Genomic DNA, 72,089 nt, shown 5'->3' with positions numbered 1-72,089 from the left:
AGACTCTACTACAAAGCCACAGTCATCAAGACAGTATGGTACTGGCACAAAGACAGAAATATAGATCAATGGAACAGAATAGAAAGCCCAGAGATAAATCCACGAACCTATGGACACCTTATCTTTGACAAAGGAGGCAAGGATATACAATGGAAAAAAGACAACCTCTTTAACAAGTGGTGCTGGGAAAACTGGTCAACCACTTGTAAAAGAATGAAACTAGAACACCTTCTAACACCATACACAAAAATAAACTCAAAATGGATTAAAGATCTAAATGTAAGACCAGAAACTATAAAACTCCTAGAGGAGAACATAGGCAAAACACTCTCTGACATAAATCACAGCAAGATCCTCTATGACCCACCTCCCAGAATATTGGAAATAAAAGCAAAACTAAACAAATGGGATCTAATGAAACTTAAAAGCTTTTGCACTACAAAGGAAACTATAAGTAAGGTGAAAAGACAGCCATCAGATTGGGAGAAAATAATAGCAAATGAAGAAACAGACAAAGGAGAGTGGACAAATGCACGTTTTCCCATATGCATGTTCTGCTCTCTTAGGATTTATCCAATCTGGTATTAGGCTCATGTGCAGTCTGCCTTCCTCCCTACGGTTGAGGAGACTAAGATTCAGGGAGGGAAGGACTTGCCCTAGTTTACGACATCTTTTGACTCCTCCTCCAGTGCTCCTTCCCCGACACAGAGCTCGCTGCCAAACTCTTTCCAGTGCCCATCTGGAGGAAAACTCGTGGGAACCCCAAGACCACACAGTCAATGCTAGAGTAACTTTAGTTTCTAGTCAACCATTTCAAAAGCTGAGAGGAAGTCACGCAAGTGGAAAATGTGGCCGTCACAAGATATTACAGAAAGAAGAGGAAATTTTCCAGGGTCACAGGCTCATGCACAGGCGGCTGCTCTTCCAAGTCAGGCACTTGGGACTCTTCCCAGGGAGAAGAAAAGGGGAAAGATTTTTTTTTATTTGCTCTCTTTTCTCAATAAGACAAGTAAATGTCTCATTTCCAGCCTGCCCACCCGGAAAATGAATGTCATAGCCTCTGGGTCCCATGAACGTTCATCTGCCACAGACAGGGTCACCAAATCCACATACAGAGGCTAACGCTCCTTGTCAAGGGCTGAAAACCAGCCTTTACCTCTCTACTAGGTGTCAGCTCAGGACAGTCTTCTTCTTTGAAAATGAAATTCCGAAAATCAGCTGAGAAAGGTGGCATTTAGTGAGACAGAGCCCCTGGCTGTTTGTCCAGCAGTTAGAAAGAGCTTTCCTTTCTAATGAAGAACATTCTCTAGCCCAGCGTTCCTTGGTGTGTCCCTCTCTATCAAGGGGGTCTCTAAACGCACCACAGATGGTACAAGTGAGTGGGCAGCAGTTTGCATTCATCACTAGAGTGGATGCCTCCAAATGCAACCAGCTGCCCCTGTGTGGCTGAAATGTCCTTGTCCCCAGGAACAGCATCAGAGAATGCAGGACAGAGAAGAGCTTCCCTGGTGGCTCAGTGGTAAAGAATCCACCTGCTAGAGCAGGAGACACGGGCCTGATGCCCGATCCGGGAAGATTCCACATGCTGCAGAGCAATTAAGCCCATGTTGTTGTTGCTGGTTAGTCGCTCAGTCATGTCTGATTCTTTGTGACCCCATGGACTGTAGCCCACTAAGTTCCTCTGTCCATGGAATTCTCCAGGCAAGAATACTGGAGTGGGTTGCCATTTCCTTCTCCAGGGGATCTCCCCAGCCCAGAGATCAAACCCACAAATCCTGCATTGCAGGCAGATTCTTTACCACGGAGCCACCAGAGAAGCCCAAGTAAGCCCCTGCACCAGAACTGTTGAGCCTATGCTCCAGAGCCCAGGGGCCGCAACTGCCGAGCCCATATGCCTCGACTACTGAAGCCCGAGGCCCCAGAGCCCGTGCTCTGCGACAAGAGAAGCCCCTGCAATGAGAAGCGTGCACACCTCAACTGGAGAGGGCTCCCGCCCCCTGCAACTGGAGTAAATCCTGCACGGCAATGAAGACCCAGCACAGCCAAAAAACAAATTAATAAAATATTTTTAAAATTCCATTTAAAAAAAAAATATATATATATATGGGACAGAGAGAAAACCCTGAGGCCCATGGGGCGGTCAAGCCTCTTTCCTCACCAGCCATCATGCCCTCTCTCTCTTGCTGGAGATACAGATTCACTTCTCTGTAGCCCTCCAGCCGCCAAAACTTCAAGAGAGACAGGAGCCAGGAGGGCAGGACCCGCCTCACACTTTCACAGGGTGCTCTGCCCAGGACGCCAGGTCTGAGAGATACGACTGCTGACACACCCAGGCTAGCGAAAGAGCCTGGAAGGAAGGGGTGGGGAATAGCTCCAGCCAGGTGACCCTTGACACCCAGCTGGTCCACATGCCATTATCCTCCGAGACTGATGGGAGGTCATCTGACAGGGGTCAGCCCCCCACTCCCTATGACTATGGCTGCTGAGGACCCCTAGATTGTCCAGGGATTCCGACGCATCTATTGTTTAATTGGCAGCGATTTTTGTAAATAGCACAGTTACACTCTTTTCTTCTTTTACCAGCCTTAGCAGGTACTATTGAGTCTCCTCTTCATAACAGCTTGTAGAGAGCAGCCACGAAAGATGGTACTCTTGGTGTTTCAGACGGAGGAGGGTCGCCAACCACACCACAAGGGAAGCGTGTGTGTAGGAGGACTGGGCTTCACCTGGGACCTTGCCCAGGGGTAGCAGGACAGGTGAGCTTGGGGAACTGTGATGCAAACCTCGGGGGAGGAGTCTGCAGTGGCTTTCCACCCCCTCCACTCTGCCTTCCTCCTGCCTCCTGCCTTCTGACCTCGGGGTGGAGGCTCAGGGCTGGAGGCTCAGTCTTCACAGGTGGGGTCAACCCCACACAAGACAGACCTGGGGCTGACGCATCACCTTCCTGCCCCTCTGAGGGCCCAGAAATTGCTTGAAATTTGAATTCAATCTCCCTTACTTTGGTCATTGGATGGCTTTATCATTAAAGATGGAGAACAGGAAGAATTTCTTCTGTTCTTTCTGTACAGTGTAAGTGGTAAATGCCACAAATGGCCAAAATGTATGAGAGTCTGCTCTCTCTGCCTCTTACAGACTAAGAGAACATTTGCACCGAAATAGCAAGTGTATCATTTAGAAGTTATGAGAAAAGGGGGACCAAAAAAGCCTGGGCTGAAAGAATAAGTCAAATTTTTACTGTTTTCAAGCACAAGACTCTCCATCAGGGAATACAGTGTGTGTATAGGTAACAATCTTAATGGAGGGGTAGCTTGTGGCCCAAGTGTGGGATGGTGTGAACACCACAAAGGTAAGTACTGTGGAGTCCAGGGCATCCTGGCTGTTCTTTCCAGGTGGGCATAAGTAAGCACCATGCTCCAAGCCGCATGCTTGCCTTTGCTGTGACATCAGCACCAAAAAGCCAGGGGAAGGTTGTGATTAAGTGAACAGAATGGGGTACCGCTGCTGGGGTTACCCCTCCAGGGCAGAGGCGGCCGAAAGTCAGCATCCTGGCCACACGTGCCAGCAGGAGGCACTCATGTGAGGCACCTTTAAGTCAGCCAGATTAAGCAGCACGACCACATCTAGAAAGCATTTTCTAGAAACTCGAAAGGTCGTTAGCGACAGATGGACTTTCGGTTTTCAAAAACTGTAAACCAGGGAGACAACGCAATATGCATGGAAAATTGATGTCAGTTGTGTTTATGCCTTTTTCTCTTTTGCCAAGAAACAGTAAATTCAGTCTTCTTATGGGATGAAGACTGTGCTCTGTTTTCTTTAAAGTCTAATAATACTTTGGGTAACAAAGTAGGAAAAACTGAATCTTCCTTGATTTTTTCAGAAAAGTGATCAGAGCTTACTTATGAACAGGCATTCATTTATCATGATGTTAAGAAAGCAGAATTGGAGACTTCTCTGGTGGTCCAGTGGTTAAGACTCCATGCTTCCAGTGCAGGGGGCATGGGTTCGATCCCTGGTAGGGGAACTAAGATCCCACAGGCCACACAGGAGCAGTCAAATTAGAAAACAAAAAAAAATTGCTTGTTGAATTCCCACTCTGTGCCAGGAGTTGACTATGTTAGCATTCAATTTTTTGCTAAACTCTCCCCAAGGTGGGTTCCACTGGAACCGTTTTACAGATGATGAAGCTGAGGTCTGGGGTAAAAATAACAATTTTTCTAAAATCAGACGACTTGTAAGGGTTAGAGCTGAAATTCAAAAGTTAGAAGGACAAAGTCCAGGTCAGCACCTCTGAGAGCTGGGTGTTTTTAGTCTTCCTGTGACCCATGTCAGTGTTGGGAAGGCTCTTACACAGGGCAAAGTTAACAGTATATAATAAACCTAATTGTTCTTTTTTCTTTTTTTTTTTTTTTGATGTGGACCATTTTTCGTCTTTATTTAATTTGTTACAGTATTGTTTCTGTTTTATGTTTTGCTTTGTTGACCGCAAACCATGTGGGATCTTAGCTGCAGTAACAGGGATTGAACCTTCACCCCCTGCATTGGAAGGCAAAGTCTTAACCACTGGAACCCAGGGAGGTCTCAAACCTAACTGTTCTGGACGGTTAATTCGGTGCCAATTGCCATATTTGCACTGTTTGGGAAGGTCTAGACTAAATCCTTGGTGCACCATGTACCTTGCTGTGCACTCTCTCTGTGGCTGGTGGGGGTCTTTCTTGTGCATCCCCCCAACACCCTCCCACCCACCCACGTTCATACCCATTGTAGAGACAAAGAAAGTTGAACTCACAAGAGCACATAACCCACATAGTATCTACACAAATCCACAAGTGGTGAAGCCCAGGGAGATGCACCAAATTGTTTTAAATTCCAAAGTTCGTGTCCTTTACCCTATATCTCATGATTCCATCCTTAAACATAGAAAAGACCTTGAAAAGTGAAAGTGAAAAGCATTCAGTTGTATCTAACTTTTTGCAACTCCATGGACTATACAGTCCTTGGAATTCTCTAGGCCAGAATACTGCAGGGGGTAGCCTTTCCCTTCTCCAGGGTATCTTCCCAACCTAGGGATCGAACGCTGGTCTCCTGCATTGCAGGTGGATTCTTTACCAGCTTAGCCACAAGGGAAGCCCAGAAAAGCCTTTTATTTACTTATTTAAAAGTGGAGCTCCCCCCTCCCCCAATAAAAGTGGAGCTCCTAAGAGAGGGACAGCCAAGGTCAGAGGCAGGTGGCTTCTGCTCCTGGGAATGGATTGTCCAGGCAGGCATGCTCCACAAGTGAGGAAGTCAAAGCATCGCGTGCCACCAGGGCCTCAGAAGGAATTACAGCATTTCATTTAGAAAACTACACAAGGACTCGATGAGAGGCATTGTGGATAAAAAGGGATGGACCTTTTACATGAGATATGAGCTCAGACATGTTTGCCGGTGACCAGCATTCCTGAATAATGAATCCAGAGCCCTCAGCATTGGTTTGAAATGTAAATGGATGAAGGAAGGTGTGGTGCTGTCCTTCAGGAGCTGGTGATGTGACTGAAGTGATGAACCTGTAGCTCCTGCCCCCGGAGAAGACTCAGACACACAGGCGGAGCAAGGCCACTGGACAAAGGACGCAGAACCCTCTTCCTGACTCTGACCTGCTTCTGGCTTCATGTTCATGGCCCTGTTCCCAAGAGACGCTAACAAATGAAGACTGTCATACAGAGAGAAGTTAGTTAGAATTTTCTCTTTCAAATATCATATATTAACATATATATATGTGGAATCTAGAAAGATGGCATAGATGTTCTCGTGTGCAAAGCAGAAATAGAGACACAGATGTAGAAAACAAACACATGGACATCAAGCAGGGGATGAATTAGGAGCCTGGGATTGACATATACACACTTTTGATACTATGTATAAAATAGATAACTAACGAGAACTTACTGCACAGCCTGGGGAACTCCGCTCTGTGCCCTGTGGAGACCTAAATAGGAAGGAAGTCCAGAAAGAGGAGATATAGGTACACATATGGCTGATCCACTTTCTGTACAGAATGAACAGAACATTTTTACCATATTGGAGCAACTATACTCCAATAAAAGTTTATTTAAAAAAAAAGAAAAAAAAAGATGAGGAACGACTGAGCTTGAGGGAGCAAAACCACCCAGGAAAACATCTCCTGACAAAGTGCAGAGGACACACTTGGGAAAGCCTTTATTTTCCTTATGCTTTCTTGCTTCTTGAAAACAGACATACCTCTTATCTCTCCTCCCTCCCTTCTTCCCTAAATTCTCTGGAGCTCTTCCTGCAAGTGGTTCTGTGTGACTCAAAGACAAGCAAGCACCTCACAAACTCGATGGAGCAAAAACAGGCAACACCTCGGCGGGGAGAGGCCGGTGAGGGGACCTCCTGTACCTCACCCGCCTGGGGAAACGCAACAGCCGAAAACACAAGTACAGTCTGCATGCGACAAGATGCTTCTCCTTCAGCAAAACAGGGATCAGAAGTGTCTGTTCTAGAAAAACATGACAGCTTGGCATTCACATCACAGCATCTTAGACCTGGAACACGTGTCTGTGCCTGGCTCAGCCTGGTACAAGTGTTTGCTCAGTCACTCAGTGGTGGCCAACTCTTGGCGATCCCATAGCTGTAGCCCGCCAGGCTCCTCCGTCCATGGGATTTCCCAGGCAAGAATACTGGAGTAGGTTGCCATTTCCTTCTCAAGGTATCTTTCTGACCCAGGGATCAAACCCGCGTCTCCTGAATTGCAGGCAGATTCTTTACAGACTGAGCCACTAGGGAAGTCTATGTGAATAGAATCTCCTAAAAAATGCACAAAAGTAACCCACAGTGGAAATAAAAATCATGCAAACGTGGAAGCCTCTTCTCTTAGGTGGTAGAAACTGTGATGGGGCCTATATTTTCCCAAGGTTAAAAATCTAGATTTCCCTGGTGGTTCAGTGGTTCCACTACTGGGCGTGTAGGTTTGATTCCGGGTCAGGGAACTAAGATCCTGCATGCTCAGTGGCAGGACTAAATAAATAAATAAATAAAATTCATTTTAAAAATAAAAAATAAAACCTAGGTCCTGATGCCTTAAGATTAGAGAGACAATATCACCTAACTCTTCAGTTTATGGACACTTTCTTTCCAAAAAACATATTATCCACAGCATATATTTCTATAAGAAAATGCTCTAGTTTGTAACCTCAAAAGTTTATTGGCAAAACTTTAAAACTCCATAATTTTTATGGTTATTAAGTTTTTTTAATTTTTTATTTTGTATTGGAGTATAGCTGATTAACAGTGTTGAATAGTTTCAAGTAGACAGCAAAAGGACTCAGCCATACCTGCACATGTATCCAGTCTCCCCCAAACTCCCCTCCCAGCCAGGCTGCTACATAACGTGAGCAGTCGCCTGTGCTGTATGGTAGGTCCCCGTTGGTGATCCATCTTAATTACAGCAGTGTGTACATGTCCATCCCAAACTCCTTAACTGTCCCTTCCCCCTGAGCTTCCCACCTGGCAACCGATAAGTTCATAAAACTCCATAAGTTAAGGACCCAATATTTCATTGTAAAATGTACTTATGGAAATGGTATCAGCTAAGAAAAATTATTGTAGAGAAATTGAATGTTAATTTATAATTTATTTGAGGAATGATTTCCAAAGGGGGGAAAAAATCCTAAAGGCAGAACTCTGAGCTTTGGATGGTTGCTATGAAGGCACATAGAGGAACTGGGCTGGTTGGGATATGTATGGGTGTGTATGGGTGTGTATGGGCGTGTATGGGTGAGTGTGTGTGTGTGTGTGTTCATCCCTCAAAGAACTGAGAATTTACACACAGAATATTGCAACCAGCTGTTCTTTACCAACATCTAGGAGGAAATGAGAAGCCAGTGGCTTAAACTTGAGAAGGGTATGAGTTCAATAGGAAGAAAGGTGGCCTGCCAATGAGGATGGTTAGGATGGTGGTGTGGAGGCTGCTAAGGGGGGAGGGGGGTCCTTCCTGGAGGGCATCACCATTCCTGCAGACCCTCATCTGTCTGGGCTGGCTGACCCACCGCAGCCTCTCCAAGGAGTCCACCCAAGAGGAGAGTAAGCCATTCCTCCAGTCCCTGCCTCCCACATCTTCCCAGGAGGACAATGCCTCAAGGGAGGGACCTCAGGGGCCCAAGGCCAGCTCAGCCTCTTGCCAGCTGTGAAATCTTGGGACAGTCACATATTTGCCCTCGGTCTCCACTTTTCAGCCTCACAGTAAACATGGTTATAATGTACATCCCTCCCAGACTTACAGTGAGGGGAAAAGTAGGCCTGCAATGCCCATGAGTGTGGGCCTCCTGCGGGGCTTCCCAGGTGGCTCAGTGGTAAAGAACCTCCCTGCCAAGGCAGGAGATGCAGGAGACTTGGGTTCAATCCCTGGGTTGGGAGGATCCCCTGGAGAAGGAAATGGCAACCACTCCAGTTTTTTTGCCTGGGAAATTCCCACGGAGGAGCCTGGTGGACTACAGTCCGTGGGCTCACAAATAGTCAGACAGGACTGAGGGACTGAGCTCACAGGCACGTGGGCCTCCTGTAGGTCTTGGTCCTTGCCAGATGCTGTGGGAAACACCCAGATTGAGGGTCACAATCCCTGACCCCCAGGAGATTAAAGACCTGAAGAGTTACTGATAATAAAGTGTCCAGGTCTTTAGGTCTAAATTGCAGTTTTTTTCCATATGTGAGGAATGGGTTAAGTTGTTCAAATATGTAATTCAAAGGCCAAAGTAGCACCTGGCCCATTGTGAACAACCAAGGCTCTAAGAAAAGCCACCATGTCCTTGAGCAATGATCTCAGGCAGCGTGGCCTCGGCGTCCATCCACCAAGACCCTCACGAGCCCTTCACTCTAACCATGTCAGTGAGTCCCCCACCCTGGCTTCCTGGGTCAAGCCCCTTGGCATCCTCTCTTCAGAGAAGCCTGGCAGAGCCATCAGGTTTTCACACCCGCCTGGAGAGGGTGGGCTAGAGTGAGCCCCTGGCAAACTCTTTTTTTTTTTTAATATTTATTTAATTACTACTCTGCACCAGGTCTCAGTTGCAGCATGTGGGATCTAGTTCCCTGACCAGGGATCGAACCCGGGCCCCCTGCATTGGGAGCCCAGAATCTTAGCCCTGGACCACCAGGGAAGTCCCTCGATAGGCAAATTCTGATGCAAGCACTTCTCAAACCCAAGACAAGCCCAAGCCAGCCCCCCAGACTTGACCACCCACTTCCCTTTGAACACTTTCTGCGTTTCTTCTCAACAACCCATCAGATCATGGACTGAAAGCTACAATCGTGATGACAAAAATATCTGTATATCTTTCGTCATCTGTGATTTTCCTTTGAACTTGATTTCATGGCCTCGGGCCAGGATAATTCATTGCAGTTGTCAGAAATGGGAGAAGGTGGCAGGAGTCGGTTCTATAAGAATGATTTTCAGGATCTGATCTCAGAGCTAACATGGTGTCTGGAGAACTGACTGAATGCCAATGGGGAAGGGGGAAGAGGCTGGCTGCTGCCCTCTTGAGTGTGGACCCAAGGAGAAAGCTGATCAAGGTCGCCCCTGTCCACTACACACTGGCACTTGCCATGGGTGCTTGCCATCTACCTCTACAAGGACTGAATTAGCTGCTGCTGCAGCTGCTGACTTTCAACACCCCCTGAAAGGAGTTCAGGGTGGAGAGAATAAACGAGACATTCTGTCCTCTGGTAGAACAGGCCTTTAGATAGCTAGATATTTCCAGAAGACAATTTTATGAGCCAAATTCTTGTACCTCCTTATATCTAGAAAAGCACTAAAATACTTCATGGCAATGACTGCTACTCATGACCGCAAAAACCTGCAAAAAAGTATGATGGCCTGTATCCCCCCTTCTCCAAAATCTCCTATATACTGACTGCCCCCTCTGCCCCTTTGGAGAAGTTTCTCAGAGCTATCTGAAATGCTGTTTCCCAGGCTGCTGTCCTCATTTTGCCCCAGGTAAAACTTAACTCAAAGCTCTCACGTTTGTGCATCTTTTTTAAGTCAGCACCTCTGTTCAGTTCAGTTCAGTTCAGCCGCTGTTGTGTCCAACTCTTTGAGACCCCACGGACTGCAGCACGCCAGGCCTCCCTGTCCATCACCAACTCCCGGAGTCCACTCAAACTCATGTCCATTGAGTCGGTGATGCCATCTAACCATCTCATTCTCTGTCGTCCCCTTTTCCTCCCACCTTCAATCTTTCCCAGCATCAGGGTCTTTTCAAATGACTCAGCTCGTCACATCAGGTGGCCAAAGTATTGGAGTTTCAGCTTCAGCATCAGTCCTTCCATTGAATATTCAGGACTGATTTCCTTCAGGATGGACTGGTTGGACCTCCTTTCAGTCCAAGGGACTCTCAAGAGTCTTTTCTAACACCACAGTTCAAAAGCATCAATTCTTCGGCACTCAGCTTTCTTTATAGTCCAACTCTCACATCCATGCATGACCACTGGAAAAACCACAGCTTTGACTAGACGGACCTAGACCATCACTATCACAATCACTGGTGTCTTCCAGCCACATGAAACCCAGGACCCTGAGATGACAAAGAACCTTCTTCCATCAGCAGGAGGCACAGGGCACAGCTCCCATGCCGGGGATGGGGGGAGGATGGGTGGGGACAGCCCTCCACAACCCCTTAATCCATAGCTGCAGGCCCGCCATGGTGTCTAAGATCCAAGTATAACCGTCCACCTCCTGCCAGGGGTGGAGGCCGTGTGAAGTGAGCTTTCTTCACCAGTCACTCTTCTAACTCTTGTCATTAAGAACTTAAAGTATAATGTGCTTCTGCACAAAATACACTTCAGGAAAAATAAAAATGTTTGTGGTCTGCATACTTTATGAGTTACGTACCTTGTACACATAGAGCATTTTTCAGTATCTACAAATATCCTTGAGTCTCAAGTCCTCTTTTACTATCGCCCCATTCATGAAGGATTTGTGGGCTGCTTTTGCAGGGGGGGAAGGAAATTTAGCTAAAGGAAATTTAGCCTGAAAAACAGAATCTGAAAAATTCCATGTTTTGAACACATCCTTGTGCACGAAGAATTAGTGAAGCGGATGGGTAGACAGAAGGATGTTGGAGAGGAATGGCCTGTCTCTTGATAAATACTAAAAAAGAAGCAAATTAGAGACAAATAAGCACCACAACCCACCTCTAGGGCGGGGACACAGAGACGCAGATCCATGATGGTTTCTAGTTCCTGGGGAAGCGGAGGAGATAGAGGGGACCACTCTGTCTTGGAGTGTTAGGAGCACTCCAAGGGCTTGGACAGCACAGGGACAGAAGGGTGCCAAATGGTCCCTAGATGGGGTTTCCTTCTCCATCAACTACTTGTAAAATAGTGGAAAGGGAACATCTTGCTGGGCCCTGCCTTAGGCAAATGTATTGAAGTGAGAAATGTCCTGTGTCTCTTTGACTCTTTATCCCAAACTGGGACAATACCTGCACTTAGCCTTGATGTCCCGTCTCTGGGTTAGGTCCTGTCCAGAGCTCGCTGGGGCTGGTGGTAGCTGGAGGGCCAGCTACGGCTCCAGCATGAACGGATCTGATCTAAGTTCTTTTTCCTGAAATTACTCCATTGAGAGTGTCTTGCTCCAGCTTGAGGGCTGCGCGCTGCTCGTCACTGTTCAGAAGACAGTGCTCCAGGTGCATGGAGGAAAGGAACCTGACCCTGAGAAGAAGGCTCATTTGGTTTACAAATAGCCCATGAGTCTAGGACCAACCTCCGTGCACCTAGTACCTCTTCCTTATGTGTTAGTCGCTCAGTCATGTCTGACTCTTTACAACCCTGTGGACTGTAGCCAACCAAGCTCCTCTGTCCATGGAGTTCTCCAGGCCAGAATTTCCCTTCTCCAGGAGATCTTCCCAAGCCAGGCATCGAATCCAGGTCTCCTGCATTTCCTGGCAGATTCTTTACCATCTGAGCCACCAGGGAAGGCCCTATCCCATTGCCTGTGTGCCCAACAAGAGTGGAAAAGAAAATCTTTGCAAATCAGGAAGCCTGGAAGAGGCAACAGGCCATAATATAATGAGCTGTGTCATCAGAATCCAAAGGTCACGGTTTAAAAGCCCCTCCACCTGCCGTGCCCAAAGTGTTGGAGGATGCTGATAACAGAGGATGAAGGGGCACCTCCTGAGTCAGACCACAGACTCTGGAGAGCACTGGTCTCCACTCCGGGGCATGCAGCAGCCAGACCAGGACGTGCTGGGGCCTTGTCTCATCTCTGAGGCCTCACTCAGGAAGGCGTGGGAGCTCAGAGAAATGCAGGATTGGGGGCAAGAGTGGCAGCTGTCTGGACAGCGGCTGTCAGCCTGGGGCAGAAGGGGGAGCCCCTCTTCATGACTTCCCACCCTGTTTGCTCCTTGCCTTCCTCTTCATCTCACTCTACGTCATCACCATCAACCTCACCACGAAAATCCCCCCACCTCTCCTCCTCTGCCTCTGTCTCTCTGTCTCTCTCCCTCTCTTCTTCTCTCTCCGTCTGTTTTCTCAACCTGGTCTATTTCACTTTTCAAATGCATCTCCAATCCATTTCCTCCCCGCCCCCTCCCTGGCGCAGAGAGGCTTCGTGAGCATGAGTCCAGGGGCCTCAGCATCCCTTCCTGCTCTTGCAGCCTCAGCTCATGCCCTCCATGCCTCTCTTTCCTAATCCAGGTCATAAATGACCCCCAAGCATCCTTCACAAAACAAAGATCTCAGAGGGTCTTCCTCATGCTGAAGACCATCCAGGACTCCACACCCCCGGGGGCTCCTTTTCCCACAGTAACACCAACTACCACCATCTGCATCCGCCACCACTGGGGCCCCATGAAGGTCTTTGCACAAAGTTCCCCACGAAGCCCCAGAACATCCCCAGGAAGAGGGATCACCATCTTGGATTTACAAGCGAGGAAACCAAGATTTGAAGTAGGGGGTCCCTCATTTGGAGGCAGATAGGAAGCATCCTAACCTGGGGGCTCAGCCAGGTGGGCCCTGACCAAGAGGCATGGCCCTCTCCACCTCCATTCAGCCTCACTCAGAAGGTTTGAGTGCTCCCTGCCTTCCCAGGTGGGGAGGAAGCCTTCCAATCTCAAAAGGGTTCTCACTCCCTCTGAGGACTCTGCACAAATGGATCACGCATCACCTGGTGGCTTTGTAGTGTCTGTCCTCCCCGCAAGACTGATCCCTGCGCTTCCCTGGTGGCCCAGTGGGAAAGAATCTACCTGCCAATGCAGGGGGACAGGGGTTCGATCCCTGATCTGAGAAGATCCCATGCGCCACAGAACTAAGCCTGTGCACCACAACTACTGAGTCTGTGCTCTCGAGCCCAGGAGCCTCAACTCCTGAGCCCACGTGCTGCAACTCCTCAGCCCACGTGCTGCAACCCCTGAGGCCACGTGCTGCAACTCCTGAGCCCACGTGCTACAACCCCTCAGCCCACGTGCTGCAACTCCTGAGCCCACGTGCTGCAACCCCTGAGGCCACGTGCTGCAACTCCTGAGCCCACGTGCTACAACCCCTCAGTCCACGTGCTGCAACTCCTCAGCCCACGTGCTGCAACTCCTCAGCCCACGTGCTGCAACTCCTCAGCCCACGTGCTGCAACTCCTGAGGCCACGTGCTGCAACTCCTGAGCCCACGTGCACCGCGCAGTGAGAAGCCTGCGCACCACAGCTAGAGAAGAGCGCCCAATCTGCACAACTAGAGAAAACCCAGGCAGCAACGGAGACCCAGCACATCCACAAATAAATACATAAATCGGTTGTTTTTTAAGACTGATTCCTTAGAGACACAGGTCATTCTGTGTCCCCGTGGTGAGGACAGAACCGGCTCGCAGGGAGTGAACCAAGTGAGGCTCAGATACACCAGCGAGCGAATGGATGAGCACCTGATCGCCGGTGGCCACGTGCCCGTCTCTCCCAAAACAAAACCCCAAGTGTCTGCTTCGCCACGCTAGACACTCCGGAGGTGTGTCTACATGGGTTGTGGAATATTATCAGACCGAGATCAACCTTCTGTCCTCGGAGGCTGGAAGCAGCCCCAGGACAGAAGCGTTCTTGTGCTTTTGTGTTGTTGCTTACTAGGGCCCGTCACCGCGCTTGAATGTTAAGCAGATGGGTTTGGGCTCCATTCATAATTTCCCTGATTTAGGAAAAATCATTATCGCAGACGGGGATGGTGGCACCTGCCAACTGCCGGTGCCCACAGCAGCCTGGTCTTGGCACGCGTGGATGCGATTTTACTTCTCCGGTGATCTAGCCACAAGCTGCCTGTGCTGTGGGTCCCAGAGACAACGGGGCGAAGGAGGAAGCCTGGGCTCACCCTTCTTGGGCGGGGGTGGGGGGGGAGCATTGAGATTCCTGGGCATGGTACCAAGTCAGCCATATGTCAGCACAGAAAGTAACTGCTTTTCCCATATATGCTCATAACTAATGTTGCAAAGCCTGTTTTGCCTGGATCCTTTTACAGAACCTGTGTAAAATATGCTGTGAGCTTTCACTCCAGATTTCTTTCTTAGGATGAATGGCTCGCCACACACGGGAACCAGCTCTTGGTGTGTTCATCCGGGGTGATAATTATTCCACGGGCTAATTCCCTGAGCGCCGAGTTCTGCGGGGTGACGGTCTGGCGTGCGCACAGGAGCTGATGGCAACGGGGATCCTAATGGCCAAGTACCTCCTAATGTACTCCTTACAATTCTTTCATTTCTTCTGTCTTTACCTTTTAGAAAATGTTAATGTATTCCTGATGAATTCAGTGTGAAAAAAAAATATGTTTATCAGCTTGGGTTTAAAATTTTTATTCATAATAAGAATATAGTCACATTGCCAACCCTCTCCAAAGTCAGGCCCAGAAGCTTGGGCGGCTCTCTGGGGCATCTCAAACAAGAGGACCACAAGAAAGGGAAGCAGGTGAGGGCTTGGGACACCCAAATATCAGACAAGCGTATGGGCCTCGGGTCCTGGCGCCTGATTCTTGCCAGGCGTGGGGTTCAGGAAAGCCGGCTCTGGCGGCAGATCACCCTGCAAGTTGTCATTTGGTAACTACAGAAGTTGTGCCTTTCGCCAGGGCCAAGCGGATGATAAGCTTGTCACTGTTAACAGGTGCTCGTTCTTTGGAGCAAACCATGCTTTCTCTTGAGAAATCGAGCCACTGAATCTCTTGCCTGCATGCCCCCATCCCTAAAATGCTGGGGTGGGGCAGGGAAGGAAAAGTGGGCTCTTGGGGCCTGCCCCATGCCGCCTCCCATCCTGGGGGCTCAGATTTCCAGCAAGCCCTCCCCCCTCTCCCTCTCCTCGCAGGCCCACTGGTACCCACCCATGCGCAGCATCCCGGCCACCCAGGCACCTAGCACCACATTGGACACAGCGAGCCCACCTGGGCGGCCAAGCCGCCCCCAGAAACTTCAGTGCCACAAGAGGCTTGCATCTCTGCAGGCTGATCCAGAGCCACAGCTGGGTTCTTCAGTTTGTGTGAAAAGACTCCAGCCTGACACAGCTCTGCTCAGTACAAAGAAGTGCTGAAGCACTAAGGGGGGAGAAAAAAAGAATGCCTCTGAAAGCAAGCAGCAGAGACAGAGGCAGGGTCGAACCAGCCCCCTTCCCTCTAGGGCTCTGCCTGCCCCTCTCTGTCTCCGCTGTAAACAGAGTGGGAGCCCCGTGCCTGGAGCGCGGTCCCCGTCACCGGGCGCCTCCATCGCCCCCTGGGCGTCGGGAGCAAACAGTGCCGCCCTCTCTGTGGTCAGATGGGGACAGGCAGTCCTCCGTTGTTTGATTTCTCAACTTGCCTCCACCTCCCCGGGGCCTCTGAGAGCTCAGGGCTTGCAAATCAACACAACATTTAATTAACTGCACATTAAAGTTTCCATCTTTCCAAGAAGGGAATCAGGGACACTGTGTTTTCTGAAGCGCTCAGTAATGAAGGAATCAGTGCTAGCACTTCCCAAGGCCAGGGTGGTCCTCCCCGTGCTAAAGAGCCCTAAATCTTGGGGTCAGGCTGGGTCCTTTCCCGGGAGCTGCCGTGTCGGGGTCCCTTTCCAGGCCAGCACTGTTAACCCTCTGAGACCCACTCATGGTTTCAGCAAATCCTGAAGCCCTCTGAATTATCCTCCACAGTGTTCAGGAATACTCAGAAAAGGTCCCCATTATACCAAATTGTGAATGTTTCCTTATTGAAATGAAAGGTATATACACAGCCCCATTAAGAGAGGCATGGCTAATATGGGTGAATACTGGCAGGGCGGCCTCTCGACTGGGTGTCAGTGACTGTCACTCCCTTGGGAATAACAGGCATGTGGGTCCCTATCGAGAAGGACATGGCAGAGTCAGCTTGATTTCAGGGAGGAACAGATGGGCCAGAAGCAGGAGACAGACCAGAAGATACCAGGGCAACCCACCAACAGGCTGGCACCTGCCCACGACACCAAAGTCACCTGCTCCTCCAGGCTCAGGGCGCACACACACATGCGCAGACACACACGCAAACACATGCACACATGTGCGCATGCATGCACACATACACATGTGTTCACATGTGCACACACAACATGCACACACATGCATGTGTACACACAACATAACTGGGGTCAGAATACAGAGCAGGCAGAGCATCTCTCAGCTGTGGGTGGAGGCTGATCCTCTTTCTGTTGACACCATGAACCGGCCCTGCTTCTCTGCTGGCCCTTCTCACCTGAGGAAGAGCAGACCCTCCCCACACACCAGCCCATGCCACGCAGCCCTTTCCACAAGCGCTCTGTGGTATCACTCAAGATTGGAACTGTCCTGCCACGTCCTGATCCTTATCTGCTTGTGTGGCTCCTCCCGATATTCTGAAGTCTTGGAGAAAAGGAATGGATCTTACTCAGCTCTATACGACGCGCTGTGATATCCACTCAGCCGTGTTCATGTGTCGGTTCCATTAAACACCAGCCTCGGCGCTCCCTTTCTGAGCATCACCGTGTTCTCCTGGAGGAGGCAAGCAAATAATGAAACAGGGACGCAAGCTAATTACAAACTATAATTCGTGTTAGCAGGGAACACAGCAGGAGCCTAAGACAGGACATGATCGATGGGAGAGACCAACTTCAAGCTGGATCTCCAAGGACAGCCTCCAGGAAGGGGGTTTCCATGGGGGTGGAGGTGCAGAAAAAAAAGAGGGGCAGTCAGCAGGGAGGAAGATGATCCTGGAAGGGGTCTCTTGCATGCAGGAGACACAACCAACCTTGCCTCTCCAAGAGTCAATGAACTAGATCAGATAAATTCAAATCGAACAGATTCTGTGTGCTGTGCTTAGTCGCTTCGGCCATGTCCGACTCTCTGTGACCCCATGGACTGTAGTCCTTCAGGTTCCCCTGTCCATGGGATTCTCCAAGCAAGAATACTGGAGTGGGTTGCCATGTCTTCCTCCAGGGGATCTTTCTGAGACAAGGATTGAACAGGTGACTCCCGTGTCTCCTGTGCTGCGGGCAGATTCTTCACCTGCTGAGCCACTGGGGAAGCCCCTGGTAGATTCTACTAACCTCAAATCAAATCTAGCCAAAATGTGCTTGCGTATAAATGAAGCAGGCAGCAGGTAGGTTCCTCACTCCGTAGGAGGATGGAGGGCCTCTGGTCCCTCACAGGTCACCTGGGACAGGGCCACACCCCAGGCTCTGCACATTCCCATCCTCCACCTCCCCCTTGACATCTCCTTTCTGATCTCTGCTCAGTTCCCAGCACGACAACCGCAACTCTAGAGAATGCTGGCTTCCCACCCACGACTCCTTTACGCTCATCGTCTCTCTCCAGGCTGTGGGTTTCCTCACCCGTGAGGCAGCACAGTGAAGCCGGCACCTGCATTTCTTACGTTTTCTTCCTTGGGGTCCCCGTTGAGGTCATCCCAAAGCACGCAGTCATCGGTGCCCATAGCTCATGCGTCAAGCTGCGCTCTCACGGTCACCAGGCAGTATACCCGTCCTTCTCTCTCTGCTCCAGGGCCATGGGGCTGGGACTCAGCCCACCCCATCCTCTTGCCCCCTTTAGGATCTATCCGAGGGGATCTTAGGTGGGCCCTGAAAGATAAGTGATGTCTAGGTAGGGGGTTTTCCTGGCTGGACTCTGACCGAGACCACAAAGACCCACAACGTAAGTGCAGCTCTTATTTCTTGATAACTCCTGCCCATGTGCCAGGAGGCTGGGGTGTGTGCCTAGAGGTGAAGGAGGGGACAGCAAGGGGCTGAACATCTATATCTGTGTCTCCTGATGTGGACATGTGCCCACCCCTAGAAGCCGCCTTCTTCCTTCCTTTCTCCCCTCTGCTCTCCACCAGATTTCAGAACCAGCCCTACATCACACCATCAGGGCTACACACGTGATAACCCGAGTCTTACTCCACAAATTTCAGTCTAGCGGGGATGCCAGATAAACACCCCTGAGCAGAGTCATCGCAACAGTGATCACGTCCAGGTGGACCAGGGTTCCACAGAGGGAACACAGCCAGTGGGCCTTACCCAGCCCACACAGTTTGTTTGTTTTGTTTTGTTTTGCTCCAAAATATTTTATTGATAAAGTTTATAGAAAAAAACAAAAGATAGATATGTCAAGCTGTATGATGCATTGAGAGCATGTGTATGGTTGTGGTTTCTAATTCCTCTGCAAAATTAACCAGCCATGATGGAGTTAAGAGGACAAATATACTCATATTTGGGGCAATACTTCAAAGTACAAAGAGCCATGTTCATTTTTAACTGCAAAGAAAGCTTTTAGTAAAATAGACTTTCAAAATTGCGAATAAAAATCTGTACCTCGAGGATGTGTTCTGGGCCTTTCTGTATGCAGAGCATGATGAAGAAAGAGAGGAAGTGCCACGAGAGAGGACCCGCCGCATCAGGTGTTACGGACCTGGCCCGTTTCAGCTGGCAGGACGCTCTCCTCTTATCTCAAGGGGAGAGACTTCTCGGAGGAGCAAAACCCAGGGTCAACTTCTGAGCTGGTCCAAAGTTAAGACTGACACTTGGGGACTTCCTTGGTGGTCCAGTTGTTTAAGCATCTGCCTGTCAGTGCAGGAGACACAGGTTTGATCCCCAGTCTGGGAGGATCCAACATGCCGTGGAGCGACTAAGCCCGGGCACCACAACTACTGAAGCCTGAGGGCCTAGAGTCCATCCTCCACAGAAAGAGAAGTCATCGCAATGAGAAGCTCGCTCACCACAACTAGAGAAAGCCCATGCGCAGCATCGAAGATCCAGCACAATCAAATATTTAAGAAAAAGATTGACACTTAGAAAACAAGAAATTTAAGAGGCGCCAACTGGCAAAGTGGTTAAGAACCCGCCTGTCAATGCAGGAAATGAAAGAAATTCAGGTTCGATCCATGGGTCGGGGAGATCCCTGGTGAAGGAAGTGGCAATGCCCTCCAGTACTCTTGACTGAGGATCCTGTGGACAGAGGAGCCAGTGGGCTACAGTCCAAGTGTGCGTGCGTAGTTGCTCAATCATGTCCAACTCTTTGCGACCCCGTGGACTGTAACCCACCAGGCTCCTCTGTCCATGGGATTTTTCAGACAAGAATACTGGAGTGGTTGCCATTTCCTTCTCCAGCGCTACCATCCATGGAGTCACAAAGAGTCAGACACAACTGAATACACACACACACACACACACAACTGCATCAGGAAGCACATTAGTGAGCACACAGCCCTTTACACTGGTTTGCACGCAGGCCCATGGGAACCTGGAATCAGAAGGGGATTCTGATGACCACAGCAAGTCCATGGAAGACCCTCACCTACACCCAGGCAGTCCAGTTCAGTCAGTGTGTGCCGTGCTCCCAGAATCCATTCCTTTGGCTTTCTTCTCTAATGGGGTATGCAATAGGTGTATGGTGATTTTATTCTTATAACACTTCTTCGAGAGTCAAGGAATCACTCGGCCCCTTGAACCATTATCAGGGATCAGCCAGGCCCATGAACGTCAAGACTCTGGGTCGTGGAGACTCAGGAGCAGCACAATCGCACTTGGCCTACTGCTTGGCCAAATGGCTCCTGCTGCAGATTTTTCATGAATGATGATGCCTTTTTTGCTCCGGCCGAGGTTTAATTTGTGTTGCAAGGGAACACTTTCAATTGTCAACAACAAAAGGCGAAATTTCCTATATTCCTTGAGAATCAGCTTCAAAGAGTTCAGCTCCTTTTTTAAACGCTCTTCAGCTTTATTTTGACGTGGCAGAAAAGTTTTGCATGCATCCTCGCATCCCGTGTTGTGACAGCTGCATTTAATGAATGCAAAATGATCAGAAAAACATCCTTTGCTGCGGGTTGCCAGTTGGTGACAGGGAAGAGGAGGTGCTGTCATCGGAACAGGGGAGTCGCACACACAGCCGCTGAGGTGGGATTCCTGCCCGGCCAGATTCCTGCCTGGCCGGTCTGTGCCCAACGGCTCCACGCACTGCCCCAGGCCGAGTAAGGCCTGCTCGCCCACATCCCAACAGCAGGGTGCAGAGTCAACCAGATCACCCCAGGCCACTGTTGCTGGAGGTTGGCCCATGTTTCTTTCTAAATTCTCTGTCCTACTCAAAGAAGGTCTTTCTCACTAGTCTCAAGCAGTTATAACTAACAAACTCATCAGAAAAGAAAAAGGAGCAAACTTTAAGCAGTTTCTGTGAAAGACGTCAATCGGAAAATGAAGGTCTTCTTTTACATATGGGTATTCATGATAGGTTGGCTTCCCAGATGGCTCAGTGGTAAAGAATCTGCCTGCCAATGCAAGAGATGCAGGTTCCGTCCCTGGGTTGGGAAAATCCCCTGGAGGAGGGCATGGCAACCCACTCCAGTATTCTTGCCTTGGAAATTCCATGGACAGAGGAACCTGGCTATAGTCCACAGGGTCACAAAGAGTCGGGCACGACTAAGCATGTGTGTAGTCATGGTAGATTAAATTACTGTTCAGCAAACATTCACTGCATGTCCCAAACACATACAATACTGACTTCCATGGCATGGATTTACTTTCTTTTTTAACGTATTTATTTATTTGTTTGGCTATGCCAGGTCTTATTTGCAGCACACAGGATCTTCAATCTTCAATGCAACACTCAGGATCTTTAGTTGTGGCATGTGGGATCTAGCTCCCTGACCAGGGAACTAGATGGAACCCAGGTCCCGTGCACTGGTAGCTCAGAGTCTTAGCCACTGGATCACAAAGGCAGCCCTGAATTTACTTCCTGAATTTACATCCTGAATTAACTTCCTGAATTTACATCCCACAGATGTTGAGCTCGACCACTGGACCTCCTTTAGCCAATATAATGTGGGCACACATATCAAATGTAGATTTGGAGTCTGGGCCTTAATACATGTGTGTTTACACTCACTCCTCTGAGAGTATCTGCCTCCACCTTGGAAAGATCACAGTCCATACAGTTCTAAGCCCTCAGACAATCCTTGCAGAATGAAAGGCTGGTGAAACAAACTTGAGCTCCAGCTAGCTACAGCCTGAAGCAAGGTTGTCCCAACTGGTCCCAAAACCTGGAGGAGAGCCTCCCAACTGAACCCAGCCCACATTAGCCCAGCCACAGCTGACCCAAAGCCCCAGAACTGGGGCTTAATGATGTAAGTCATTGAAATCTGGAGCTCTTTGTTGTTTAGCATCATTGTGCTGCTTCCTAAGCTTTTGAGGGAGGTCATCGATAATATATGCCTAATTATACAACAGCAAGAAATACTCCAGCCGAAGCCAGAAACCTCTAGCTCTACGGACACAGTGTTCCAGAAAGCTGATAGAGCCGGCACTCCAACCATTCAACCCTATTTATGTCATCAAGATGAATACAGCTCCACACTAACTGCATCTTTAACCTTTTGGTTCCAAGTTTGGGTGGTGGAGTCCCACTTAATAGTAATACTTCAAAGCTGCTCCTGGTCCCACCATGCTGCATTGGACAGTTTACAGGGAAAAACTACGAGCACCCACCTGCATCTGTCTTCTTCTCTGGTGGTGGTGGTGGTTTAGTCGTTCAGTCATATCCGACTCTTTGCAACCCCGAGGACTGTAGCCCGCCAGGCTCCTCTGTCCCTGGGATTTCTCAGGCAAGAATACTGGAATGGGTTGTCATTTCCTTCTCCAGGGGATCTTCCCCAGCCAGGGACTGAACCCACATCTCCTGCATTGGCAGGCAGATTCTCTACGGACTGAACCACCTGGGAAGTATCTGTCTCTTTCTCTGGAGTCTGTTTCAATTCCATGGGCTCCGCTTCAACCTCTGTCTTCCCTCCATCACAGGAAGACAGCAAAAGGAAACCCTCACACCGAACCATTATGACAATTTCCTTTAGAGGGGAGAGTCCTGTAGGTGTCAAAAAGCTTCCTCTAAGTTATATTTGCTTAATTTATGTTTCCACCAGCAAGTAATTAGGGCATCAATTAATTTCCGAATGCAAATGTGCAATGGGTCCCGCTTGTTTTGTTTTCAACGTCCCTTGTCCTCAGCCTTACTTGTGTTAGCATCTTAATGGGTTTAGTTTAGCAAAAGGAAGGAAATTATTTTTTCTAATGCTTTATTTACTTGATCGAATCAGGCTTTTGATCAAACATTGACTACAAATGTTTGTTCAAGATCACATGCCGTAGCACTTAATAGGAATGAAAACCTGTAGTACAGAACCGTCACTTTCCACGTATCTGGTGGGCAATCGACGTAAACGGGGGGTCATCGGCAGACAAAAGACATTTATAGGGATGTGCCTGTCTGTATGAACCAACATTGATTTTCCAATCAGAGGAAAGATTTCATTTCATCTCTGAAAATGCCACTGAGATGTTCTTCGAGGAGAGAAAACTTTCCATCGGGAAAGACAAGTAAAATTAGCTCTTATTCCTTTTACATCCTCCAGTGCTGGAAAGACTGGGATGAAGTTCAGACGTCCAGTGAACACTCCTTGTAGCTGTTCATTCCTTCACAATCTACTGCCTTGAGAATACCCTGTGCTGGGTCCCCCAGGACCTGTTCTCAGGATTCACAGAGTGCTGGGAAAGTCGGACAGGAAAACCCCTGCATGTTTTTCTAACCACTCCACCCGGTATCCTTTCATATGCATGATTGTTACCTTCTCCTCCACTAGAACGTGAGCCCCACCAGGGCTGGGACTGTGTTTTCTCACCATCTTGGCAGGGACCAATCCCAGTTGAGGCTCTCTGTGAATATCTGTGCCCTTGAAAGAAAAAGGTGGTCTTTTAGAGACGTGAAGAGGAGGAAATGAGAGCCCAAAGGAGAGATGCCCTTCTCAGCACGGGATAGGGTAGACGGTGGATGAGTCAGAAAGAAGGGAGGAGGAGATGAGGATGGAGGGGGCTCCGGTGAGGACCCAGGAAGGCTGCTGTCCGCAGAGCAGTCAGGAGGGAGTCGGGAGCGCGTAGCTGATATAAAGCCGGGGAGGAGGACGGGGAGGAGGTGGTGAGCCAGCCGGGTTTGAGAACACAGAGGAAGTTTCCCTGCAGTACGGGGTCCCTTGGGGAATGGAGGTGCTGGAACTGGACAGGTAGAGAGGCCCGCAAGCAGGAGTCACCTTATACCCAGATGGGGACCTCCATCTTCCTCTGTGATCAGTGTTGAGTATGATGGATCGAAACGTGTAAATACCAAATTACTCACTACTGTGAACACCAAAGAAAAACGGTTGTTCACTGTAGGCCGAAAGCTGAGGCCCATTTTTATAACAAATAACGAATGTGTTTCCACTGATGGGCGACTTGGCTTGAGGGTAAGGCCAAAAGAGTATTCCAAATGCACACGGCAGATGTAGCTACACTTTTCTCCCACTGTCTACACACTTAAAGGAAAATCAGCATTTGTGTCTGAATTATCTGAATAATCCCACACAATTCTTCTTTTGCCTTTAGTAGATGCTCAAAAGAATTAAGAAACAAGCATCTTTAAGATTAAACATGATTCTTATAAAAAGTCTACTTGAAAATAGCAAAGTTGGGACTTCCCTGGTGGCCCAGAGGTTAAGAATCCAGCTGCCAGTGCAGAGGACATATATTCAATCCCTGGTCCAGGAAGGTCCCGCAAACTGCAGAGCAACTAAGCCCATGCACGACAACTATTTTGCCTGTGCTCTGGAGTCCATGCTCCACAACAAGAGAAGCCACCGCAGCGAGAAGCCCACACACCACAGCTAGAGAGTAGCCCCCGCTGGCCGCAACTAGAGGAATCCTGCGTGCAGCAAAGGAGACCCCTGCAGCCCCCAAACAAATTTTTTTTTAATAAAAATAAGTAAAACAGCAAAGTTATTTGCTTCCATTTTCACCCACGTGAGAAAATATTTCATCCAAGCACAAAGGAGAGGCCACCGAACAGGCGAGTTTTTTCGATTGCTTTCTTTTGTTTCCCAGACTTTCTGTTTTATTACGGAAAAAAACACTCGACAGAGCATGTAGGCAGAGATCACCGCTTGCCTTCTGCCTGCTGCACGCCAAGGTCATCAGTAAGTGAAAGTAGGCCCCCTCTGATTAAGAATTCCTCTCATGTCCACAGACTTCAGCCTAGGCAGACAAGGACTTTTGAACTTCAAAAAAATAAATATTTCAACGTCTCATCAGCCCAGTGTGCCAAGCCTGATGGTCTCGTCCAACCTCCTGAGAACCCTCCCCAGCTGTTCCCTTCCAGTGGAGCAGAGAGGGTGGCCCAATGTTTGTATTTGGGGAGCCCAGCTGCCAGGAAAGAGATGAGGGAGATGCCTGGATGCCCACTCACCAGTCCCTCCAGGACACTCAACCAGTTCCTGAATTGGGTGAGTTGCCAGGCGATGGAACAAGCCCTCCTCTACTGGCTTTATGCTCTCTTCCAGACAGTGATGGTCAGGGGACGTGTGGACAGTGTTCCAGAGGCAGCAGGGAGCTGACCACCCTCACTCACTCCATCCTCTGTGTACAGAAGTCCTTAAGGATGGTACTGATTGCATGGGTATTGGGCAAGAGCGTGACAAGGGCCCCCAGGGCTCCCAGGGCTCCCCACGCATCCCCCTGCTCCCCCTTTCTGAGCAGCACGACCCCGAAGTCGTCAGGACAGCAAGCCTGTGTCACTACCTTTCAGTGCAGCTTTTAAAATTCATGTTACTCTTACAACACTTCATATACTGGCTTGTTTTTTTCTCCTCTGGATCACACCCATATATTTTAGTTTGTCCTTCTACTTCTCTTTCTTTAACTTCTTATTTTATATTCTGCGTGCATGCTAAGTTGCTTCAGTCATGTCTGACTCTTTGGGACACTATGGACTGTAGTCTGCCAGGTTCCTCTGTCCAAGGGATTCTCCAGATAAGAATACTGGAGTGGGGTACAGTGCCCTCCTCCAGGGGTCTTCACAATAGAAACTGCGTCTCTTTAGTCTTCTGTACTGACCTCTAGTGCCACCTGGGAAACCCACTGGAGTATAGCCAGTTAACAATATTGTGATAATTCCAGGTGGACAGCGAAAGGATGCAGCCATACATACACATGTAGCCATTCTCTCCCAAACTCCCCTCCCAACCAGGCCGCCACGTGACATTGAGCAGAGTTCCCACTGCTCTACAGGAGGCCCTTGGTGGTTATCCATTTTAAGCATAGCGATGTGTACGTGTCCATCCCAACGCCCCCCCACCCCTATGGTTACTCATGGTAACCGTACGTTCTTTCTCTAAGTCTGTGAGTCTGCTTCTGTTTCATAAATAAGTTCGTTTGTAGCATTTCTTTTTAGATTCTGCATATGAGTGATGTCCTGTAGGTGATCATACTTACAGAGTTTGCCCTTCTATTTCTCTTACATCCCATCTATTCCTTTAAGGAGAGCACAGTGGCGAGGATCACACCATCTGCTGTCAGGGAAAACTTGAACCTCAAGTGAAGTAAGACAGAACCTCTCACCCTCAGAGAGATGAACCAGCCACAAATAGCCCTGGGGAATCAGAGAGCCCAAGCTCAGACTCTTGACAGATCTATTCCAGAAGAATTCTTCTTTGGGGTTTTTAAAACCACAAAGCAAAGATGTTAGAGGTAAATGTGATACTCTGATGGCTTAACTGCATAAAAGAAGGTGTACAGTAATCTTTTGACAGGGGAGGTCATGCTTAAAGCTCCTCAGAGGTCTCAGGAGACCCCAACCATGGTCTAAGGACAGAAGACCTGAGGGACTAGAATGGATTCAGTGGGATGCCTCAGAGGTTCAGGCAATTCCTATTTGCTCGGCAGTTTCGTTTTTAAGGAGTTTCTAGTTCTGTGCTGCTGCAGCTGAGCGGCTTCAGCTCAGTCCAGCTCTCTGGGATCCTGTGAACTGCAGCCCACCAGGCTCCTCTGTCCACGGGATCCTCCAGGCAAGAACACTGGAGTGGGTTGCCATGCCCTCCTCCAGGGGATCTTCCCAACCCAGGGATCAAATCCAGGTCTCCTGCATTGCAGGCAGATTCTTTACCACTGAGCCACCAGGGAAGCCCTTCTAATGCTGTAGATAATGATAACTTACTTATTACCTACTGACCAGGGCTTCACAATACCAGCTGTATCTACTAACATTTAAGTTTTACTAAAAGTAAGATTAAAACATGAATGAAAGATAAATCATTTTATAAGATCCTAGATTTCTGTGTGTTTCTCATAAGAAATTCTAGATAGGCCCCATAACTTTGAATTATTAAAACCAGAATTTTATGATACTGATACAAAGATGGAGCTATTTGACCCATAAAATAATAGCTTTAGGCAGACACTTGTTTATTACTTTAATAAGGGAAAAAGCTTTTGGCACGAAAAAAACTCAAAAAAAAAAAGATTAATAAAATTCCATCACCAATTACCTATAATTAGAAAATGTCCAAATTGTTTTTTTTTTCAGCTGTCTTCATGGGTCTCCAATAGAAAGCTTTATGTAAATCTTTCCTTTTCAATGTGTCATTTTCATTAAAATCCCTGTAATATATAACTAAAATAGGGGCTTCCCCAGTGACTCAGAAAGTAAAGAATCCTCCTGCAATGCAGGAGATGCAGGAGACATGGGTTCAATCCCTGGGTCAGGAAGATCCCCTAGAGGAGGAAATGGCAACCCACTCCAGTATTCTGGTCTGGGAAACCCAGTGAACAGGGGAGCCTGGTGGGCTAGAGTCAATGGGGTCACAAAGAGTCAGACACGACTGTGTGATTGAATGGCAGCAGCAAGAGGTAGAAGAAACCCAAATGTCCATCAAAAAATGAATAGATGAAGAAAATACAGTGTGTACATACACTTATATATTATTCAACTCTAAAGAAGAAGTAAATCCCATAAGATACTATACAATGTAGATGAAACTTGAAGACATTACACTAAGCGAAATAAGCCAGTCACAAAAAGACAAATATTGTATGATTCCACTCGTATCTAGAATAACCAAACTCATAACAAGAGAAAGTGGTACCAGACATCTGGGGAAGGGAGGAAAGTGGAGTTGTCCTTTCACGGAGATAGACTTTCCGATTTGCAAGTTCTAAAGCTCTTTTTCACAACAATGTGAGTATGCTCAATGCTACTGAACTGTACAATTAAAAATGGTAAAGATGATAAATTGTATGTTGTACTTTTTTATTACAATTTAAAAAAAAAACTGTTAAACATCAAGATCCCACCGTACAGCAAAGAGAACTGTATCCAATATCCTGCACTAAGGACTTCTCTGGGGGTCCAGTGGTTAAGACTTTGCCTTTCAAAGCAGGGGGTGAGGATTTGATCCCTGGTCAGGGAACTAAGATCCCACATGCCCAAGGTCAAAAACCAAAACATAAAACAGAAACAATATTGTAACAAATTCAGTATTTTTTTTAAATCCTATGACAAACCATAATGGAAAAGAATATTGAAAAAAAAGCATGTGTATATATAGATAGATAGATATTCAGATATATACCTTTGAATCCCTTTGCTATATAGCAATAATTAACACAACATTGTAAATCAACTATACTTCAATTAATAAATAAAAGGAATCATACAGTTTTTAAAAATTGTTTAATTTGTCATTTCTTTTACAAAGCAGGGATGGTTGCACTGGAAAGAAAGCCCAAAGCAAGTGACAGTTTATTTGTGGGTTGAGGTGGGGGAGCCGGATGTGGGGAACTAAGATTTTGAGGCCAAGGGTTTTAAAAAGCTGGCCAGGAAAAAAAAAATGTCTGGATACAGAAGGGAAAAAAAAAAGTATGATGGTGAAATCAATTTCTAGTAAGAAGCCAGGCCTCCCATTGGGGACTGTCAAGGCTCCAAGGCTACAGGGCCGAGGAGATGCTGGAAACCACAGAAGGACATTTCTTGCCCTAAGCTCACAGTTTCTGGTTTGAATTAATCACTGAGACTATACTCAGAAGCTGAGTCTCATCTTCCCAGTTTGGAAGGAAAACAACCTGAGTGAGGATGACAGTGTGCTGTCAGATCCCAAACCAGAGCAAGCAGTGGAAGAAGCTTCCCAGTTATCAGCAAGTCAAAGTCAAATGCATATCATATCCCATTCATTCATTCAGCCTTTTCCTCTGAACAGCCGTGGCTCCAGATGCCGCGTGTGGAGGGGGGTCAGGGCATCTCCGCTCCTAAGAACTTGCATCTTGGAGGCACCCATCCGCTAGGCTCCGCTCTGTCACACAGACGCAGTCCATGTTGTATGTCTCCCATCCTCGCTTTTCTGTGCCTTTTAAGAGTTGACTGAGACCTTGGACCAATCCTAGAAGACCATCCACCCTTGGTGATAACAAGCAGGTGTTTGTACAGTTGGAAGGCCACTGTCCAAGTCCAAACAGGGCTTGGCCCACAGGCAGCAGAGAGGGGCCAGAGCTTCCCACGGGGTGAAGGGCTCGGCTGGCCGAGGATGGGTGCTCCACAAGAAAGGCAACACAGGACAGAGGAGACAGCTATGGCTCCAAGAGCTGCAGTGAGACCTGCAAGCCAGGGCAGGGATGGAAGGAAACCGAGGGGAGAAACAGCTCAGGTCACTTGCAGCAGCGACTTCCACCCTGTGGTTCCCAGGAGGCCAGCAGGCGGCTGCGGTGGCAGGTGGCTGTGGAAGGAAGGGTTGCCTTGAGAAGGGGCAAGGAGTTTGTAGCATCCTTGGGGCCCCTAAAGTTAGACTGCAAAAGTCTTTTTCCACCTCTTGTCCATGGTCACCAAAGGGACTGTGTGGGACAAGGGAAAAGAATATTAGAAAGTCTACATCTCTTTAAAATACTCATCGTTTTGAATTTTCACATTTATTTGTATTTCATCTATTAATACAATAGTATCCGTGCACAAGAAATAACAAATAATAAACCGGCACGTGTATATTGGGAGTTTGTGCTCAAAATATTTTAGTGATTAGAATGAACATTCCAGAAAGCCTGACGATCCACCCTTTAATAAACTCCTGTATTTGAGAGTAGGACCAAGAACACCATGCTTTAGGAGATACCCATTGCCTTTTGAACCAAACCAGCAGGATGACAGGAGAAGAGAAATCAAAATAAAGAGGGAGCTAGGCAAGCAGGGGTGGACTCACCAAGTGGAACAGATTATGAAGGAGCAGAAAGTAAAAGAGTTAGGCGCTCAGTCACGTCGGATTCTTTGAGACTCCCTGAGCTGTAGCCCGCCAGGCTCCTCTGTCCGTGGGATTCTCCAGGCAAGAATACTGAAGTGGGTAGTCATTCCTTTCTCCAGGGGATCTCCCCCACCCAGGGATCAAACCCAGGTCTCCTACATGGCATGCATCCTTTACACTCTGAGCTGCCAGGCAAGCCCTTTGCTCACAAAGGAGCAGAAGAGGCAGACAAGTCCCAGAAAGACAGGAAGATGAAGGCGAGAGCCTCCAAAGTCTCGAATGGTGATCGGAGAGTTACTTGCCAAATGGCAACTTTGATCAGACTCATCTGTGCTTTTCCCTTTGGCCTCCGTACCCCATGCTGCTCCTTTCGGAAGAAAAAGTAGACTACAAGTAGAAAGGGTCTGTCCTTCAGGAGAGAGAGTTCATGTCCTTACTTGGTGTATTCATACCCCGAATCTGTCTTAAAGGGGACATGGGGTGTGCCCACACCCTCCACTCTCCAAAGAGCTTACATTCAGACATACATGCACATATACACACATACACATACACACGTGTGTGCACACACATAGACACGTGTGCCCACACGCGTATACACATGCACACAGAAACTGAAGCCCCTGTTTCCAAACACATAGATTTATATGCTTCAAGTCTTAATTGCTGTGATGTTCAGTGTAATGTCTCTAGCAAGTAAAAATAAATAAGTACCAGCAAGGACAGACTGCATAGTACAGGGAGCTCTGCTCCATGTTACATGGCAGCCTGGATGGGAAGGAGGCTGGGGGAGAATGGACACATGGATATGTATGGCTGAGTCCCTTCCCTTTTCCCCTGAAACTATCACAACATTGTTCATCAGCCATGCCCCAACACAAAATAAAGTTTTAAAAAAGAGAGAGGAAAGAACCAAAGGGGAAGAGAAAGCACACAAAGTATAATCTTCAGAGCTGCGGTCCTGGGCAGCTGGCTAGGAGCCAGGATGCAGGGGGCAGGGCCGCCTGCTTCTCCCCTCCAGCGCCTCCCCCCGGCTCTGCCTGTCCCCTGCTGCTACCCCAGTGCAGCGCCCGGTGAGACTAAAACCTTCCAGCCCCCAGTACAGCGCCTGGTGAGACTGAAACCTTCTAGTCCCGTAGGAAGTAAAGTGGAGGATGCGAGGCTGAGACGTGGCTCAGGAGCCAGTGGTCCACGGCTCAGACTTCTGTCTGAACACCGCCCCCCAGGATGCACGTATCCAAACCTCCAGTCACCAAGCGCTCTGAGCCAGGCGGTGTGGGGGCCACCGAGGAGCAGAGCAGACAAGCCCTGGCCCTCGCTTAGCCTCTGGTCTGAGGCCTCGTTACTCAGCCTGGCTCCCAGGCACTGAGAGCAGCCAGGGAAACAGGAGCCCAGCCTCCACCCCAGACCCCCTGAGCCAGACACCAACCCCAGGCAATCTGAATGCACATGCAAGTTTGGGAAGTGCTGGTTTAGATGTTTGTTTCCATGAAAAACAGTCAAACCAGGGGCTCCAAGACACGAACGTCTTCCCCTGACTTTCATGTGAGCTGATGTTGGAGAAAATAATTCCTCAACTGTTAGAACTCAAAGGGATCTTGTTGTTCAGTTGCTCACTCATGTCAGATTCTTTGAGACCCCCATGGACTGTAGCCCACCAGGCTCCTCTGTCCATGGGATTCTCCAGGAAAGAATACTGGAGTGACTTGCCATTTCCTCCTCCAAGGGATCTTCCCAACCCAGGGATCATACCCTCGTCTCCTGCATTCTTTACCACTGAGCCACGTAGGAAGCCCCGAAGGGATCTTACAGTTCATCTCATTCGACTCTTTCATTTAGGGATGATGAAATGGGAAGCCAGAGAGGTCATGTGAAGGGAGGAAGCTCAGGGAAGAAGCCAGAACTGAAACCAAGAATTTTAGTCACAGGTTCTCTATGCCCGCCACAGGGCTGAAGAAAGGCAGGGAGCAGTGTAAGAGAAAGGGTGGAACACATAGGACAGGGGGACACTGCACTGAAGACCCAGGGGTACCCCAAAAATGTGGGGGGCAGGTTATTTCTACAGTCCTTTCCAAGTCTGCTCTTTGATACCCTCCAAGTTGATGCAGATAAAGAAATGCTGACCCCCTTTGGCTTCCCCAGCATGAATGTGCTTTTGTTCTGAGGGCGATGTTCTGGTCTATGAGACCGTCCGGCACAGGAAGGTGGCTATCAGGTGTCCTTCTGTCTCATTCCTCCAGACGAGCCTGTAAGTGAACCCCGGAGTCTAGGATACGTGCATAAGGTTTACCCCAAGGCCCTCAGATCCCTTTGGCGAGAGCATCAGAATAGAATCAGTACACCCTCTGGGGAGATGCATGTGGATTACATCATCCCGCCAGGCTCCTCTGTCCATGAGTTTCTCCAGGCAAGGATACTGAAGGGGTTAGCCACTCCCTTCTCCAGGGGACCTTCCCCCAACCAGGGATCAAACCCAGGTCTCTTTTATTGCAGGCAGATTCCTTACCGTCTGAGCCACCCAAAGCTCCTCTCTACATCCAAGCTCCTAAGTGCAGTCATCAAGGATGCTGATAGCCTCTTACTCCTCCTCGCCACTCATCTGAAGCACTGGACCGCTTTAAAACTCAACCTTAAATCAACTTGAGAGACTCCCCCACCCACAAGAACCAGCACATTCTGTCAAAAACCAGAGATTAAAAATGAATGCAGGCAGCCACCAGACCCGTAGTGTCCAAGCCGAGCAGAGGGAGCAGGAGGCTGGCAGGCCTGAGCGAGGGGCTGTAATGGGCCTGCTGCTGCCTTTTCTTCCCACCCCAGTAATAAGTACTCAATTTGAGAGAGCTGATGGAAAAAGACAGGAGTGAAAAGTGGGCTTGACACATTTATGAGAAGGATTTGTCCTGGGTTTCTTAAGTATAAAGCCTGGAGTTTTTTCAATCTTACTAGAGGTAGCAGGGAATGAACACCTGTTTCAGGTTTCCCCACCACGGCTCGGATGATTAGATGGATCATGTACCATTGGGACCAAAAAAAAAAAAAAATCATGGAAAAAGATGACTTGTCAAGTTAACAAGAATTGTATATTGTTTGCAATTTACAAATAGAGGAAGAGAGGCAGACACAAATCGCCAGAAGATAGAGATACTGTTTCTCGTTGAACTCACAGTATGTACATTCTCAGTCATGTCCGACCCTTTGCGACCCCATGGACTGTAGCCCACCACGCTCCTCAATCCATGGGATCTCCCAGGCAAGAATACTGGAGTGGGTTGCCATTTCCTCCTCCAGGGGATCTTCCCGACACAGGGATCGAATGTGCGTCTCTTGTGTCTCCTGCTTTGGCAGGCAGATTCTGAATGCAGTTTCTGACACTGGAACAGAGAGTGTTTTATGATGGATTTTTTTATCCCTTTTCCTAAAAGATGAGGTTGGGGATCTCAAATTGTTCTGTGCTTCCAAATCATGACAACTAGCAACAGTATCTGTCGGCTCCACCAGCTGGTTTTCCTCCAAGGTGGATGGAGCTGAGGATTTGTTACTTGAGCTAACAGCAATGGCTTTCCAATAGCCAGACACGCACAGCATCATTGATCAGTGTGGCCCCTCCTTGTTTGCATTGGAACACTGCTCAATTTACACCAATTAAAGAATGCTTGGTTTGGGTATTGAAGAATCATTAAAGCATGCAAATCCCTAAGGGCTTCTAAAAATGACATCTGACTAGAATGGTGATTAAAGCATGAAGACGGCATTAGTATTTGAACAGTTTGACTGATATACAAAATCATTAGAACGTCTCTCCAGGAAGACTGACACTGGGTCAATGTATGTACTTGCCTGGTCACCCTAAACAAATCTGACAAGTCTAATTTTAAGTAATTGCTCAGAGTTTAGTGGCCGCCTCTGTCCCCACAAGGGCAGCCGTCTGGACCACATACTGTAATTGAGATGTGTCTTTAAATGCGATGTGTCAACCCAGCATGCAAATGCGCTCTCAGAAAAGGTTAAAGGTTAGTGATGCTCCGACGAATCGCTTTTCAGTCAAATTTCCACGTGAAAATTCTCCTGTCGCCAGCAGTCACCTCCCTCAGCTGATTCTACCTCATCCCATGCAGAAAAGGCTGGGTTTTCTAGATATGTCCGACTCTCCAGTTCAGCTAGAGCCCATCTGAAAGTGTGTTCTCTGGACCAGCGGCATTAGCATCACTTGGAAACTTGTTAGAAATGCAGAGTCCTGCCTCCTGCCTCCCCCAACCTGCTGAATCAGAGATGCTAGAGATGAGGTCTTGCATTAATGCTTTACTAAGTCCTGCCCTGATCTAAAGCCCATTCGGGTTTGAGAACCACAGATCCAGACCCACTGAACCTCTGTCTGGGATGAAATGGACACCCCATGGGATAGTGATTTGCCTGAGGTCAGGCAGCCCAAATGATAGTGGGAGCTATAATGAAGTATGTTATCGTCAAATCATTTGTTGTTCAGTCGCTCAGTTGTGTCCAACTCTTTGTGACCCCATGGACTGCAGCACGCCACAATTCCCTGACCTTCACTATCTCCTGGAGTTTGCTCAAACTCAAGTCCACTGAGTCAGTGATGCCAACCATCTCATCCTCTGTCGCCCCCTTCTCCTCCTGCCCTCAGTCTTTCCAAGCATCAGGGTCTTTTCCAATGTGTAGCTCTACATATCAGGTGGCCAAAGTATTGGAACTTCAGCATGGACTACAGCCAGCCAGGTTCCTCTGTCCATGGGATTTCCCAGGCAAGAATACTGGAGTGGGTTGCCATTTCCTTCTGCAGAGGATCCTCCTAACCCAGGGATTGAACCTGAGTCCTTGCATCTCCTACATTGGCAGGTGGGTTCTTTACCACTAGCCCCACCTGGGAAGTCCAAGAGCCACATGGGAAGCCCTGAAATCATTAATCCTTGACTCTCCTATGCAGTAAAAACATTTGGGCTTCCCTGGTGGCTCAGTCAGTAAAGAATCTGCCTGCAATGGAGGAGACCAGAGTTTGAGCCCTAGGTTGGGAAGATTCCCCTGGAGAAGGAAATAGCACCCCACTCCAGTATTCTTGCCTGGAGGAAATCCCATGGACAGAGGAGCCTGGCAGGCTACAGTCCATGGGGTCGCAAAGGTTGGACATAACTTTAGCAACTAAACCACCACCACCAAAACTTTGAATATACTTTGCTGCCCTGTTGTTTGTTTGTTTGTTTTGGCAGGTATATCCCTCCCCTCATCCCCGAGAGCTTATGCAGGATATGTCCTGGCTGGTGGGTGGCTGGTTTGCCTCTTCCTTCTCCTGGGCCCCAGAGACAGAACCCCCCAGGGCTGGCTGTTGGCTGCAGCCTCTGGACTAAGTGCTGGGGAAGGTTCACCTGAGCTGGAGATTTCATCGTGGTGGTGAAAGATTTGAAAGATGGCTTCTTCAGTCCGTGGGGATGGTGGGTGCACAGGTGGAGACTGACTCTCCACCGCCAGGGGTCCCTGAAGGACCGGGAGGAGCAGGGCCCCTTGCTGACTCCCACTGGCTGTGTCGTCAGAACCACCGATGATGTGACGCAGAGGGCACTTGGGGAATGTTTGTTTCTACTTTATAATGCAGCATCTCTCAGGGCCCTTGGGACTTTCGGACGATCCCCGTGCACCATTAAAAATGGGTGCCGTGCAGCATAGGAGGAGGTAAAACCGGAGCTTCTCCTCTACTTAGGATATGACTGAATATAATCAGACTTCCAGGAGGACTAACTAAACAATAGCTTTCTGATTTAATTCTTCTTTTTTATCAATATGAATCACTGTCTCTCTTGCCACCTAATCCCAGTCTGACAACCCTCGACCTACAAGGAGCCTGGTAACTACAAGCAAGGACGTCAAACCAAAACAGAAAAATAAGGGCCGCCTCATCTGCAGGCTCCAGGAGTTCCCAGTGCCCGAACAGGCGGCTTAGCCCGATGGTGACCCTGTGAGAAAACAAGGTTCTGTCCATCTCCCAGCAGACAGACAGAGCCGGTTGATACCACAGGCTCCCCTGTTCTTCGCTTCCTGGACACCCTGGCCCCGGGTGAGCCTGCGCACCCGGGACCCCCGCCCGCCGCCTCTCCCCGCCCCGCGCCCCCTCCCTCCACCCCTCCCTCCACCCCTCCCTCACTCCCACCGCCCGCCTTCCCGTCCCCCTACCCGCAGTGATGCTCAGCCTTTCAGCCTTTCAAGCCGGCGCCCTGTGCGGGGCAGGGTTAAAACGCGCCTCTGAATGGGGAGGAGAGACAGGGTGGATTAATGGCAGCGGCAGAAGACTGATAGAGGCCGAGCAGAACAAAACGAGGGCGACCCGGGCGAAACAAAGGCCCACAATAGATCATTTCTGAAAAGTCACCGGGCAGCTTTGAAACCCGGGCCTCTGTGGGTCCCGGGCACTTTCGCAGCCACGGGCTTTCAAGACACATGAATGGAAACGGGACAGTAACTCTTTCTCCCAACTCTTTTCAGGGGTCTTGTCAGCAGAGAAGGATTTACCATTCAATTCCCATACTTTTATGTGGGAAATTAGGAATTGGCTCCTGAAAAAGAAATTGCCTTTTTAAACTCTCATAAATTGTGGCAATCTCACAGATTCACCCAAATTTCTTCATTCTTCTCTCCTTTCCACTTAGAGTTCATTTTTTAAAAATATACTCATAAACACACATATACGTACACATTTCCATCTTGCCTTTTCTCAGGAGTATTTTCTACAAAAAAAAAAAAAAACAAACCCTCCAACCAAAGAAGAATCTCATCTTTCTGCTCTGTTTGGTTTTGATCCTTAATATGCCCATTTTATCACAGTTCAACACAGACTTAACTTCTTCTTGGAATGAAAAGACCAATCCTTTCCAGACAGGAATCCTATATATCTGGGGTGTTTTCAAGATTAATTTTTTTATGTGGATCGCTTTTAAAGTCTTTATTGAATTTTTTACAATATTGCTTGTGTTTTGTGTTATGGCTTTTTGGCCATGAGACACATAGGAGCTTAGCTCCCTGACCAAGGATGAAACCCACACCCCTGCATCGGAAGGTGAAGTCTGAACCACTGGACTGCTGGGGAAGTCCTGGAATCCTGGGTTTTTGGAAAGGTGACAAGGGTTGGGTGAAGCTTATGCAAAGTCAGAACCAAAATAAAACAGGATGTTTTCTTGATTCCTGACTCAGCGGCTGTGTGCTGAGTGGTGACTAGCCTTGAATACAGGCTACTAGTGAATTGTCTGATGAAGACAATCGGGTCTTCCTGGAGGAGAGCTCAATCATCCGTCCCCAGCTGGGGGGCCTGACGGTGTACTCCCAGGGGACAGCGCGGAGCAGGCTCTTTTTTCTCAGAAGCCCTCTGCGTTTGCCATGTCCATCTCATCAGCCTTCCCTGTCCTGGGACCCAGGCCCAGAGAAGCCCAGCTGAGGCTCTGAGCCAGCACGTCTGATCTGACTCCCCAGGCCTCTCCCAGGGACGCACTCGGGGAAACCTTATCCCAGGAAACCCAGGTGTGCTTGACCCCACTTCCCTGGCCCCTTGTCCCGCCCCCTGGAGAGCCCAGCTCCAAGGCTGATTCCCATGGAGCAGCTATGCTGACCGCCAGCCATTCTCCAGGGCGGTCAAGCATACCCAGAAATGCCTTGGGGTGAGAGATGGAAAGGATGGGGGTGGGGAGAAAGGAGGCCAGCCCGCCACACCAGCCCATCTGCAAGGCCAGGCTGGGACACGTAACTATTTCCTGATGTGCAGAAGTTGAAACCTGGACTTCCTTTCTCTTTAGATGTTTCAGATATGCAAACACGAACCCCACAAAGGAGTCTGACGGTATACTTAACACAGACTATTTCAGATCCTTATATCACCCCTCTAAGAAATAGAAATCAAAATAAAATAAAACAAATTAAAATGAATTTGAGAGAAATCATTTTCCTATTTTTGAGGACAGTGTTTAGAAAAAATAGAAATTTGCAATATACATGTATCAAATCCATACGTGGTAAACCTAAAGTTACACAACATGATGTCCATTTATCTCAGTAAATCAGGGGAAAAAGAAAACCTTCGAAAGAAAATCCCCATAGTCACTGCACAGACACCAGCGTGTTCGGGAGCTCTGTCATCTCCTTCCTGAGATAACTTACTTGTTCAGAGTTATTGCTAAAGGAGTCAGAATGTTGATCTTTAAGAGGTCAAATTGCACTTAAAAATTAATTTTGGAAGGAAAGGATGGTCCTTAAACACAGATTTCACTTGCTTGAGAAAAATGGGTTGCGGTGGTCCAGGAAGGTTTCAGAAATTAACATTTCCATTTCCTCCTTTGCTGTCTCTAAACCAGAGGCAGAAATTCCAAAGACCAGGCCCCTAAGAAGCTTTCAAAAACCCCATCACAGCTCCTCCAACCCCTTCCTCCAGCCTCACCCACAACCCAAAACGATGAATGTGGTCAGGAGAATAGCATCGCAGAACCACGGCCAGCTTTTCCCAGCCTGCTTGCAACTGGACAGCATGTGGTCCAAGAAACCCTTCTGCAGGACTTCTCTGCTGGTCCAGTGGTTAAAACTTCACCTTCTAATGCAGGGGGTCTAGGTTCGAACCCTGGTCAGGAAGCTAAGATTCCACATGTCTTGCAGCCAAAAATCAAAACATGAAACAGAAACAAATTCACTAAAGACTTTTTAAAAAAGAAGAAGAAAGAAACTCTCTTGCAACTTAATTCTTCAAACAACTGGCTTGGACATATTTTTTTTAAGGAATTCAAATATTACATGATTAGAGAAATTCTTCCACGATTTTTTGAATAACTTTTCTCAACCACCACTTGCCAGGACCACAACAGCCCGTGGCAATGGTGAGGAATCTTGTCTTTTCAAAGTCCTTTATCCATAAAGCAGCAGAAGTGACTTTATAAAATAATCAGGTGATCTATCTGTCCCCACCCGACCCTCACACATACACAGACACTTCTTGTGAACTCAACAGTTTCCAGGACACAGAGAGTGAAACCCAGACCCAGCCTCAAGGGTATGACCCATCTTCTAGCGCATTCGACCCTCCTCCACCCCCATCTTCAGTCCCTTGAGCTCAGATTCTTCCTTGTCCCAGGGCCTTTGCACATGCTCCACTCTGCCTGCTTGCCTGGCTTCCTGACAGCTTGAGGTCTCAGCACAGAGCAGTGCTAGTTAAAGTAGCTTTTTCTCACCCATTTCTCTCTCCCCAGCCCCAAGGCTACATCCTTCATAGTCCAGTCTGTAAGTGGATAGTCTTAATTTAACATCCATCCGTTTGCTGTGGTCAATCTCCACTACAAGAAGGCAGAATCCAGGAAGATACAGGCACAGATCTCTTAGCATCACCAGGAACTTGCACAGTGCTGGTACACAGTAGGTGCTCAGTAAATATTTGTGGGGCTTCCTTGGTGGCTTGGCAGTTAAAGAATCTATTTGCCAATGCAGAAGACTTGAGTTCAATCCCTGGGTCAGGAGGACCCTCTTAAGAAGGAAATGGTAACCCATTCCAGTATTCTTGCCTAAGAAATCCCATGGACAGAGAAGCCTGGATGGCCACAGTCCATGGAGTCACAAAAGACTTGGACATGACTAAATGACTAAACAACAACAGCAATGAATATTTGTGGACGGAAGGAAAGAAGAAAAACCTAAAGGAAGACAAAGTATTGACTTGAAATCAAGGCTCTACTTCCCCACCCAGTAATGTTGTATATTATTCAGGGTAAAAATCTCAGCTCTTAGATTAAACAGATCCCCAAATATAGTGGCTCACAGGATCAAATCATTTTCTCTTTCACATAACTCTCTGGACTGGACAGTCCAGGCAGGCAGGATGCTCTGTTTCACATGGCAATGAAGAAATCCAGATTCTTTGCCTATTGTCATTCCACTGTCCTGCCAGGCACTGTGCGTCTGCTTGGTTCAATGCAGTCCCAGCCCATCCAAGTTCCAGTCCTCAGGGAGAAAGATGAGGAGGGGAGGAAGAGCGATGCCCGGTGAAGAACAGAGGCTGCTCACAATGCTTCGGCCCACATTTTATGGGCAAAAATGTAGTGGTTTGTCCTGAGGAGAAGGTGGGAGGTAAAGTCTCTAGATGAGTGACTTCACATCCAGGGAGAAAGGAAGGCAGGTTTGGAGAAAACTAGCCATCTGCTGCAGGTTCCTAGACTCCCTCTGAGCAGAAAACATCCTGGAGCTTGTCCATGGGGAACAGAGCACTTGTGCAAACTGTCTTTGATCAGAGGACAGCGACCCACCCCCGAGGATCCCTGGCCATGTAACAGAGCTCTGGGGAGCTGCAGGGTCAGCAGGACCTCAGGCTGTGGGGCATCACTGCAGGGGACATCAACATGCTCCTCCCTCCCCTTCCTTATCAGCTCTGAAGCTCAGAAAATATCCAGGTGTGTTTCTGTTTTCACACCTAAGTTTTCCCATTCAGCTCTTCACTCACCATGTAAGAATATGCAAACAGCAGGTAACCCCAGAGCCCAATGCACTAATTTAAAGGGAGGGAAATACTTTCGAATTATGGTGCTGGTGAAGACTCTTGAGAGTCCCTTGAACTGCAAGGAGATCAGACCAGCCCGTCCTAAAGAAAATCAACCCTGAATGTTCATTGGAAGGACTGATGCTGAAGCTGAAGCTCCAATACTTTGGCCACCTGATGCAAAGAGCTGAATCATTGGAAAAGACCCTGATGCTGGGAAAGATTGAGGGTAGGAGGACAAGAGGGCAACAGAGGATGAGATGGTTGGATGGCATCACCAATTCCATGGGTATTAGTTTGAGCAAACTCCGGGATATAGTGAAGGACAGGGAAGCCTGTCATGCTACAGCCCATGGGGTTGCAAAGAGTTGGACACGAATTCGTGACTGAACAACAACAAATAGAGAGGCTGCTTCCATGTCCCCAAGACAATCCTAGTTTAGCAGCTTCCGTCCCTGTGATCTAAAGCAAATTAATATCCTTAAGACTCATTTTGCTCACCTTTAGAATGGGAGTGAAAACAACTTGTCACATGGCTATGATTAGAATTCAATTACCTCATGCAGGGAAAGATCTTAGGGGCTTCTCTGGTGACTCAGAGAGTAAAAAATCTGCCTGCAATGCAGGAGACCCGGGTTTGATTCCTGGGTCGGGACAATCCCCTGGAGGAGGAAATGGTAACCCACTCCAGTATTCTTGCCTGGGAAATCCTATGGACAGAGGAGCCTGGTGGGCTACAGTCCGTGGAGTTGCAAAGAGTCAGATGTTACAGAAAAACCTGAACAAAATTTCGGCCACCTCAATAAATTCACTCAGCAGATTCGTCCCAGACATCAGTTGATTTCAGATTTCTTTTTTACAGAGTGAAATCTTCTGCTCGTGTGGACGGAATGACTGCCTTACTATCCCAAGGTAAAAGCCGAAAGTGCTGCCTAAAATGACGCTGCACCCGGGAACTTCTGGTAATTCCAGGCACTGCGTTCTGGGTGGTGTTTATTCTGTGCCACCAACACCTGAGTGACTGAGAGTGAAATCAATCCAGGTTCTGTGTCTGGGGTTTCAGCGCTTTGTGGACTGGCACGTGTGCCTGAGAAAAATCCGGGGAATGCTCGGCCTTTCATTCCTCCGAGAATTATGCCATTTTCCAAGAAAAGCTAAATAGCTCATTCCTGCCTCACCCCCTCTTCTTCCAGCCTGGTTTCCTGAGGATATTTTTTAGCCAGACTGGAGCGTGTTTTTTAATAAGCTGTTGGAAACTAAAAGAGCTTTAAACCGAAACTTCTACTGAATGATTCTTGAGTGCATCACCCAACGAAGAGAATTATCCTTGTTTCACTTGTCACAGACAAAAAACACATCCACAGGAACAGCGGCCACTCCGTGGCTTTTTACAGACAAATTCTCCAGAGGATAAACCAAAATCCATAGGAAATCTCTCATCACTCTTTCCGTGAGAAGCTAACTAATAAATACCATCAGGTAACGAAGCTGTTATTTTTTTTTTCTTTCTGCATCCCTTTTATCATCAGGAGGAATGGGGAACTTCATATTTCAAGGGCTTTTTGCACAGGAAATCCTGGCGTGGCTTTAACACACGCTGAGGTCCCTGGGGGGAAGTACGGAGTAACCCTGAAAACCTTGGGCAGAGCCGCAGAGTTGACCCGGATGGCGTCCATCGGGGCTTCCTAAGCACATAAACCACCCACCTAGGTGGGCGTGCTCCCGGCCGTCTGAGCCCTTGGACCTTGTTTCCAGAAGAGACGACGCCACGAACTGCAGAGCTCACAGCCCAGATTCACTCCCCGAAATACAAACAAAAGCTTAAATCCAGACAAGGAAAATACTTGGTTTGGCTGAAGTGGACAGTTCAGCCCAGTGTGAACTGGGCAGGCTGAAGAGCCTGAGAATCTGTAAAACTTTAGAAAAGACAGACCCTGGTCAGCAGAGGTGGCCTGGCCAGAGATGAAAGTGCTCCCCACCCCTAAGCTAAAGACAATGCCCCCTTAATACATCCCAAACGTTCATGGTGCTTCTGTATGTCAGCGAGACATAGTTTTTAACTTCACTTCTGTGTTTTATGTTCTCTATGGTTTTTTCCTTGGGCTTCTCTGGTGGCTCAGTGGTAAAGAATCTGCCTGCCAATGCAGGAGACTCAAGTTCAATCCCTGGGTTGGGAAGATTCCCTGCAGAAGGAAATGGCAACCCACTCCAGTATCCTTGCCTGGAAAAATCCCATGTCAGAGGAGCCTGATGGGCTACGGTCCATGAGGTCACAAAGAGTCAGACACAACTTAGTGACTGAACAACAACAACAATGGTTTTTCCATAGAGGTGCATTTTTTATAACTACTTCACTTTCACTTTTCACTTTCAGGCATTGGAGAAGGAAATGGCAACCCACTCCAGTGTTCTTGCCTGGAGAATCCCAGGGATGGGGAAGCCTGGTGGGCTGCCGTCTATGGGGTCACACAGAGTCGGACATGACTGAAGCGACTCAGCAGCAGCAGCAGGACAATAAAAAATTAAAATGACTACCTTTAAAAAAAGATAAAGCCTCACCCGGCAGGGCAGGAAGCAGGACCAGGGGTGGAGGGTCTCCGTGGCCACACTGAGGTGCTAGACACATTCGTGCAGGCCATGGAGGCCTTGCTGAACTGGCCTGTGGACGGGCCGGTCCTCGTTGCCCCCTGGAATCCGGATGGCACTGAGAACTGGCCAAGCAGGGTCAGAGGACACATGAAATAAACACGTGTTTATTTCATCACACACAGTGATACACATATAGTGGTGATGGACCGTCACGTGCCTTAGGAACGAGTCGTGGAGTCACAGGGAACAATGCAGCCTGAAACCCGTGGACCTTTAGTCCAAAAATGTGCAGGTGACAAGGCGATGCCCTGGGCACGGAAGAGATGTGGGTCCCACAGCACTGCCTTCTGACCCCAGGGTGCCCTGGGGACAAGAGCAGCCTTCAAGCAGGTGACCAGGGAGACCTTAACAAGCAGTCTGTTTATGGAAGGGTTCTTGGGATGAGCAGTTATCACCCTGGGCTGGAAGCAGCCTTGGGAGGATGGATTCCTAACCAACAGAAAAGTGACCATGTCACCCTCAGGCCATAAGAGGGGACGGTGCCATCATCACACTGAACCCACCATTCTGCTCCCCAGTTTAGGGGCAAACCCCGGGGGCAAAGAGGCTCCTGACACATTTCCGGTGTCCCTTCCCACATGACAGAGGGGTAAAGCGAGGGGTCCGAAGGGGCACGCGGAAGATGTCCAGCCCCCACAGGGCCGACTTTCCTTTCACCTTCTTTTCCCACCAGACCTTAGCTCCCAGAGGACCAGGATACAGTCTATCCCCTGCTGGGTCCCAAGTGCCCACAACTGCCCACACACAGTGGGCACTCAGAGAGTATTTACTGAACTCCTGAAGAGGAGCAAAGAAGAAAACCACTCGCCCAGGACTTACAGCAAGTAGGTAACAGGCAGCATTTTATAAAAGGTAAAAATAGTCCTTAACAGGGTGTTTCCCTACGGTAAACCAGTTCTTACTTTGACCATTCTGCCCAGAGCAAAACACAGCAGACATATATAAGAAGAGAAATGGAAAAGCATAGAAGAGTTGCTGAAAAGATTATATTTATGCTTTGCTTGGAGTGAAGAAAAGTTTGGGGGAAAGGGACCAAAGAATTTTAAATGGCCTTTTAAAAAAAAATACAAGAAGTATGTCTTTCTCCTAACTTTCGGACCTGTGGTCTAGGAAGAAGGGGACGGTTGCCAGGATTATTAAAGAAACTCTGTGTTGAGCAGTGGAAAGATGTCAGGTTGTGGGTTTCTCTGCCACGGGAGGTTTTGGAGCCCAACGTTGTCTGGATTTGATGACAGGTAATGACATTAACTAATTACAAAACTAATCGCATTTGGAGCAGTGGAAGCTGAGATCATGATAAGCATAATCAAATCCCTGACTTCGGGGCTTCAGGAATGGGAGGATAAGCTTTCTCCCTTTGCAAAGCTTGACCAGATGCTTTTCAGAGCCCTTCGTCTGAGTGTTCTGGAAGTTGCAGACACCAATGAGGGTGGAAACCAGAATTCTGAACCACAGCACCCAATGGTCTGCTTGGCATCAAGCAAGCACGGGGGTCCCAACTGGCTGAAGATGAGCCTTGCTGACCCCCTGCCAGCCAGAGCTCCAACAAGGTAAGTGCCTGGCCCTCCACTTCCTCTCTCTTCCCCTAAAAGCCTGAAGACCCATGCCTCCTGACCCCCATCACTGGTTGGGTCATCTTGGACAAATTCGAACTCATTGGACCCTCTGCTTCTTCCTCTACAAGGCAGAGATCAAAATAGTGGTCCCACTTGCCTCAGCAAATTGACGTGAGGATCCAGCGAAGTAGCATTTACTTTGCGTGTTCTGGGCTTCCCTAGTGGCTCAGACCAGTAAAGAACCCACCTGCGACACAGGAGACCCAGGTTCGATCCCTGGGTGGGGAAGATCCTCAGGAGAAGGAAATGGCAACCCACTCCAGTATTCTTGCCTGGGAAATCCCATGGACAGAAGAGCCTGGCAGGCTGCAGTCCGTTGGGTCGCAAAGAGTCGGACACAACTGAGCAACTAAGAGTTTTCAGGACTGTTACTGGATGGAACTAGTGATCATGGCATTTCCATGGCCCAGCTTCAGGCTCTGCTGAGTCCTTAAAGAGCTAGAGATGCTCTGAAGGAGGTCGGCTTCTTCTCTTTCCTCCTCCCAGGGAACCTGGGAAGGAAGAAGGAAGAAAGAAGGTGACGGAGGTGACTGACCACTAGAAAGGTGTCCAGCTTCTTTATTTTAAGGATTCTCACTTTCCTGATAATTGGAGTCTGCGTATCGTAGGTGTTTGGCCTGTAATTTGGCTCCCTCCTGTCATACTTTTTGTATTTTATAGCAGTCTGTAACCCACAAGTGTTGAAAGTGTTAGTTGTTCGGTCTTGTCTGACTCTTTGTGACCCCATGGACTATAGCCCACCAGGCTCCTCTGTCCATGGGATCCTCCAGGCAAGAAGACCAGAGTGGGTTACTATTCCCTTCTCCAGAGGATCTTCCCCACCCAAGGATCAAACCTGGGTCCCTGTATTGCAGGCAGATTCTTTACTGTCTGAACTACCAGGGAACCCAACATTCCTAAAGCCTCCATGTAAAATTTGAAATGAAATCCTATATGTCTGTCAATCACTTGGAAAATGATCTATCCCTTCTTTTATGAATTCATCCCCCTCCCCACCAGTTAAAGCCATCCTCTGAGTTCAACTTCACTCTTCAGAAACCAAGTAATCACTTAAGAAAGGGGAAAACATTAAGAGATCCAGATTTCAATTAACTTGGCCATTGATTTTTGTGTAATTCTGGGGGAGGCATTATTCTTTGGGTAAGATGGGGGGAGGCAAAGAACTCATAGATTAATGAAGGTTCTAATGTGGGCAGTGCCAAGGGCTGGGATATCCGACATCGTGGTCCCCAGGCCCTGCTGAAAAGCAGAAATATTAGAAAAATAGTCTGGAAGAGAGGCCTGCTGCTGACCTGCCCGTGACAGTGGTGGGTCTGCCATTCACTGGGTGAGGAGGGCTTTCTTGTTACATTTTAATGTAATTCATGTATTTGGCGTTTCACACAATTCCATCATTTTTTAGTTGGTCAATAAAGTATGCATCCATGTAACAATTTAATGTATTAACTTTTGACTGTACTTCATATCATGTACCTCTCTAGTCAAAGTGATGTTATAAACATTCAGTAACAATGAATCAATGTTAATCCTAAATCCTTGAGGGCTTCCCTGGTGGTCCAGTGTTTAGGAATCAGCCTGCCAATGCAGGGGGCATGGGTTTGATCCTTGGTCCGTAAACAACTAAGCCCTCGAGCCACAACTACTGGCCCTGGAAGCTGCCACTGCCGAGCATGCGTGCTGCAGCTGCTGAAGCCGGCGCACCCGAGCCTGTGCTCTGCAACAAGGGCCACCGCCAGGAGAAGCCCTCACACCACAACCAAGAGCAGCCCCTGATCGCCGCAACCAGAGAAAAGCCCGAGCACAACAGTGCAGACCCGGTGCAGCCAAAACTAAAATAAACAAATAAATCTTTACAAAATAAAAATAAATCCTCGCTCCTCCACAATGTGCTTGAAAACACAAATTTTCTGACTCAAAAGCTCTAACATCTGTTAGGAAGAATTTTTCATGTGGGTTTGGAATCTTTGATTTCCCTCCCTTTATGAACCACACTGGCTTTTGACCTCCAGACATCTGACTGCAAATATCTTTTCTTGTATTCCCATAGTTCTAGACAATGATTTTTGGAAGACAATAAATGTATTCACTGTAGATAAAGATAAATCACGTATGTAACCAAACTTGATTGTTTTAGCTGCAACTGTTTCATAACTGTCACATGCGTATCCATCCTAACAAGGGGCCAACGGGGTTAGCACGTGATCCCACACGTGCACACACACACATGTGCGCACACACACGTGCACACACTACATAAATACCACAGAGGAAACCACTGATACAGATATAGTTTTTAATGCGTTGTGTCACTGACTGTCTTCTGGAGGAAAGAGCCTCTGTGAAAATAGATTTAAAACAACAGGCAGTTTAATCAGATAAGTACACCACATCTATCTCTGTCCCCTGGAAATATGATTTCAGCATAATGCCTGGGGGGAAGCTCACTGAAAGACGAGTCTTCTGAGCAGTAGAGTGAAAGCAACTGTCATGAGAAGCCTTTCCAGGGTAAGGCGATCTGCTGGTGTGATGACTGCAGGGAGGAAGATGATGATCACCATTATCAATAGGCAAACTGTTAGAACTGAGCAAAAGAAATAAGATGTGATTGCAAATGATACAGGCTTCCCAGGTGGCAAAACTGGTAAAGTAGTGCCAATGCAAGAGACATATGAGATGCGAGTTCAATCCCTGGGTCCGGAAGATCCCCTGGAGAAGGAAATGGCAACCCGCTCTAGTATTCTTGCCTGGAGAATCCCATGGACAGAGGAGCCTGGTGGGCCACAGTCCCGGGGTTGCAGAGTCGGACAGGACTGAAGTGACTGAGCACACATGCGCCCGGTGTCCCTTCAGGGAAGCGGTTGACCAATCAGAGGTGAGAACTGCAGATAAACTTTCTTCCTCCCCTCCCTCCTCCAGATCAGTCTCCCCTGAGACATCAGAGTTCGTGCTCTGGGAGAATGCACCTGCATTACTGCCCTGCGGCTGCTGTGACAAGCTACCCCAAACTTGGCGGCTCACACAGCCTGCAACCAGCGCCACTGGCCCACGTGGAGCTGTCGGCAGGGGCCGCACTCCCTCGGGGGACTGCAGGGGAGGGTCCCTTCCTTGCCTCTTTGGGCATCTGGTGAGGCCCACATCCCTTGGCTGGTGGTCACACCATTACTGCAGCCCCTGCCTGGTGGTCACACTGCCTTCTTCTCTTCTGTGTATTAAATCTGCCTCTGTCTCTGCCTCTTCTTATTAAAAGGACAGTTACAACTGGATTTAGGACCTATGCAGATAATCCAGGGTTTTCCAGGTGGCTCTACAGGTAAAGAACCCTCCTGCCAATGCAGGAGACGCAGGTTCAATCCCCGGGTCAAGAAGATCCCCTGGAGGAGGAAATGGCAACCCACTCCAGTATTCTTGCCTGGGAAGTCACATGGACAGAGGAGCCTGGCGGGCTACAGTCCATGCGGTCACTGAAGAGTCGGACGTGACTGAGCATGCATACAGATTATTCAAGGTAACTCTCCATCTCAAGATCCTTCATCACATCCTATCTGTGGATTGAACCTCCACAGAACAGACAGCATGTGAGCTTTTCCTCAAGCTGTCCTTTCTGAGGAACTCAAAATAATGCACATAAATCATCAAGAACTTTGCACACAGCAATGGGAGTAACGGCAGTAAGTAACAATAATAGTTCCCACCGTTTTCAACGAGATTTTACTTTTTTCGGGAGCATTGCTAAATCGCTTAAAAATAGGCTTAGACGCTGTGGAAATGGAGGTCATCTATTTTGGTGGAATTTTACACTGTGTTGAAAGATTTATTCCCCCCTCTACAAAACATTTCCTGCGTGGTGACAATTTCTCAGTAGAATACCTGCTATAAGATTAGAATTAGAAAAAGAAGGGTTTTCCCACAGCAAATGGAAGTGAATTCACTTCATGGCAGGGAAGTTAAATAAATTGGTTAATGCTCACCAATTTCTTAGAGAGGAAACGTGTTATCTGTATCAGTGTTAAATCCTGAAATGAATATGCTTTTTGTGCTGAAACAAATTACGTTTCTGAGAACAGCACCATCCTGGGTCCTAGGAATATTGGAAGAGCAGCACAGCTTCAAGAAGGCAAGGGGAGAAGGGGGCAACAGAGGATGAGATGTTTGGATGGCATCACTGACTCAATGGACATGAGTTTGAGTGAGCTCCAGGAGATTGTGAAGGACAGGGAAGCCTGGTGCACTGAAGTTCATGGGGTCACAAAGAGTTGGACAGAACTGAGCGACTGAACAGCAACAGCATGGTTTAAATGCTGGATTGCAGGATCAGATGCCCCTCCTCCAAATTCAGACAGCAGGACTGTGAGTCACTGATGTGGGAGAAAGAGGAGAATGAGAAGGATTTTCTACTGTACTTCCCAGAGGTCTGTGCAGTTGACTGCTGTACCATGAAAGATTCTGGAGGGTTCACTTTGTTTTGTTTTTATGAGGCAACTTTATTTGCACCATTGTTTCAGAGAATCATGTGACTTTTAGATGCAAGCCTACCTGAAGAGCATAAGTAGCCAACAAGACTGACTATGGCTATCAGGGAAAATACTGGCAAATCTCCTACTGGGACACAACACATTCAGTATTCCGGTTCGAGCTGCTTCCTCCTCACATATTTGCAAATCATCATGTCAAAAGTTACAAGACACATTACTGAAGGACTACAACATGACTGAAGACTGCATGGGACAGTAAGGCCAAGTAAGTCTACGTCTGGCCTATTTAATATACATCATCTAAGTGAATGATTCATATTTGAAAATGTCTCTGATGGGGATTCCCTGGGACTTCATGTACAAAATCATGACTTTCAAAGTTTCCAAACCTAGACTGTCTCCATCCTGTAGCTGTTGGTGAAATCTGCTAGCAATATTTCATCTCTGTTCCCCTTTTCTTTCTTAATATGTAAACACACACATGCATATATACATACACATACACACACACATATTCACATGTGCACATGTATATACATATGTACACACATGTGTGCACATGTGCAGGCATACATATGTGTACGCATGCGTGCATGCATGCTTACATGCATTGTGCGCGTATATGTTGTGTGCCCTGTGCACACATGCATGCACATATGCATATGTGCACATGAACACACATATATGTGAGCATACACACACACAACCTAAAACAATGCCTCCAGCAACACGCTGTTGAGTGACAGGACTACTCTCCCTTCCCCACCCCATTTCTCTCTTTATGTCACAGATAAGGACCAAGCCCTTGGGCAACTAAGGAGAAACTGTGAGGGAATCTACTTCTGGAGGACTCCAGCCATAGGAGTCCAAGAACAAAACCATCCAAAGAGTCTTCCAACTCTTCTTTAAATAGTCATCACTCTCCCTGAAAAATTCAGCCCTTTTTCTAGTTAATAGCAGATGAATAAATATTGCTGAATAGTGAAGAAAAGAAAGAGGGAGGGAAGGAGGAAGAGACAAACTAACTGAAGAACTGAACATGCCTGAAACCGTGGCCAAAAGTATGACATACAGATGCACATGGAGCCCTGGAAAACCAGCAAACAGCTTCTGGCGCTTCTACTGGCTTCAGTTCAGTTCAGTCCCTCAGTCGTGTCTGACTCTTTGCGACCCCGTGGACTGCAGCACGCCAGGCTGCCCTGTCTATCACCAACTCCCTGAGTTTACTCAAACTCATGTCCACTGAGTCGGTGATGCCATCCAACTATCTCATCCTCTGTCATCCCTTGAGTGAGTGAAGTGAGTGAAGTCGCTCAGTCGTGTCCAACTCTTGGCGACCCCATGGACTGTAGCCTACCAGGCTCCTCCATCCATGGGATTTTCCAGGCAAGAATACTGGAGTGGGTTGCCATTTCCTTCTCCAGGAGATCTTCTCGACCCAGGGATTGAACCCAAGTCTCCAGCATTGTAGGCAGACGCTTTACCATCTGAGCCACCAGGGGAGTTGCATCCCCTTATTAGATCTTAAATAAACTGACTCTCATTTCTTCACATGGCAAATAGAGATAACACTTATTCACTGCTTTTATACATAGTATCTATGCCACATAGTATAAGACACTTCTATACATAGTATCTTATGACTGAGGAAACATTTGACCCCTACTGGAGTTCTCCACTTGACTCACCCACCCCCCACTGGCGGCAGAGGGGCCCATCTTTCCGCCTGAAGCAGAAGTTCACATGATGACCCTAGGCATTTGTTTTTTTTAATTGAAGGTGATCACAGGTCTTGATGGACTTCCTTGGTGGCTCAGACTGTAAAGAATCCACCTGCAGGGTTTCCTGGGGGCTTAGTGGTAACGAATCCGCCTGCAGTGCAGGAGACATGGGTTCAATCCCTGAGTCAGGAAGATCTTCTGGAGGAGAATCCACCTGCAGTGTGGGAGATCTAAGTTCAATTCCTGGGTTGGGAAGATCCCCTCGAGGAGGGCATGGCAACGCACTCCAGTATTCTTGCCTGGAGAATCCCCATGGACAGAGAGGCCTGGAGGGCTACAGTCCATGGGATCGCAAAGAGTCAGACATGACTGAGCGACTAAGCACAGCATAGCACATAGGTCTTGAGGGAGGAAAAGATGGCAACCCACTGCAGTATTCTTGCCTGGAGAATCCCACAGAGGAGCCTGGAGGGCTACAGTCCATGGGGTCGCAAAGAGTCAGATATGACAGAACAACAAAGCACACATGCACACATAGGTCTTGAAGTGCTAATAAAGGTACACTCTGAGTCATCAACACCTCCCCCTCCAGGTCGCAGACAAAGGAAAGCCCAGCCACGAATCACTACCTGCCACCAAGACAATCGTGGCAGAACCTGCTCTCAAACCATGAGCTCTCACCCTGCATCCTTCTCACTTCCTGCTACCCATGCACCTGTACTGATCACCCGAGACAAAAGCACATCACCAAAGGCCCTCAGCATCTCACCAAAGGAAGGCCACTAATCACATTCCTATAAACACATTTCTCAACATGGAGTAGACTTTTAGGAGATGCTCAGTGAATCAGATGGACTATATCAAGAATCAGCAAACTTTTTCTGCAAAGAACCAGGTAGCAAATCTTTGAGGTTTTGTAGACAATGTGGTCTTTGTTGACACTGCTCCACGTTGTGTCCAAAAGCAGCCCTAGACAACACATCCACAAATGGCTATGGCCGTGGTGATCCCATGAAGCTTAACTTACAAAAGGAGGTAACAGGGACTTCCCTGGTGGTCCAGCGGTTAAGAATCTGCCTGCCAATGCAGGTGATCCCTGGTCCAGGAAATAAGATCCCACATGCCATGCAGCAACTAAGTCCATGTGCCCCGACTTCTGAGCTTACCATCTAGAGTCTTTGAGCTGCAACGACTGAGGCTATGCACCGCAACTACTGAAGCCCGCACGCCATAGAGCCTGTGCTCTGTAGCAAGAGAAGCCACCGAGATGAGCAGGCCGTGCACCGCAAGTAGAGAGTAGCCCCTGCTCACTGCATCTAGAGAAAAGTCTGTGTAGCAACAAAGACCCAGTGCAGCCAAAAATAAATTAATAAATAATTTTTTTAAAAAAAAAGAGACAACAGGTCAGAGGTAGCCTGTGGGCCTTTGCCAAAACCCCAGGACTTACATCAGCTTTGGGGAAAGTGTTGATGTCAAAAACATCATTTTAAGTCTTCCTTTTAGAGGTCGGGTCCTGCCAGCTCTGAACAGTACATCCAGGCACTTCTGTCCCTGTTCCCATAATCCTCTTGTGAACACCCACTGGCTTCAGAGACATGGGGCTTTCACCCTTCACACACAGTTATTCTGGAAGACAAAACAGGGGCAGAAATTAAAACCAGAGCCCAGGTCTTTGTACCCTACCCAGCATATCAAGTGCCCCTCTTCAAATTGTCCTGGGTGAGCTGTGTACCTAACGAAGAAAATAGGACTATTCTTTCAGTTAATCGTCTTTTAGTAAGGGGGTGGTGGGGTGTGGGAGGGGGGGCAAATTTATTAAAGGCTCTTCTAAAATGCCAGCTGAAAAGGGAAAATGCTCCTTGGCACTAGGGAATCTTTTTCATGTGAAGTTACACGATCACTTCTCATTCTGTCTCTTAAGCACCGCGTGGCACCCATCCATGTATTAGGCTAATAACTGCACGAATCTAGTTAAAAAGAAGCAAGCAATTATTTTAATTAGAGGAGAACAAAAATAACACTCCTGGATTCTGGTTTAAGGGACAAGAAGGAAGTCGTCGGGGTTCAAAAAGATCCCACAAAATATTTTTGTGAAAGGAAAAATAATTAAGGCCAAATTTAGAATGGACTGGCAATACGTGGGCCAAATAAAATGAATGGCACCACTGTGCAGCTAAAACCCATTCATAGAGACAAGCCCCAGAAAGTCCATTTCTGTGTGATACCATTTGGAGGGTGTAACCAATTTCACAAAGTGAAAGTACACGTCTAGTGGAGACTTCAGCAATCCTTGCGAACCTCTTACACAATCTCTTACAGAGTTTCTGTGTAAACTCTTTTATTAATAAGAGAAAAGGGGAAGGATCTTGGTCAGATGCCTTTTAAGCAGGATTTTTTTTTTCATTAAAATTCTTAGAGTAAGTGGTTTGAATTTGTTACTCTGGAAAAATCTGTATAGGAAATCCTTGCTGCTAATCCATTCTACAGAAACGGATGCTATTGGAAGAGAGTTTTCACTATTTGAGTCGAATTTAGTCCGAGGAAGAGATTGCATCAGCAGATTTTCCATCGCCTGGGCCTTCTTGCCTCCCTTCTGGGCATGGCATTTGGGCCATCCTAGTCCACCTCAGGCTTCCAAAAAGATGAAATAAGGGAATTCCCTGGTGGTCCAGGAGTTAAGAATCTGCCTTGCAATGCAAGGAACATGAGTTCAATGCCTGGTCGCGGAACTAAGATCCCACATGCCTTGGAGCGACTAAGCCCGTTTGCACTGCAAAAGAAAGTTCATGTACCTCAACACAAGATTCTAGTAAGGTGGATGAACCTAGAGCCTATTATACAGAGTGAAGTAAGTCAGAGAAAAACAGATATGGTATGCTAACGCACAGATAGGGAATCTAGAAAGATAATTCAGCCTAGTATACAGAGCAAAATGTCAGAAAGAGAAAAACAAACAGCGTATATGAACACATATATTGTAATTTAGAAAGATAGTACTGATGAACCCATTTTCAGGGCAGCAATGGAGACACAGACATAGAGAACAGACCTGGGGACACGGTGGGGAAAGGAGAGGGTGGGACAAACGGGGAGAGCGGCACTGACATATACACACCGTGTGTAAGACAGAGCCGGCGGGAGCCGCCATGTAACACGGGGGGCTCAGGCCGGCGGTCTGTGATGCCCAGAGCGGTGGGGTAGGAGGAGGGAGCAGGACGGTTTTAGAGGGAGGGGAGGTGTGTATGCCTGTGGCTGATTCATATCGCTATGTCGCAGAAGCCAACACAAAAACATAAAGTAACTATCCTCCAGTTAAAAATAAATGAATTTTTTAAAAGATCCCATATGACGCAAGGAAGATCCTGAGTGCCGCAACCAGGAGCCAAGACAGCCAAGTAGATAAATGAATAAAGTTGAAATGAAATGGAAGCCAGTCCCTAGTCAGTGTTGTCCCTTCTGTTTGAATTTATACGTTTTTATTGATCACCTGCTCTCCACCAGGCTGAGACCTGGACCCTGCCTGCCAAGAGCTCACCATCTCATCACAGAGATGAGGCACCGGCCAGGAGACCACACAAGCCCCAGCTGGGAGGGCTCAAGGGTTCTGGCCTGAGCTGATGGCTAAACGGTGGGTTGTCCAGGAGGAAGCCATGGACAGCCCATGCCTGGTAGGAAGAGCAACACAGACAAAGGTTGGTGTGAAAGGACCCCATGTGCACACCGGGAACCAAGGGCGGCTGGAGGTGCTGCAGGGGAGGGGGCAGGCTGGGGAGGACGGAAGAGCTGGCCAGAGCAGCTCCATGTACGTGTGCGTGAGCCTGCGTTTCACCTTGCAAAGCCACCGCGGAGCTCTCTACGAGGGCTGAGGGGGCCAGCTTTCTATGCTGTTTTCTGGTTGCTGTTGTTCTCTGGCTGTGCTGAATCTTCACTGCTGTCCGGGCTTTTTTCTCTAGCTGTGATGAGCAGAGGCTCCTCTTCAGTTGCAGTGCTTGGGCTTCTCACCGCAGCGGCTTCTCTTGCTAGGGTGCACGGGCTCTGGGGTACATGGGCTCAGTAGTTGCGGCTCTAGAGCACAGGCTCAATGGTTGTGGCGCGTGGACTTAGTTGCTCCGTGGCATGTGGGATCTTCCTGGACCAGGGACTGAATCCATGTCTCCTGCCTTGGCAGGTGTATCTTTACCACTGAGCCACCAGGAAAGCCCCACCCGCCTTCCATTTTGGAGTGAGCATTTGGATGTCTGAGAAGAGGATGAAATGAAGACTGGGTGTACTAGAAATGCCATAGCCCAGAGGACCACAGCAAGTAGGTGTGGAGAGATGGGTGAGCTATGAGAGGCACAGCACTGAAGGAGATTAAAAAGAACAGGCTGGTGGAGCAGTGATCAAAGGGTCAAAAGGGGGAGATGAAATTGGTTTTGAAGATTCTCACTGGGATCAGGTGTTTATCTGAATGCTTGCCCTATGTCCAGAAACTTGTCCTCTCACAGGTTCTTCTTCAAACCCAAGACGGACCTTGACAACGGGTCCCAGGATTGAGACTCAGTGACAAAGGTCAGCCTTGAGTACGTAAGCTTACTGCCAAGTGCCATGTAAGAGCGCCTGGAAAACAGTCTAACTCCTACTGACCTTCCCATGGGCTCCCCAGATGGCTCATCGGTAAAGAATCACCTATAATGCAGGAGACACAGGAGATAGGTCAGGAAGATGCCCTGGAGGAGGGCATGACTACCCACTCCAGTATGCTTGCCTGGGAAATCCCATGGACCGAGGAGCCTGGTGGGCTACAGTCCATGGTGTCCCAAAGAGTTGGATAGGACTGAGCATGCATGCAGGTGCAAAACTCACATGAAACCAGTTTTCTGCCAAAAGTCTAATTTGAAATATAGAGAAACCTGGAATGAAATATAATTGTGATGAATACTTACTGTGATGGTTGGCATGATGGGTTAACTTGATGGGGCTAAGGGAGGCCCAGAGAGCTGTTGAAACTATTTCTGGTGTGTCTGTTGAGGGCGTTTCTGGAGGAGACTGGCCTTCGAATGGGTGGATGGAGTTAAAAGGATCACCCTCAACATTGCAGTGAGAAGCATCCCATTCACTGAATGTCTGCACAAGACAGAAAGACAGAGGAAGGGTGAGTTTTCTTTCTGCCTCACCTGGGACACCCGTCTTCTCCTGCCCTTGGACACGGGAGCTCCCAGTGCTCGGGCCTTCAGAATCCAACCAGGTGTATGCTCATGTTCAATCACTTCAGTCATGTCCAACTCTTTGCAACTCTATGTATAGCACAGGTGTATTCCATTATCTTACAATAACTTTTCATGGAGCATGCTCTATAAAAATACTGAATCACTGTGCAGTATATCTGAAACCAATATAATACTGTAAATCAACTCCACTTCAATTTAAAAAGAATCCAACCAGGACTTATACCACTGCCCATCCCCCAGTCCTCAACCCCCCGAGTAGTCAGGCCTTCAGATTTGGACAGGGTTACACCATTAGCTTTCCTGGCTCCCCGTTTGCTGACAGCAGATCAAGCGACTTCTTGGCCTCTGTAACTGTGCTCGCCAATTCCTATAGTAGGTCTGCTCTTACATATATATATATATCTGTCTGCAGATATGCAATTGGTTCGTTTCTCTGGAGAAACCTGAGTAGTATACTCAGGACAGGTATTAGTTGCTCAGTCATATCTGAATCTTTGTGACCCCATGGACTGTATCCTGCCAGGCTCCTCTGTTCATGGAATTCTCCAGGCAAGAGTACTGAAGTGGGTAGCCATTCCTTTCTCCAGGAGATCTTCCTGACCCAGGATTGATGCTAGGACAAACTACATATAATCACCATATTAGATTAGGAGGAAATGGAAACCTATTCCAATATTCTTGCCTGGCAAATCACATGGACAGAGGAGCCTGGTGAGCTACAGTCCATGGTATTGTAAAGAGTCAGACACAAATGAGCACACACACATGTATTCATGTTTTAAGTTTTTAAAGAACGTAATGAGAACGCTTCTCAATTTGTTTTATGAGCTAGCTAAATCTTGGTAGCATATCTGGCAGGGATATTACACTAAAAAAAATGACAGGTAAATTTCTTTTATACATATTGTAAAAATTATCAAAACATGTGTTAGTACATAAAATAAATATCATAACCAAATTCAGTTTAGTCCAGAAATGCAAGGCTGGTTTGACATTCAAAAACTTCTTGTATAGTTCATCACATTAACAGAATAAATGGGAAAAACATAGGGTCAGCCTATAAATAAGTGAGCACTTAATTTATGGCAAAAATGTTTCAGAGTACTGGAGAAAAGAAGTTCTTTCTATTAATGGTGCAAGGTAAGTGGATATGATGGAGGAATAAACAGACTTGATCCCAACATCACACCATATGTGAAAGTCACTACCATGTAGATTACAGATCTAAATGAGAAAGGTGAAATTATTGATATGACATTTCCAGAAGATAATACACAAGAATATTTTCATGACCGTCAGGAAAGCAAAGCTTTCTTAAATACGACATAGGAAGCATTAACTATAAAGGAAAATATTGGTAAGTTAAAGTACAGTAAAATTAAAATCTTCCACTCAACCAAAGACACCATGAAGTGAGTGAAAAGTCAAGCTCAGGGTAGTATAAGACATTTGCAATATACATAAACAAAAAAGGATCATATTCAGAATATAAGTATCTCAGTAAGATACTTATAAATCTGAAAGAAAAGATGAACAATACAACAGAAAAATCAGCAGGACATTTGCAAAAGCCCATTCTCAGGATACCCAAATATGGGGAATACATGTAAATCCATGGCTGATTCATGTCAATGTATGGCAAAAACCACTACAATATTGTAAAGTAATTAGCCTCCAACTAATAAAAATAAATGGAAAAAAAAAAGATACCCAAATAGCCAGTGTACATGAAAAGATGTTCAACTTATTAGTAAATCTGGTAAGTCAAATTAAAACCACAATGAAATTCAACTATGTACCCCCAGAGAGCCTAAAATCAAAAAGGCTAAGAGAACCAAATATGAATGAGGAAGAAGAGCAGCATAACCCTCCCACTTGCCGGTGGGAATAGAAACTGACAAAATCCTTTGCAAAACTGACATTATTAAAGCCATGCCCTGCAACATAGTAGTTCCCTACACACGCAACAGAAATGCACGCACATACCCACCAAAGACATCCGCAAGAAAGCCCACAGCAGCCCTCTCTGAATTAGCCTAGAACTGAAACAACCCAAACATTGATCAGGAGTAAAGTGATAAACTACTATTATAAAATAGTAAGCTATGCTATGTAACTGTGAGAATGGAAGGAAATACGACAGGGGGAAAATACTATAATGACACCCAACAACATAGATACAGCTCACAAACATGATGTTGAAAAGATAAAGACAGACACAAAAGAACAGATACCATATGATTCCATTTATAGAGTGTTACTCAAGAAAAGAGAAAAACAATCTATGGGATCAGATATTAGGACGGTGGCTATCTCTGAGGAGGAAGAAGGGACACCATCACCTGGGGCCATCAGGGACAACGGCTAGGTTCTTTTTCTTACCTGGGGGTGGTTACTGGGATGCATTCCCACCAGGATAATCCGTGGAGTCACGTGTTTCTGCTCTTTGCAGCTTCCATATGTGGAACCTCAATAAAGAATCCCCAAAATTTTCAAGTGTTGATTTCTTCAGTGAAGCACATGGAGGGACTAACACAGAAAATAGTGTAGAAGATCTTTTTTAAAACCAATCTTGGGACTTTCTTGGTGGTCCAATGGCTAAGACTTAATGCTCCCAATGCAGGGGATCTGCATTTGATCCATGGTCAGGGAACTAGATTCCAGATGCCAAAACTGAGAGTAACATGGTACAACTAAAAATCTCACATGCCCCAGTGAAGATTGAAGATGCTGAGGGCCACAGCTTAGACCCGGCACAGCCAAATAAAAAAGCCAAATAAATATGTTTGAAAAAATAGTAGTTTGCAGTTACCTGGGTTCAATGTGCCCTCCTGATGTTGGCTCCAGAGTAGAAAGTGGAAAGGACCACACATACACACCTGTGACTATAGGTCAGTTGGATCGGGAAAAGTGAATGCCTTTCCCTGAGGAACCATGAATAAAACTGGGACCCTCTGCAGTTGAGCAAAGAGGTGAGGAATGTATAAGGGGTAAAAAAAAATGAAAGAGCCGTTGTATGAAATTATGTCAACAATGAAGGACCTGGAGGAGACGCTTGTATTTCCAGCCTTATTATGTAAAGCGGGATTAAAAGGTAACAAATTGAGGCTGTCTAGGAGGAAATACTTTCTTACGAAATGGATAATTAACCTCTAGCCAATGCTTTAGTAAAATCCAACTCCTCCCTTAAAAAAAAAAAAAAAAAGATTAGCTATTTATAGCAGCCGAAACAGCATCCGCAGTTACACTGACTGCTATTATATTACAAAGACGCCTCTGCTTCCAGGCAAAACAAAAAAAAAAACTGATAGCCAGCTGGGGTCAGGAAGGAAATTTTCCCTTTGGTGTGGGATTTCACAGCTCTGTTATCTAGTAGTGAACCATCCAGGCACTGCCTGGTATTTGCACCTCCATTTGGACACCTGGCTCTTCCATCCAGGGTGCTGCTGCGCTCAAACAAGCCATTGTCTTCCTCCCGGAAGACACACCTGTAGCCTTGTATTTAGGCAACACCTTGTGTTTCCAAAAAGTAAACACGAGGAATATAATCAAAATTGGTCCTAACACTACTGTTTTTACATCAACAGTCTATAAATATATGGGAGAACTCAATATACGTGTGAAATAAACAGAGCAGGTATGCCTACACGGAGGTAATTCAAAAGACGGCTCTGTAATTTAGCAGCCTGGATCTCAATTGTTGTATTTTTTGGCATGAAAAACACAGATATTATTCATCAAAGTGATTGTCCTGCGCACTTGTATACCTTATATAATTTATTTTTTCGGGGCTTTTTACTTCAAAGAAATCACTCGCTAATGACATTTCAGACTTTAGAAATTTTTCTGATAGCACACCGCTATTCCCTCAGGGGCAGAATTGTGAATAAGTGGATTTTTTAAAGATCATTAACAGATATTACAAACCAATTCAAACGGAGCGTTTTCCTTGCAAATTACCTTTAACTTTTAAAGCCATTGGAAAAAAAAAAAAGAAAAAGGAAAAAAGACAGTGAGTGATTTAATTTACTTAGCCTGTCTACAAATCACAGCTTTGCACTCCATCGGCGATCACATTTTTCAACCAAAAAACATCTCTAACTATCTCTAATAGAGATATTTTTCTAAATGATCACGCTCAATGAGTGATATTTCAAAAGATAGTGATGTTTAGTTTTTTGTTTTTTGTTTTTTTTATCACTGAGCAAGTTGCCCTGGAATTGAGAATGTTTATTTTATTGATATGCTTGAAGCCAAACCAGTCAGCCCTGCACTGCCTGTATCTGTTGCTTAATTAAAACTCGCAGGTAATTAGCAGGTTTATCATTTCTGAGCAAATGGATGGAGAAGCTTTGGTGGTAGATTGTGGAGTTTTTAAGGTAAGGAGGGGCTCTTTTATTTAATGATCAAACCGTCTTTTCCTGGCTAAAGAGCTAATATTTGGGGTGAGAAGCACCTTTATTCCCCACATACATCAGGCCTAGATTCCTATTTGCATCAGCGCCCCGTTGTGTATGTTTTCTATTCAAAGAGCCCCTGTGGACTTCAAAGTGAGTTGCCTGCGAGGCCGAGCTACATGGGAGTCCTGAACGGGGTCGGATCAGGCCCAGAGCCGGGAGAAACCATGCCAAGACCAGCGCATGCTGGAGCCCCCAAACCATGCCACAAAATTAAAGGGTGTCCCCTGCCTATGCCACCCCACAGCGCATGTGGGAAATGTCCCCAGGCTCGCCAAGCGCTACGCTGGCTTCTCAGGCTACTCCTTATAAATATTTGATGAGTGGCACTCCATTTGTAAGGAACTATGTTAATAAGAATATTCTTTGAAATCGGAATCCAACGTAGGTTTTAAAAGGGGTCATTGTTTGAAGGACTACAGGTTTCCCCTTTTTCCTTTTTAAAGTGCAAAGTCAACTTACCAAGAGTCAAATAAAGGGATCCGGTGTCCTTTTGGATAGTCCATCAACCAAAAATGGGTAGGCTCCTACTCTGAAGGAAGTTCTATTTTTGGAAGGGTTTATTAAATTATTGAGGGTGTGTGTGCTTAGTCGTTCAGTCATGTCCCACTCTTTGCGACTCCATGGACTGTAATCCTCCAGGCTCCTCTGTCCATGGGATTCTCCAGGAAAGAATACTGGAGTGGGTTGCCATTTCCTCCTCCAGGGGATCTTCCTGACCTGGGCAGGGGCAGGGAGGGGGATGGGGATTGAACCCAGGTCTCCTGCATTGCAGGTGGATTCTTTATCATCTGAGCCAGTAGGGAAGCCTTAAATTCCTTGTAGCTCAGTTGGTAAAGAATCTGCCTGCAGTGCAGGAGACCCGGGTTTAATCCCTGGGTTGGGAAGATCCCCTGGAGAAGGAAATGGCAACCCACTCCAGTATCCTTGCCTGGAAAATCTCATGGACAGAGGAGCCTAGTGGGCTGCAGTCCATGGGGTTGCAAAGAGTCAGGCATGACTGAGCAACTAACACTTACTTACTTACTTAAAGGAATAAAAATGCTAATATTTCTTGAACATCTCTTGCATGCCCAATATTTTCATTCTCTTCTTTTATCCTTACCAAAATATTATGTAGTAGAAGGTGAAGAATCCAAGAATCCGCTTGCAATGCAGGAGACCTGGGTTTGATCCCTAGGTTGGAAAGATGCCCTGGAGAAGGAAATGGCAACCCACTGCAGTATTCTTGCCTGGGAAACCCCGTGGACAGAGGAGCCTGGTGGGCTACAGTTCATGGAGTCTCAAGAGTCGGACACAAGTGGGCAGCTAAACAACAACCAGGAAAGTTCCCTGGAACAGAGATACACGTTCCTGGGACCTCACACGGGGGTGTGGCCTCACCAAGCCTTTCATCTATATGACAGGTGATGGTTTCTGAAAGTGCTTCACACAATCCGGGTCCTGCAGACAGTGTCTCATCAACCTTTCCTTTCACTTCAGGCTGGCTTCTCAACATCAGCCTTTGTATTTTCATCACTGTAAGCTTGGTCTTTTAACAAAAATGGATCTAAACAGGAATGATTTTTCATGTAATTGGGGTCAAAACAAAAGTTTAAAAATAGAATAAAGTAAAACAGGATGATTTCCACTCACAGAACATCAATCTGTTTATTTTGTGCTCAGTCAACAGATCTTTATATGGGCTGAGTTGGAAGTGCTTCAGCGAGGTGCTAAGATGTTGGATTTCTGAGCATGCTTTACCTTGCCTTGACATTTAGGGTAAAATCAAACTTCCAAATCTGAAGCACAGGGAGGGTGAGATGAATTGGGAGATTAGGACTGATGCATATACACTATTGATAATGGTACCATAACTGATGAGAACCTACTATAGAGCACAGGGAATGCTCCGTGGTGACTTAAATGGGAAGGAAATCCAAAAAAAGAGATACCCAGAAACTAACGACATTGTAAAGCAACTATACTCCCATAAAAATTAATTTTAAAAGATTAAAAAAACACAAACCATAAAGCATGTATGGGGCCAGATGTGATCCGATGCCTGCCGGCCTCTCAGACCTCATCCTGACGGCTCACTGCTCTGCAGGTCACTCTGTGGAGAGGCTGAGTTGCCTCTGCCTTCCTCCACCTGCTGGCCCCGTCTCCTCATTGTTGCTCTTATTGTTCACGATCAGCTGAACACATCTGACTCTGCAATCCCATGAGCTGCAGCACGCCAGGCTTTCCTGTCCTTCTCCATCTCCCAGAGTGTTCTTAAACTCATATCCATTGAGTCAGTGATGCCATCCAACTTCCTCATCCTCTGTCGTCCCCTTCTCCACCTGCCCTCAATCTTTCCCTGTATCAGGATCTTTTCCAACGAGTCGGCTCTTCGCATCAGGTGGCCAAAGTATTGGAGCTTCAGCATCGGCCCTTCCAACAAATGTTCAGGTTTGACTTCTTTAAGGATTAACTGGTTGGATCTCCCTGCAGTCCAAGTGACTCTCAAGAGTCTTCTCCAGCACCACAATTGTTAATTTGGTTTAAAGGTACTCTCCTCAGAAAGTGCTTGCATTGCCTTCAAATCCAAAACAGTCCAGCCCTGATAGTCACCCATTTCCACTTCCTTCAGAGCATCATTTCCTCTGTTAGCTTAGTCCCTCATGAAGCATCCATCTCCCCAGCTCAGCTGAGCCTCCAGAAGGTCAGAGACCATCACAGTCTGTCCCCCAATTCATCTCCCAGTCTGTGCACAGTCCCTGGCACAGGGAATATCGTTGGCTGAAAGCAGCTTTACCTGGTGTAAAATAACATAAAACGCCAGGCAGATACTCTGTCATTGGCTGCTGAGGCAGCTCTTGAACTGAGGAAGAAAAGCTCTCCCTTTTCCTCCCTCACAAGCTCAAGTTCTTTCCCCTGCAATTGATCCCTGCCTCCTCTCTGCCAGACAGACATGCACACCTGATCTGGAAGGAATGCCTGTGTTTACTCCCAGGCCGGGAAGTCTTACCTGTTGGCAGGGTCCTGCCTGCCAAGGAGGCACAGCTCCCCCGTCATCTGAGTGCTAGGCGGCCATGAGTTCAGTGTCCGAGGGGCCAGGTGTGGCTCTCAGGGGCTGCAGGGGCTCCTCTGTCCAAGTCAGCAGCATCCCAGAACTCAGCTCCCATCACCTCCTAAATTGCTGACCCTGATGCGGGGTGGAGTGTTTTGTTTTCTTGATTGGATCACTTCCAAATTAAAGAAGGACTATATAATAGTTGTAACAAGGGAAACAACACTTAGAAATGGAGTAAAAGCAAAGCTAATTCTTTCTCCCCCTCACACCTCACTACCACTCTCTGAAGATTACCAGAGGCAGGCAGGCATATGCCTATATTCCTGTGTTATATACAAAATGATACAATGTATATTAAGTATATTTATACTTAACATGTGTATGTGTTAAGTCACTTCAGTTGTGTCCAACTGGAGTACAACTTCAGTATAACATAATTATAACTTACGTATACATACCTAAGTATAACACGTGTATATATAATTATATATTTGCTGTTGTTTTTGTTCAGCCTCTCAGTTATATCTCACTCTTTTCGACCCCATAGACTGTAGCCTGTCAGGCTCCTCGGTGCATGGAATTTCCCAGGCAAGAATACTGGAGTGGGTTGCCATTTCCTTCTCCAGAGGATCTTCCCAACCCAGGGATCGAATCCGCATCTCCTGCATCTCCTGCACTGGCAGACAGGTTCTTTACCACTGAGCCACCTGGGAAGCTCATAACTAGATAACGAATATATAGAATTTCACATCAGCGGGGCTGTGTATATGCTGGGGGGACTTTACTGCAGGATCGCATCTTCACTCAATGGCCGCTTATCTATGTCTGTCACTTGCCCTTCTTAGGTGTGGCTACTCCAGGGACTTTCTGAGAAGATGGGTGGGACCACACAAGACCACGGCTGTGTGCAGCGGTGCCGGTTTCCCCTTCTCTTCGGAAACACACCTGCCTTGGTCACACTGGGATTCAGATGCGTTTTCAGAGAAGCAACACTGCTGGCGTTTGCTCTCGGATGATGGTTTGAGGACATCTGAAGAGGTGCCTGCCCGACCCCCGCCTTGGGGAGGTCCAGACCGGCCCTGGGCACCATCTCCTTGGCTTCCTTTAACTCCCTGGCCCACGGTGCTCCCTTCCATTTCTTTTTTCTTTTTTTTCCTCGCTTCCATTTCTAACTGGCTCCCATTTCGAGTTGCCAGCCCCTGTATTGCCTCTGACCTTGTCTATTTCCAGCAGCCTTCTCTCAGGAGCAAATCTCAAGGTCAAGGCTTCATTGACTTCCTCTCAGGTGCCTCTGCCCTCCAGTCCTCGGAGAGAGCCTCCCACACCTTCATTGGGTGCCCATCGACTCAGCCCAGCTGTCTCCAGGTGGCCATTCCCTCTGACTCTCACCCTACAGACCACAAACTTGGTCAACACAGCTGTGAACTGCTGTGTAGGTTTCAAACATATTCAAGGAGTTTATTTCAACCAGTTCTTACAATAGCCCATAAAGTAGAGAGGGTTACGTATACTGGCCCCTCAAATATATGGGTCTTAAGAACATTAACAGGAAATTTGCTAAAAAGATGTTAAAATGGTCACATAAAAATAGTCAGTTTTGCTGTTAGTGAAAGGAATACACAGTATAGTAACATTGCTATACTTTTTGCCTATGGAAGAGCAAATATTTCTAAGGATGAACAATACTCTGTTCAACAAGGGAGGACAGTGGCCAGATCCTTTAACCTCTCAAAGGTAGGAGGATGTATTGGTGGTACTGCTCTGATCGATAACTTGCCATTCTTGCCTAGAGAACCCTGTGGACCGAGGAGCCTGGCAGGCTACAGTCCATGGGGTCTCAAAGAGTCCAACATGACTGAAGTGACTTAGCATGCATGAAAACTCAACCAAGTTCTCCTCAAGCATTCTCTCCATCTGCCTCTTGAATAGGCACTGCCATCCCTGACTGTTTCTAGAAGACATTCCCCTTTCCTTGCAGGATGGAGCCCCCTCTCCCCACACCGACGCAGGCTCTCCCAGCACAGAGGCCACCCCAGGAAGCACAGCACTGTTACAGTCTGCAGGAAGTCCTTGCAGCCTCTGGGGCACCATTTTGTCACCCCCTGGGACCACTGCCATGGTCCAAGTCAACTCAAGGCATCTGCTATGAGTTGGCTTTTCCCCACAAACAGTGAAGAATTTGTGTTGATTCTTCCCCAGAAGGTCACTGGTGACCAGTGACCCTCGGGGGTCCACAGGGGGACCATGGACAAGTGAATCAGCCCTCCTGGGGACTGAACTCATGACCTCATTAGCACAGGGCTCTCATCAACAGAGCCACATGGCACATACCTCATTAAGGCACTGAGGCAGTATTCTGCTAAATGTTAATTCTTAGATTAACTACAGGTGAGTAGAGTTCCTAGCGGGGAAAAAGAAATGAGAGAGATGTGTGCATTCTTTAAAGGAAACGTGGGTCATCAGTAGATGGTCCCTTTGGTTCATTTTGAGATTGAATTTCAGCATCAGAAGGTGACACTCATCGGGATCCACGGTGCCATATTTTGGTTTTTTTTTCATCAATATCCTGGCCAGAAGACTGTCAGGGAAAAAAAGCAAATGGTGTCACTTCCCCATTTGGCCAAACTGCATAAGGATTCTGTAGCAATTCCTCCAAAGTTCAAGCTTCAAACACAGGCGGCATGAGGGGAAAGGGTTCTCCCAACTGAGGGAGAGGTGGTCCTTCCCATATGCGAAGGGCTGGGCCCTCCTGCCCCCCCGCCCCCGAACACCCCACAGAACCCTAATCCCTGTGGCCAGAAGCCCCTCCTCTGGGCCTGTGTCAGTCACTCTGCAGCTCAGTCAGCCCCCCTCCAACCCCCCTCACCTCCGTTTACCTTATCCCCAGCCGGTCCCTGAGGGACCCGTTTTACAAATAGCAACTATGGTTTGGAGCTGAGTTTCAACACCAACTCTGTATCCTGTGTCAGATTACGTCTCTATGAATATTCCACCGGCCGCACAGCTCTGAAGAGACGTTTCCGCTTTCAGGCCATTTCAACTTCAGTTGCTCCCACCCCTGACAGCGATCTTTGAAACTGATAGGGCCCCGATAGAAGCCAGAAGAAATTTTTTTAAAATATTAATAATCATGGGTGAGGTTCCCAGTCTTTGTAATCTTGTGGAAGAGCCCCCTGGAGGAAAGCACACTTGAATTGAACGCGTGCCCACGGGAACTCGTCCATGGAAAAGCCTGCTCGGAAATACATGGATGTTTTGCAGAATTTCTATGATGGGGGAGAGGAGGCTAAGTCAGTCATCTGCACTTACCACCTTTTGCCTCAGGAGCCTGAAAGACCATCTTTAAACACTCAGGTTTGTTCCCACTGCAAGAGAAGCCCCACCGCACCCAGGCATTCAGTGGAGAAGACTAACCTCTTAGGAGCAGCCCAGCTCTGCCATGCACTGCCCCCACCACGTGCCAGCTCATTGGGGTGGGGGTGAGGGGGCAGGGAAAGTTAGTATCTGCTTCGAGCTGGTCATTTCCTCACCTGTAAAATGATGATAGTCATAGTTACTGCAAAATAGTCACTGTCTCCACATGGAATAAAGGACATCAAATTCTTTAGTCGAGTGCCTGGAACACAGTAACTCCTCACTGAAACTTAACTACTTCTAACTTACTTCACCCTGTATGACAGGCTCACGGTCCATGAGAAAAGCAAATATCATATATTAATGCATATTCATGGGACCTAGAAAAATGGTACAGATGAACCTATTCGCAGGGCAAGAGTAGAGATGCGGATATAGAGAATGGACATGTGGACACAAGGGGAAGGGGAGTGTGGCGTGAACTGGAAGATGAGGACTGACTCATATACACTGTCGTGTGTGAAGGGAGTTCAATCTGGTTCTCTGTGACGACCCAGAGGGGTGGGATTGGGGGTGGGAGGGAAAGGTTCAAGAGGGAGGGGATATATATATATATATATATATATATACACAATTCACTTTGTTGTATAGCAGAGACTAACACAACTTGGAAAGCAATTACAATTAGAAATAATAATTATAAAAAAAGAAATAATAATTATAAAATTTTAATTCAAATTTTAAAAATGAATAGATAATTTAAACAATTATTAAATTGTTTAAAGAAACTTAACTATTGTAGCTACTAGTTGCCTCCTGATCACCTCAGGGCCTATATCTGCATCCCAGATACCCTTCCCTTTGTAAACCTAAAACAAGAATTAAGTTGTATGACAACCACAGTGGTATGTCCACGAAGAAGACACTGGTGATTAGACTGACCACAGCCACTTGCAACGAGTGTGCTCTGATTCCAACAACTAAGAGGCAGCAGCCTGCACTGAAAACAGCTAGCCCTGATTTTTAAACAATGCCTTTAAAAATGTTTCCTTCTGAAATGCGCTATAAATGGCATCAGGAATTTTCCAAACTGGCATGATCAAAATACACGATCTTAAAATCGTAATTCTCTACAACATACCAAAATCATAGTCAGCCTAAAGATTCTCAGAAATTTGGAATTCTGCATGCCTTAAAAAAAATTCAATTCAAATAAAATCAGTCTAAGTATATTGTTATGAAAATACAATCTGAGATTCTATATTTGAGGAACACTCTTATAAGCATTTAGTAAGTTACAATTTAAAAACTTCTACTCAAGTTCAAGTTGACAGTTAGGGACTAAATAAATAGAAACTAAATTGATGAATAGTATCTCTCTTACAGCTGTGGGCTCCATTTGCTACTCTAATCTCCAGCAGGAAATATTAGCTCAATAAAATAAATACTTTTAATATCTTCTATGCATTTCCTCAAACCATGCCAACGCACTTATCTATGGCTCACTTAGAAGATTTGTTAAGTACCCCCCTTCACTTACTTAACAGAGGATGTTTGATGTTCTAACAAACAAACATGGAGGAACAACATGAGGGCACATTGTTTTAAGGCACTGAGCCCTTAATCACTTCCAGTTCTGATTCATCAGAAAAATAGTACTCGAGGGATTTTTTTTTTTTTTTTTGGTCACAAAATATTGTCTTTAATTTTGAGATACTTACTTCTTGCCAGAAAATGATACTGTATTTTTGTCCTAATGATGAAGGATGAAAGATGGGGAGAATTCCATTTGGTGATTATTGGACCACAAAGAAGTAAACTGATTCAGAAAACAAATCCCCAGAAGAAAAATAAAACATATTATGTGAGGTGGGAGCACGGAATTCTTGGCATCTATTCAATTGGGGCCGGGATTGGTAATTTAATAACATCCTTGTTTTGTTAATATTTGGGAGTGGGGTAAAACCCCAGGGCTTTAGCTTTGGGCTAGATTCCTTCTACTCCCCACCATTACCTCAACCAGCAACAGTGTTTAAAGACACAAATCCCAGGGGCCTCACAAAGGATTGTTAAATCACAGGCCTTGGGCAGGGGTTCAAGATGCCATCCTTCCCACGTAAGCCAAAGCGACGAGGGAACCTTGATCTCCTCAGTTCAGCGGGCAATGGGAACACGTCCAGAGAAAGCCCACTCTGACCACTGTCCCCAGAGGCCCTGAGCATCACACCCGATTCAGAGCAGATGGGTGACCTCGTGAAGAGAAACCTGCCAATTGCCACAATTCTGCCAAAGCATTCTGATTCATGGGCTAATTGTGCCACTTTCCTTCAGACTGGTCCTTCTAGCTTCCCCTGCTGGTTGCTGAGCAGAGTTTGGCAGGGAAAAAAAAAACAACAGCTTTGGCTTTGGAAATCCTGGCCACACTTGTGCACTTCAAAAAAAATACCTGAGTGATGCATGTGGTAAAGGAATTCAGTTGGTGCTTCAGTAAATTCTGCCCTTTCCTGGAACCTGGAGGTCATAGACTGTGTCATTTTTCTTTTTTCTTTTTCTTTCTTTCTTTTTTTTTTTTTTAGCTCTTTCAAGTTTAAATGAGGGGATAAAGTAGCACAGGAAGAAAATGAAAAGAAAAAAAAAAAACATTCAAATTGAAGAGGGTGACAGGTTTAATCCAAACTCAGTCCCAAACACAGTTCTGAGTTGTTACATTCTTCCATGACCTTTTAATTCCTAGATTTATGTAATGTGTAGGAATAAAACAAAGAAAGTGTAGTCGCTCAGTCGTGTCCGACTCTTTGCGACCCCATGGACACCACGCCCCTCGGTCCATGGGATTTTCTAGGCAAGAGTACTGGAGTGGGTTGTCATTTCCTTCTCCAGGGAATCTTCTGACCCAGGGATAGAACCCAGGTCTCCCGCATTGTAAACAGATGCTTTACCGTCTAAGCCAAAAGTTGCCTTGTAATTACTAAAAATCTTACCAGTGTTATGATCTCCATGATGGTGTAAGAGAAACATCATACGGGTAACACAAGTGTGACAGACAGTGGTACTAGTGATGCTGGCAATGGTGACTGTGATGATGGAAGTGGAGGCGGTGATGATGATGGTGGTGGTGAGGGTTATGATGATGGTGGTGGGGATTAGTCATTTCCCCCAAAAATGAATTAAAAACTTGAACTCACATATTAGAGGCTTGAAAGGTCTCTACTGATCTTCTCTCAGTCTTAGCTTCCTTATTGGGGTCAACATTTGGTTAATCTGATCACAAAGATGTTCTTCGATGAAAACTTGAAAAGCACTTTCAAGGGAAAGGAAAGAAGAGGAGCTGAAGCAACTGTTTAAGAGGTGTGTTTCTCTCCGCCAGTGAGTTTCTGTTCTTCATTATTATTTTCATCCTAATCGTGGGCACTGAAAGCATTGCAGAGTATTATAGGCATCCAAGGAGGCCAAACAGCCAATTCCTGGAGACTGTCGTGGAGACATGAGACACTGTGTTAGTGAGGTTCAAAAATGTCTTGGTGTTTTTCAGTCACTCAGTCGCGTCTGACTCTTTGTGACCCCATGGACTGCCAGCACGCCGGGCTTCCCTGTCCTTCACCATCTCCCAGAGTTTGCTCAAACTCATGTCCATTGAGTCAGTGATGCCATCCAACCATCTCATCCTCTGTCACCCCTTTCTCCTCCTGCCCTCAATCTTTCCGAGCACCAGGGTCTTTTCCAATGAATCGGCTCTTTGCATCAGGTGACCAAAGTTTTGGAGTTTCAGCTTCAGCATCAACCCTTCCAATGAATATTCAGGGTTGAAAATGTCTAGGACAGAGAAATGTACCCTGTAAGTGCCTATTACGATAAATAGAGAGAAATCCTTGTCCTGTATGGTTTTGTATAACTGAGGATGAGATCCTCATAGGCAGTTTATTTGCATTTCTCTTCCCCCACCTTCTGGGCTCAGAGTAGGATTGAATGGACCAGACTACTGTGTAGTCAGGTGTGATCATGTGACTTTTTGACCAATGAGATGTGAGGAATGACAGGTGTCACTTCAGGACAGAAGCTATAGAAGTCAGCGCAAGCTTCCCCAGGTCCCATTACCTCCTGCTGTGGTGAGTGTGGAATCAGGTACAGCAGAAACCCCGGCATTCTGCATCCATAAATGTCTAAGATTGAAGGACACTCTTGCAACCGACAATAGACAAGAAATGGGATCAAGGAGCAAACTTGTTATTTTAAGTCACTGAGATTTTGATGGCTATTTTCTATTTTCACAGCATAACCTTCTCTACCCGAACAGATACAACTGGCAAAGAGCCAAAACAAGAGAGTTGAAAGTCAGTGGTGGTCACATGGGAAAGAAAGAATCTTTCTGAGAATGGACCAAATCCTCAAAAAGACTCTGTGATCGAATTGCTAACTCCGAGACATTTAATCGTTCCCTAGCGAAGGTCTATTTGAGACAAAAAGTGCTCAGGAGAAAGGTTTGACATGACCTGCAAGCAATTGGAAGTCACCATAACCCACTCGGACGGCAAGGTAATTTGGCATCTCCTTGGATGAATTTTATTTCCAACAATAAAGCACCTTCTCACCACTGTCCAGCAGACAGATTCCTTCTCATCTCACCACTGTCCAGCAGACAGATTCCTTCTCATCTGCAGAACTGTTCATTTAAAGACAGCACTGCTCAAGATATAAGCCTCCTTTAAGGAACTCTACTTTTAAGAAAACCAAGTCTCACAAAATTAGTACATTTCCACATTCAAAGTGAGGTGGCAAATGTGAAAAGCCATCTGTGCCCACCCTCCCCTCCACCCTTCAGACTTCCCCACCACCCAGAGCTTCAGCTCTGCATGAAAAATCTAACACATGCAAAGCATAGAGGCTCTTTGAAAATTTGGCCCAGTGTGTGTCTTCTATGTGAGTCGCCGTCTCACAGAGTCTTGCCAACAACAGCAAAGAGGAAAGAAAAGGAAAGGTTTTCTTTTCTCTGAACTTGGGATTGAAACATAAAACTCCTCTCTTCTAACGGGCTGAATGGCTCCAATTTTCTACACTCGGGAGGACCTCTTCGTCCCCACTGCCTTCATAATATCCACATGGCTTTTCAGTGCGCATTTCTTCCCTCCCATGTGAACTGCATGGCAGCAGTGGTCCCAAGTGGGTCACTGTCGAGGGGCCCAGAGTCCTCAGCAGCCCCCAGGATCATCGTAAAGATGAAGCAAGATGGACGATCTGAATACTCTTTGAAACACTAGAAGCACTACGTTCACAGCATTATTTCTCCCATCACATCTCCCGGGTCTGCTGCGTCTGACATAAGCTTTAAGTGTTCTGCAGTCTCTAAGTGCAGGGCAAACTCACATTCACTGGAAACATCCCAGCGCACAGCTCACACAAAAACTCTAAGAGTTGGGTGTTGGAATCTCCAAGAATGCAGAGAGGTGCAGAGAATCCAGTGTTCCCCAGGGTGAAACCAACAGTGGAAAGGGGAGAGCCCCAGTCAGAACCTGCCTTCCTCTC

At 47.0% G+C, this 72,089-nt stretch overlaps 1 long non-coding RNA gene across 8 annotated transcripts; it reads right to left on the bottom strand.

Moving 5' to 3' along the window:
* Positions 1 to 27,435: 27,435 nt before the first annotated feature.
* Positions 27,436 to 70,209, bottom strand: LOC122703920. Of its 8 annotated transcripts, none has more exons than XR_006343659.1 (10): positions 69,551 to 70,209; positions 66,630 to 66,745; positions 65,547 to 65,793; positions 63,171 to 63,406; positions 62,187 to 62,957; positions 58,104 to 58,250; positions 55,437 to 55,617; positions 51,959 to 52,137; positions 44,506 to 44,809; positions 27,436 to 29,033 (listed from the first exon to the last, which is right to left on the bottom strand). It is a non-coding gene; the product is annotated as an uncharacterized LOC122703920 (long non-coding RNA). The 8 variants fall into 8 exon arrangements; XR_006343656.1 differs by having other exon boundaries at positions 65,547 to 65,616; XR_006343664.1 differs by having other exon boundaries at positions 58,104 to 58,189; positions 65,547 to 65,616.
* Positions 70,210 to 72,089: the final 1,880 nt, after the last annotated feature.

Source organism: Cervus elaphus, chromosome 11, assembly GCF_910594005.1.
Source record: "Cervus elaphus chromosome 11, mCerEla1.1, whole genome shotgun sequence".
Classification (NCBI taxonomy): domain Eukaryota; kingdom Metazoa; phylum Chordata; class Mammalia; order Artiodactyla; family Cervidae; genus Cervus; species Cervus elaphus.
This window is presented reverse-complemented; position numbering and strand designations above follow the sequence as displayed.